Source organism: Rhineura floridana, chromosome 7 (genome assembly GCF_030035675.1).
Source record: "Rhineura floridana isolate rRhiFlo1 chromosome 7, rRhiFlo1.hap2, whole genome shotgun sequence".
Lineage (NCBI taxonomy): Eukaryota > Metazoa > Chordata > Lepidosauria > Squamata > Rhineuridae > Rhineura > Rhineura floridana.
The window spans coordinates 63,890,224-63,962,312 of NC_084486.1; the positions used below are offsets into that span (position 1 = coordinate 63,890,224).

General features: G+C 42.0%; 1 pseudogene; it reads right to left on the bottom strand.

Annotated features, from left to right (window-relative positions):
- Positions 1-439: 439 nt before the first annotated feature.
- On the bottom strand, positions 440-553 carry LOC133389794 (5S ribosomal RNA; annotated as a pseudogene).
- Between the last annotated feature and the right edge of the window lie 71,536 nt (positions 554-72,089).

The window sequence follows — 72,089 nt, forward strand, 5'->3', positions numbered from 1 at the left end:
ACACTGTGGGTTGGATCCAGAATTTTGTTCAACTGAGCTTGGTCAAACTGGGGGGAGGACAGGTATCCAACCTTTACCTCCTGTGCCTCCTGAAAAGCTGCTCTAGAGGATTCCAGAGCAATAAGGGGGCTTGTACAGAAAATATAAATCAACAAAGATAATATCCCTCCCCACCTCCAGCAAGGAGTCTCCACTGGATCTTTGTGCTCCTGTGAATAGAAGAAGACCTTCTGTCTGCAAAGCAGCCAATCTGGATCCAATCCAAACCTTATTACCCTGGGAAAAGATCTGTCATTTTACATGAAGGAGAATGTTGTTGTAATATGCCTTCAAGTCAATTATGATTTATGGCAACCCTATGAATCTTTTTCTATATATATATTCATAGGGTTTTCATGGTAAGAGGTATTCAGAGGTGGTTTACCATTGCCATCCTCTAAGCCTACAGCATCCGGTATTCTCAGATGGTCTCCCATCCAAGTACTAACCAGTCCTGACCCTGCTTCCGAGATCAGATGAGATTGGGCGTATTCAGGGTAGTATGGCCATAGGCACAAATCAATCATGTTGATTCTTAATTTTGCAATCTGAATAATGCAGAGAAATGAGAGAAGGTAAGACACTTTGGAAATATTTAAGTCTTAAGGGGCAGGGAGGGGACAAGTATGGCATCCTTTCAAAATAGAAAGAGTGGCCTGTTTCTAAACTTTTCCTTGCTGCAGGACATGGAGAAATGAGTGAGTTGTTGCTTTAGTTGGCAACATAAGGAATAGGCCGCAGAGTCCCCAATCCAATTAAGCTAATGTGACTGTAGAAACAGAATTCCATATTTACACAGGGTGCTGGTCCACTGCAGGAGTAGTTTTAATTACTGATTTTCCCTGTCGTCATCATCATCATCATCATCATTACGCAGAATAAAAGCCTTTCATTGCTTTTTTTCTTCATTTGTATATAAAGATTAAAAGGGAAAAAAGGAAGAAATCAGTAATTAACCACCACCACCACCCCTGAGCAAGACCTGACATTAAGGGGCAATTAAGAGAAGCTATTCAAGGAGCAGTTCACAGGCTATTATTCATCAGTAATCTTCTTTAACAGGAAGAAATAAAAAGGGCACAACCTGCAAGCAGGAAGCTTTTCATTCCCATTGGAAGAGACCTTTGCTCAGTGAGACTGACTTGCTTATATTCAGTGGATGTTGGTGTGGGGAAGTGCACTGCTGAATAAAACAGCACTATCTCACAAGGCATGTGGGGCCACTATTTTAATTCTGCTTCTAGCCAGTGCAGAAAAGAAATGCCTCAGCAGTGCTAAAGGTTGTTCTCCACCTTCCTCGGAGTCATATCTTGCTATATCCAATGTCCTTGTCGTTCCCAGTTAACTTGGTCCTCCAGGATTCTTTCTTTAGAATATCCTCATCTCTTAAATCATATCCCAGAGCTCTCTTCCGCCATCCCTTAACTATCTTTGAATGTTGAGCTAAAGAGATGTGCTTCTGAACATATACATATGCAAACATACATACGTTCACTGGCAGTATGAATTTACTCACAGCTGCTGTCTAACTGAGACATGTTAGAAAACTGGAACTGGCTGGTTAAATGTCTACTTCTTTTCCACAGTACCATTTTCTAACCTCCTTCAATGAATCAAAAAGATTCTTTACTTTTGGGTGGGTATAAAACAGATTCTGCTACTCAGCTGAGGAAGAATCAGCCAGTTTGCCATCTCTTTTAGTATCAAATATTCCTTTAAAATTAGGTTTTTGTAAATGAGTTCATAGGTGCGACGTGCCAAAGCTATTATGATTAATCATGTGATAAGAGGGAGAAGATCCTGCTGCCATCCACTGTGGTATTTGTAAAAACTCATTTCAAGTCAGAGACTGATGGTGACCTCAATAGCACACTATTTTCCAACTACATGAGAATTATGCCTGATCACCTTTAATGGCATTTAGTTCCGAGAAAGAAGTAAGGAACAAGTTTCAGAATTCAAATGTATTGTGTATTTCTGATTAATTGTGGAGATGTGTGGTGACTTCCACTGAAGTGCTGAAGGCTTGCCATTTGTATAACTAATGGTCATAATCAGAGTTGGGGGTGGAATTTAGGACACCAACTCTGATTGAACTCAGTGAGACTTCCTTCAGAATAAGCTTGTTCAGGATTGCCCTGTGAGCACTTAACTGTGCCCTTAGCTTTGTTGATTTCAGTGGAGCCAAACCTTAATTCAAAAGTTACATGGTTACAGAAGGTTCCATGTTCAGTCTGCAGGATCTCCAGTAAAACAAATTTCAGGTACACTTCCCTTTGTACATAATAAATAAATAACTCTCCAGGTAGGGCTGGGAGAGAACCCAGTCTGGAACCCTGTAGAACCACTGCCAGGCAGTGTAGACAATACTGAGCTAGATGGACCAATGGTCTGACTCAGTAGAAGGGAGCTTCCTGTGTTCCTTTGTAGGTATCACACCTGGGAAATGCCTTACCTTGAGACATTGATGAGCCCCTGCTGGACATTACTCGTCTTGATAGTCCAAAAGCTACCTCATTTAAAACAACTTCTTATGTTCTTTTGACCTACAAGCAGTGATGTGGCGGAGGACTAATATGGAGAAGTGTAACTTTGGGATATTTATGGGGCACTCCTTAAGGTTATGGCTGGGGGGCTGTGGTGATGAACTTCTGGACTTCAAAATTTACCTGCTGCCTATAAGAAAAATAATCCATGTGTTATAAATGCATGCTTGTCTGTTTTGCTGTGTGACGTGTGCTTTGAAACCATGATCATCTATAGCTTGTACATGTGTAGTTGGCACACTCTATCTAAATGGATTTTCAACTCTTTTCCTATATGGAACAGTTTGCTATGTAGAAAATACACAACTGCAGACATTTTGAACGTCTCCTGGAAGAGCTAAAACAAATAAACACAAACCCCATGTGATTTATTTGTTGCTGAGCTGTACCATTTCAGACTCATGGGATCCAAAGTTTGAATGCATAAAATAATCCCTATGCAAACAAAATTAGCATGTCAAGAAAAGTGTGAGTGGTATTCAGTGCTAGTCCTACTCAGAGTAGTCCCATTGAAGTTACTAGAATAACTAATTTAGGTCCATTAATTTCAGTGGGTCTACTCTGAGTTTCATTTATTCATTCATTCCTTTGTGGGCTAGCTGGGTTTTTTCTTTTCTTTTTACATATTACTTTCATATGTGTGGAGAATATTTCATGGCACAGAACATTAAAACATTGGATTTCCCCCACCTGCACTCTGAAGTGGTACAGACCAGCAACAGATATACCTTGTGGGGCTCCTGCTCATCCACTTTAGCTCTAAATGTAAGGAGAATTAGATATATCATGGACAAGGAGAACATAAGAACATAAGAAGAGCCTGCTGGATCAGGCCAGTGGCCCATCTAGTCCAGCATCCTGTTCTCATAGTGGTCAACCAGGTGCCTGGGGGAAGCCCGCAAGCAGAACCCGAGTGCAAGAACACTCTCCCCTCCTTCCGGCAACTGGTTTTCAGAAGCATGCTGCCTCTGACTAGGGTGGCAGAGCACAGCCATCACAGCTAGTAGCCATTGATAGCCCTGTCCTCCATGAATTTGTCTAATCTTCTTTTAAAGCCATCCAAGCTGGTGGCCATTACCGCATCTTGTGGGAGCAAATTCCATAGTTTAACTATGCGCTGAGTAAAGAAGTACTTCCTTTTGTCTGTCCTGAATCTTCCAACATCCAGCTTCTTTGAATGTCCACAAGTTCTAGTATTATGAGAGAGGGAGAAGAACTTTTCTCTATCCACTTTCTCAATGCCATGCATAATTTTATAAACTTCTATCATGTCTCCTCTGACCCGCCTTTTCTCTAAACTAAAAAGCCCCAAATGCTGCAACCTTTCCTCATAAGGGAGTCACTCCATCCCCTTGATCATTCTGGTTGCCCTCTTCTGAACCTTTTCCAACTCTATAATATCCTTTTTGAGATGAGGCGACCAGAACTGTACGCAGTATTCCAAATGCGGCCGCACCATAGATTTATACAATGGCATTATGATATCGGCTGTTTTATTTTCAATACCTTTCCTAATTATTGCTAGCATGGAATTTGCCTTTTTCACAGCTGCCGCACACTGGGTTGACATTTTCATCGTGCTGTCCACTACAACCCCGAGGTCTCTCTCCTGGTCAGTCACTGCCAGTTCAGACCCCATGAGCGTATATGTGAAATTAAGATTTTTTGCTCCAATATGCATAATTTTACACTTGTTTATATTGAATTGCATTTGCCATTTTTCCGCCCATTCACTCAGTTTGGAGAGGTCTTTTTGGAGCTCTTCGCAATCCCTTTTTGTTTTAACAACTCTGAACAATTTAGTGTCATCAGCAAACTTGGCCACTTCACTGCTCACTCCTAATTCTAGGTCATTAATGAACAAGTTGAAAAGTACAGGTCCCAATACGGATCCTTGAGGGACTCCACTTTCTACAGCCCTCCATTGGGAGAACTGTCCGTTTATTCCTACTCTCTGCTTTCTGCTTCTCAGCCAATTCCTTATCCACAAGAGGACCTCTCCTCTTATTCCATGACTGCTAAGCTTTCTCAGAAGTCTTTGGTGAGGTACCTTGTCAAAAGCTTTTTGAAAGTCTAAGTACACTATGTCCACTGGATCACCTCTATCTATATGCTTGTTGACACTCTCAAAGAATTCTAATAGGTTACTGAGACAGGACTTTCCCTTGCAGAAGCCATGCTGGCTCTGCTTCAGCAAGGCTTGTTCTTCTATGTGCTTAGTTAATCTAGCTTTAATCATACTTTCTACCAGTTTTCCAGGAACAGAAGTTAAGCTAACTGGCCTGTAATTTCCAGGATCCCCTCTGGATCCCTTTTTGAATATTGGTGTTACATTTGCCACTTTCCAGTCCTCAGGCGCGGAGGAGGACCCGAGGGACAAGTTACATATTTTACTTAGAGGATCAGCAATTTCACATCTGAGTTCTTTGAGAACTCTCGGGTGGATGCCATCCGGGCCCGGTGATTTGTCAGTTTTTATATTGTCCATTAAGCCTAGAACTTCCTCTCTCGTTACCACTATTTGTCTCAGTTCCTCAGAATCCCTTCCTGCAAATGTTAGTTCAGGTTCAGGGATCTGCCCTATATCTTCCACTGTGAAGACAGATGCAAAGAATTCATTTAACTTCTCTGCAATCTCCTTATCGTTCTTTAGTACATCTTTGACTCCCTTATCATCCAAGGGTCCAATCGCCTCCCTAGATGGTCTCCTGCTTTGAATGTATTTATAGAATTTTTTGTTGTTGGTTTTTATGTTCTTAGCAATGTGCTCCTCAAATTCTCCTCAAATAGCATCCCTTATTGTCTTCTTGCATTTCTTTTGCCAGAGTTTGTGTTCCTTTTTATTTTCTTCATTCGGACAAGACTTCCATTTTCTGAAGGAAGACTTTTTGCCTCTAAGAGCTTCCTTGACTTTGCTCGTTAACCATGCTGGCATCTTCTTGGCCCTGGCGGTACCTTTTCTGATCTGCGGTATGCACTCCAGTTGAGCTTCTAATATAGTGTTTTTAAACAACTTCCAAGCATTTTCGAGTGATGTGACCCTCTGGACTTTGTTTTTCAGCTTTCTTTTTACCAATCCCCTCATTTTTGTGAAGTTTCCTCTTTTGAAGTCAAATGTGACCGTGTTGGATTTTCTTGGCAATTGGCCATTTACATGTATGTTTAATTTAATAGCACTGTGGTCACTGCTCCCAATCGGTTCAACAACACTTACATCTCGCACCAGGTCCCGGTCCCCACTGAGGATTAAGTCCAGGGTTGCCGTCCCTCTCGTTGGTTCCATGACCAACTGGTCTAGGGAATAGTCATTTAGAATATCTAGAAACTTTGCTTCTTTGTCATGACTGGAACACATATGCAGCCAGTCTATGTCCGGGTAGTTGAAGTCACCCATTACTACCACATTTCCTAGTTTGGATGCTTCCTCAATTTCATATCTCATCTCCAGGTCTCCCTGAGCATTTTGATCAGGGGGACGATAGATCGTTCCCAGTATTAAGTCCCTCCTGGGGCATGGTATCACCACCCACAACGATTCTGTGGAGGAGTCCGCCTCTTTGGGGGTTTCGAGCTTGCTGGATTCAATGCATTCTTTCATGTATAGAGCGACTCCACCACCAATACGTCCTTCCCTGTCCTTCCGATATAGTTTATATCCAGGGATAACCGTATCCCACTGGTTTTCTCCACTCCACCAGGTCTCTGTTATGCTCACTATATCAATGCTCTCCTCTAAGACCAAGCACTCCAGTTCTCCCATCTTGGTTTGGAGGCTCCTAGCATTAGCGTACAGGCACTTGTAAGCAGTGTCTCTCTTCAAGTGTCTTTGGCACTTGTGGTTTGGCCTGTGGTAATTTTGCTCTTCTGAATTTATATCCTGTGCCCCTGCTCTCACAATGCCTACTTCTAGGCCTAACCCTTTTAAAATTTCATCATTTCTTTGGTTTTTATCCCAGGGGGGAGGTTTATTCCGAACCGGACCTTCCTCAGCTCCTGTCGGGTTTCCCCCCTCAGTCAGTTTAAAAGCTGCTCTGCTACCTTTTTAATTTTAAGTGCCAGCAGTCTGGTTCCATTCTGGTTCAAGTGGAGCCCGTCCCTTTTGTACAGGCCCGGCTTGTCCCAAAATGTTCCCCAGTGCCTAACAAATCCAAACCCTTCCGCCCCACACCATCGTCTCATCCACGCATTGAGACTGCAAAGCTGGTCCTGTCTGGCTGGTCCTACGCGTGGAACCGGTAGCATTTCAGAGAAAGCCACCTTGGAGGTCCTGGCTTTCAGCATCCTACCTAGCAACCTAAATTTTGCTTCCAGGACCTCACGACTACATTTCCCCATGTCGTTAGTGCCAACGTGCACCACGACCACTGACTCCTCCCCAGCATTGTCTACCAAACTATCTAAACGATGGGCGATATCCGCAACCTTCGCACCAGGCAGGCAAAACATCTTGCGGTCTACACGCCCATCACACACCCTAATGATCACATCCTAATGATCGAATCACCCACTACAAGGATCCCTCCACCCCCTGGAGATATATACTCAGCACGAGAGGATAGCTGCTCATCCCCCAAGGAATGGGTCCCTTCTAAGGGATCATTTCCCTCTTCCTCAGCTGGATGCTTTCCTTCCCCGAGACCATCGTTCTCCATGATAGCAGGAGAGCTATCATCGTTGGAGTGGGACACAGCTATAACGTCCCTGAAGGTCTCCTCCACACACCTCTCTGCCTCTCTCCGCTTTTCCAGGTCCGCTACCTTGGCCTCAAGGAAATGAAGTTGTTCCCGGAGAGCCAGGAGCTCATTGCACCAAGAGCACACCCACGACTTCTGTCCAACAGGCAGATAGTCGTACATGCTGCAGGCGGTGCAAAACGCTGGAAAGCCCCCACACCCCTGCTGGCTTCTTACCTGCATAGTTTTGTTTAAGGTATATTACATCAATTGGTTGGAGACTGCGGTTTAGTTGAGGTTAGGGAACAGACGGGCAGAGTGGGGGCCCCTGGCCTCCTCGCCCTGCTGCTGAACTCGCTCTGCTGCTTAACTCGCCTTGACGCTTTGTCAGCTGGGGCCTTGACGCTTTGTCATCTGGGGCTCCCTCTAGCTCATGGAGCAGCATGTTTCCCTTGGATTTTAATTTTTAAAGGAAGAAAGAAAAACAGATACGTGTATGAAGCAGTTACCTGGGAGTGAGAGGTGGCAGTTAAGTTCCTCATGCTTTTAGGTAAGATCATAAGTCATAATGCTCCACGGCAACAAGTGAAATAAGATGACAATTTGCTACTTAAGGAGCACCAGAAGTAGGAGAATTTTAGACCAACCACTAAGCAGTGGCACATTTCTCATTCAATGGCAGCACTGACAGTATGAACAGGAAATGTTTAATACTGATGGGGCTTTTACATAGTTTACTTGGGGGATATTTTTAGTAAGTATGTAAAAGTTGTCTGAGATTGCTTCTCCAGATCTCCAGCGGCAGACCTGTAAAGGATGCCCATGCCTTCAGGTGAACAGGCAAAATGCATGTATCCCATCCATCCATGGTACCCATAAAATCCCATTATCACAATAACTGAACACTTTTCCGTCTTTATATATGGCAGTATATCAGGGGTCGGCAACATGGTGCCCTCTGGATATTGTTGGACTACAATTACCATTGTCCTGATCATTGGCCATGTTGGCTGGGGCTCATGGGAGATGGAGTCCAACAACATCTGGAGGGCACCACATTGGCTACCCTTGCAGTAAATAATGATGATGATGATGATAATGATGATGATGATGATTCATTTCTTTATATCTCCCCCAAAGACCTTGCTTTACCCATTTTTAAACCCCAAATCATAAAGTTCTCTGGGCAGTTTACAATAAATAGGTTTTTAAAGTTTTTTTAAAAAACTGAAAATAAGGCCAATTGAAAAGGGGGAGAGCACAAGGAATGCTCCTCAGAAGTAAAAATGTTAACTGTGATCCCACATATGAAGTCAGTTGGAGACTTTATTTTAATTATTATTTTAATTTTGAATTTATTGACAATACAGAACAGGCATTTTACCTCATGGTTTTAAATTTAATGTTTTTAACTGCAATTTCTATCTTATATTTGTTTTTTCCCTTGGAATGATAATATATACTTTATTTCCAATATTCATTTATTCATTTACACCAGTCTAAATATATTTCCCCCCCTCCCATTCATTCTTTTATTCTACTGTTTGCCTCATTAGTAGCTAGGCTATCTAACCTATAAGCTGCAAAAGCAATAAATTAAAGATTTATAAAAGGGTTGCCTGTGCATGAATTTAATTGAAAGGGAATAATGCATGTGATAAGATTAGGCTACCTTATATGCCTTATTAAAATGAATATCAAACTTGGGGTTGCCTCATTCAATTTTTGATACTAATTAAGTAACCATAAGCATGGGAAAGGAAATTGAATTTTCTACTTAAGCAGCTTCAAATAAAGCCACGGATGTTACCGAGTTCAGATTCTCACAAACTAAGATAAGTGTCCATAAAATAACTTGCAAGGCTTCTTCTATAACATGGACTTAAAACCCAAGAGACAAATGTTGAGCCATCACAGATATAAATATGAAGACAAAGCATTCCCTTGCCTGGTCATATGTCCTGATTCTAATTGTATTTCCTTGGTAGTGTGTTGCTTTGAGCTCAATGGAACTTAATTCCAAATGGTATGTGTTTAAAAATAGAGTTTAACAGCCTCATCTTTTGGCTCTGTGGTAGCTGTGGTAGAAAACGTTGTGGCTTGTACTACACACTACTCAGCCCCATCCTTTGACATTTTCACACCTGAAGGTAAAAATCAGAATGAAGGCTCCCTCCTCCTCCTCACCCTCCACTGTGGCCTGGGCATGTAGTGGAAATGGATGGGAAAATATTTTTTCAAAAAGATTTGGTGCTTGAGGTGATTGCTTTATATTACTTCCTGAGAAGGCCAATCCTACTGTTTTCAAGAGACTATCAATGAAATAGCTGAAGGAGAATGGCTTGCTGAAATCTCACACAAATACAATGACATACTGCTAAACTAATGCATTTTATTTACTTAGAACAGTCCACAACCATTTAAGCATCAATAGTCTTCCAGGGTTTTTCTACTGACCCAACAAAGGAGCAGGTTGAGGAATAGCAGCCTGGAGATGTTCACAACTCTTGAAGCATCAAGTGGGCAAATACAAACACAAATATGAACACAAGCTGAATATCCTAACACAGCTACTTACAACCTAGTTAAAAAGAGGCTCCCCACCTCCTAGACCTTCCCCCAGCAACAGGAACTAACCAATCATATTGGAAGAAAGGTTTCATGACCTGTCTCCTAAGTTGGGCGTTTTCCATTTTGTCAGTTATGGAGCACAGTAAGGCTTTGAAATGGTACTACATCTGCATGTTATGGTTTTGGAAATTTGGTAATGGCGCTGTTTCCTCATGTCATAGTGTCTTTGTCCATAATCACTTCATAAGATGGCTCCTTTGCATAATAATGACTGAGGCCTGCTCCAGATACTACAAGCAGTCTGATTATGGGGTTACATGCCAAGGCTACAGCAGCAGTGGGTAATGTGCAAGAGAGCTTGCATCATGGGGGCTCAAAAACCAATAACATTCTAGGAAAGTAAGTCAAGGAAACCTTGTCCCATGTGTATATGTGTGTGTGCAGGCACACCACTTTAGCTTGACGCATTCAGGGGCAGTTAAAGGACCGTGAGGGGCACTATGGGATATGAGTGAAGATGTGATGATATTCTAAAGCTTTGTTGTCCAACATGGTTGCCATTCACCACATGTGGTGAAATAGCTATTGATCTGTGGTAAATTGGTGCTTTACCTCTACCATTAGCATTCTAGCATTCTAATTTTACCACCAATGTTTTTAAAATATTTTTTAAATTAAATTCTGTTATACATGTACCAGTTCAAAAATGTGTCCACCCTCCACCCTTAACAATCATGGATTCATCCTTGGGTCCTACGCGCTTTTCTGATTTTGAAAAGAACAGAATTGTTTTTGAGTTCATGCAAGATCCAGTTCACTTTGACATCTACAACTCTTGACCATCTCAAGAGACTGTGAAGCTTCTTTCTTTGGCACCTTTTTGAGAGAGATATGGTTTTACTTCAAAGTACTCAACATTTGAAAGATAATTCAGTTGTTATGATGTGGACTCATATTTTAAATCAAAATGTGTTTGAAGTTCCAACCTCAGTTATCCCAAAGCTGTTTATAATTTTTTGTTCAACTTTTTCTGTGGTTAAAATGGTAAAATCAAAGTATAGATTACAGATATTGGATGAAAATTTGGAGGCAGTGTTGATATGTAGTCTAACTGATTTTATGCCTGAATTCCCTGCACTACTTAATAGAAATACACTTCAAATTTCTCACTAATTCTATCAATAAATAATTGAAAACATTATTGCATATTATCTACCCTCAAAAACACAGTTAATTTTTTTTGGTCCTGTGGTGAAAATGTTAACACATTCACCACAATTTTGGCCAGCATGAAAAAAATGTTGGACACTGCTGTTCTAAAGAAAGACTGGCCAAAGGAACTAAGACAGACATGAGGGTGTGGTATAGTAAAACATAACTGATGGCCAGAATGAAAAAAGGAAGGTGGAGAAGAAGGATCCTCCAGCATAAGCAGAATTTCACTCATTACAGATATATATCCAACCCATAAACAATTTCTCTCTCTCTCTCTCTCTCTCTCTCTCCACACACTCTCATGAATTCCAAGGAATGTCCGTGAAACGATGATGAAGAAAAGAAGGAGATTGACTGGGATTTGGGGAAGGACCCTAGTGTCTTGCAGTCAGAGGGCATTGAAGACAAAGGCCACAGCTCTGTTCACACTGACAGCTCTGCCACCATATCTCTAGTTACAACTGATGAGACATTGCCCGATCAAGAGATGGCCCTTTCACCTCCCTTTCATCCCCCATCCCTGTCCACTCCACTGCCACCATACACACCTCCTCCTGAGAAGAAGGACCTTCCAGACATATCTCCCCCACTCTTGCCTCTGACATGGAGGCAACTGCTCCAGCGGGCTCAAAGGCTTGCCACAGTCCCAATAAGGAGAAGCACTTGTGTGTGTGTGTATGCTCCTGTTCAGTGACACTTTCCTCATGCAAGTAGATGAACCCACCCACGCTTACTTAAGGGTTTTAAGGGGGGGTGTCTAATTGCTGTGATAACATCTTAGCTCTGTGTAGTCTTGCCTAGTTATGCTGAGCCGAATTGCAGTATCCTGTGTAACATGTAAGCTGATCTGTGAAGGATTCTGAACTGAACTTTTCTATTAAACCTATTTTAAAAAAGCACACTTTTGTGTACGAGTCTCACTTCAGCAGCCTAGGGCAGGAAATACACACACACGCATATATATACGTATATATATACACACCCTAATGTTCTGCTGACATTTGATTTAGATTTCTGATGTAGTTTCCCCTTCCCCCAATGATTTTGTTAGACTAGAGGGCCCATCAGCCCCACCCAGCATGGCCAATGGTCAGGACTGATGGCCAACAGCATCTGGAGGGCACCAAACTGGCTACTTGTGGTTTAAATGTTACTGCCTTCAAATATCAATCAATTTTGTCCATTGGTTTGTGCATCTGAAAGAAAAAATCTTGATTCCTTCATGTTCCTGAAACATGATTAATTCCCAATTATACTAAGTAGCAAATTCTATACAGTAAAGCACTAGTCAGAGGCACCTATCACTAGCATTCTAATTGCTCATATTAGAAGTTTCATGTAATTATTGTAGGAGTATGAGCAAAATTAAAAATATTGGTTTCTTACAGCTGTTATTACCTTTGCTCTAATGCAGCCAAAGCTTTAAATTTATGTCTGAGCTGCCAGCCATTTCATCAATCTATTTTTGTGCCTTGTTCAGAACAACTGGTTTTATTTCACAGTCTCGGTAACTGTTCCAACAGGTCTATTAACGGTTTGGCACTCTCCATTTTGTAAAGCTTTAATTAAGTGAAACAAGCTAAAAATCACTAATATGTGCCTTTAGCAAAGTAGTGATGTAATTATCTCATTTAACTGATAACTACTTGTATTACATTTTTCAATGCACAAAGAGAAAACTAGCTCTAAATGACACTTTTCAGGCTCATTAAACTCACTAGAGAAATATCAGATTAGGGATTTTGACTGCAAATACCATAATAAAATTAAAGAAGTAGTATAAACAACACAAGTATTCAGGGGAAAATATTCTGGCACAGGCAGTAAAAATATATCTGGCTTATATATGTAGAAATGTATTTTACTTCCATTGTGATTAAAACACTGGGATTTTAAAAAACAAAGATGAAATATCTTCAATAAACCTAAAAACTCTTTCTTATCATTTTAGCTGAGACAAAATAACATGGCATACATGTTGCCATATCTCTGTATTAACATTAAATGAGTGGGGAATTGCTTATGATCCCTCCTTTCTTAGACCTGAAGGGTGAGAAGCGTTGCTACAGCATGGAGTTGCAGCTTGTTCCCCCAGTTATTCTGTCTCTCTCTCTGTCTCTCTCTCTCTCTCTCTCTCTCTCTCTCTCACACACACACACACACGCATAAACCATTCCCCTGCATCTTTCCTTCTCCATCTCAATGAGCTCCACTTCTGCAACAGAAAGTTCATGGTGCAAAGGGTTGGACTTTAGACAGGAGAAGTCCTGTGATCCTCCAAATGTTGCTACACTACAGTTCCCATTATACCTGACCTTTGACCATTGTGGCTGGGTCTGATGGGAGTTGGAATCTATCAACCACTGGAGGGCCACAGATTTCCCACCTCTGCTTTAGGACAAGGTGGGAGGAAGGATCCATTTATGTACAAAGGTACTGAGCTTGGAATTTTTTTCTGCTGCTTACTCTGAAATGTTTTCTGGGATCCTTTAGATCCATAGGTATCTGGCTGGCCACTGTGGAAACAGAGTGCTAGATTAGACAGGCCTTTTGAATAGCCAGTGGCGTACTTAGCATATTTGACACCCAGAGCAGATCATTTTTTAACGCTCCCCTCCTCTATACAACAAAATTATTTTCAGTAATAATCATGAAATGAAACGAATAATAATAATGGCCAGAAAAGAAATTCAGACAGTGTTTCAGCCCCATTGCGCGACATCTCTCAAGGGAACCGGAAAGGTGCTCTGCACACGCTCAGAGGCACACACTGTCCTCACCATCATTCTTTCCCGTATTCCAGTACTGATCCCACACTCTGGGGCTCAAACGAAGCTGGCAGCGGCTCCCTCTCCCCGCCCATCCTCACCTATCTGCCCATCTGTTCGTCGCAGCACTGGGTGCATCCATTGGCTGCACCCGGGGAGGACAGTAACCCTTCATGTAACTAGAGGCATAAAATGCTTTTTTTAAAAAATCCACAAACTGAATGAGTTAGCCTAAACAGACCTACCATTGGGACCTGGTTCAGGCATTGGTCGATTTTCCTGCAAGGAAACAAAACAAACAACACTCAGCTTTTGTGAAAGCTTGCTACTGCTTACTCCAGAATTATATCGAGGATCAATTCAGGTGGCCTACTATAGTACATTCCTTGCTATCCCAAGGATAAATGGTGTTTTGTTTGTACTGTTGCAACCCTATTCAGAGATAGATTAATATGGAAATGAAATAAACAGAGCTATTTGAGCCACTCATGGGTCAAAATATGAAAAGGGGCAACCACTGATTGTTTCTTTTAATGCCTGCTCTTAAAAAAATGTGATCCTAGCCTTGTTCAGGCCTTGATGGACCTTATTGCAAATAGGTCACATCCACACCATTCTTTTAAAACACCTGGCTTCCCGCAAAGTATCCTTGGAACTGTAGTTTGTTCAGGGTAATGGGAATTGCAGCTCTGTGAGGGATTCTTTGGGGGAAGCCATGTGCTTTCAATGTATGGTATGAAAAATCCTCATTACATGTCAAGAATTCTGCAGCATTCCATAACTACAAGGGAAAACACTAATACTTCTGTAGTGGTCCTATGACTGAATTCCAGGGATAAATCTTCCTTTCTCAGTAGAATTTACTGATATCAGATACATTAAGATGAAGTAAAAGCCCACAGTGGCAAACAAAGCTCTTACAAGCAAAGCAGCACATGGGGAATGAAAAAAAGAATACTACAACCTTAGACTTGCACTGTTCTACAACCCCCATCATTCTTGGCCATTGGCCAAGCTGGCTGGAGTTGATGGGAGTTACAGTCTGACAACAGCTAGGGACCCAAGGTTGAAGAACAATGACTCAGAGCAGTAATGGGACCTGGTTATTGCCTTCATGCCTTGGTTATGGACTTCCCAGACTTATCTAGTTTTAAGGATTCTGGACTATGCGGTCCTTCATTCTGAATCAGCGAGGCACTTATGTTCTAATGCCCCTTTATCCCAAATTGATCAAAACACATTTATTTATTTACATTTATATACCACCTTTCTTCCCTCACGGAACTCAAGGTAGCATTTATGTGGTTCCCAGGCACTTGTACCTGCTTAGCTTCAGCAAGATGCCTCATGTGCCTTCAGACCACACCTCAGGACTATTTAGGCTGGGTCATATTACATAACTAGTGAGCACATGCTGCATATAGAGAAAATAAATAAAGGATTCACATCTTTTTCTACCATATGTACAAGCCAGGCAAAGGCACCGAGTACAACACCATGTCTATGCACAGGGTGCCCGTCAAACTGTAATGTGTAAATGTGAACTGCAAGGGAGTTTATGGCTGCAATCCTAGGCAAAATTACTTGGGATCAAACTGCACTGAACAGCATGGGACATACGTCTGAGTAAATGTAGCATTGTGCTCTAAGGCCATTTTCACAAGTGATTTGGGAAGCCCAATTCTATGCATTTACTCAGAGGTCCCACCGCATTGGATGGCATCATTCTCTAAGGCAGGCTGTAACTCAGTAGTACAAGCACATGCTTTGCATGCAAAAGGTCTCAGGTTGAATCTCCAGGATGGAGTGGGGAAAAAACCCATCTGAAAACATGGAGAGCCACTGCCAGTCAGTGAGTAGACTATAAGGATGGAGCAATGGCCTGACTCAGGATAAGGCTTCCTGTATTTGAATATTGCAGTTATGAAGTGCCCTCTCCTATTCATGTTTACTCAGAAATAAATAATACATTCTATTGAGTTCAGTGGGGCTCCCAAGTATAGGATTGTGCCCTCATAGTGCAATCCTATACATGTTAACTCAAATGTAAACCTCACTGTACTCAGTGAGGTTTACTCCACTGTAAGTGTGCACAGAGCTGGAGCCTTACAGTCCAAGCCAATGCATATTTGTTTAGATGTAAGACATAAATGAGGAGCCAAGAGAACTGACATTGACAGATCCATTTATCCCTACTCCCAAGTAACGGTGCACATGACTGCAGCCTTACAGTGCACACCTATACATATTTACTCAAATGTAAGTTTCACTGTGTTCCAAGGGCCTTACTCCCAGGTAGCTGCACAGGACTGCAGCCTAAAGCACCTTTTCCCCCAAGTCCTGCTTCCGGAACTGGAATGTCAAAACCTGCTGCATTTGGCTGGGCTTTTCTTCTTTTGATCTTTGTTTATGTAACCCCGGGGTCAGCATGACTGGGCACCCCAGCAAATGTCTGCCTTCTCCCAGCGGGCCCTTGAATCGAAAATAGTGCAGAATGGTAGTACCACCTGCTATACCATTGATAGGGTTGCCAGGTTTAGGGCCTGAGACTGATCCTGTATCTTTAGGAGAAGAGAAAGTCAGCCAAGTGCAGGTGTTCTTGCAACCCTGTAATGGGAAAAACCACAAGGTGGAATTCTCCCTTCCCCCTGCACAACTTGTAAAGATACAGAAGACCTCTTGGTTGCCAGGCCCAGCCTCCAAGAGGTCTTCCGTATCTTTAAAAGTTGTGCAGGGGGGAGGAAGAATTCCACCTTGTGGTATTTCCCATTACAGTTTTGCAAGAACACTTGCACTTGGCTGACTTTCTCTTCTCCTAAAGATACAGGATCAGTCTCAGGCCCTGAACCTGGCAACCCTATACACCATATAATCTTGCCATAAACATCTCATGCTGTTAAGAAGGCAAGGCTACACCAGTTCAGGTTCAAGGGCATGTTGGGAGAGGGGAGACATCTTTTGGGATGCCCAATCATGATGACACTGAGATTAAAAGCAGAAAAGCCCCACCAACTGCAGCAAATTTTGAAACTGCAGTTCCAGATGTTGAATGGGGGGGAGTGATTTAGGCTGCAGTCGTGTGCACTAGGGTTGCCAGGCTCAGAGCCTGAGAATGATTCTGTATCTTTAAGAGAAGAGAAAATTCAGCCAAGTGCAGATTTTTCTTGCAACACTGTAATGGGAAAAACCATAAGGTGAAATTCTCCCTTCCCCCTGCACAACTTTTAAAGATATAGAAGACCTTTTGGAGGCCGGGCCTGGCAACCAAGAGGTCTTCTGTATCTTTAAAAGTTGTGCAGGGGGAAGGGAGAATTTTACCTTGTGGTTTTTCCCATTACAATGTTGCAAGAAAACATAGCCACCTAGGAGTAAGCCTGTTTGAACACAGCGAGACTTACTGCTGAGTAAACGCGTCTTGGAGAGCACTGAAAAGCTGCCATTCTGCTTTCAAAGCTGCCTACCTTCCCAAGGTCCAAGCCCCAGGCAGCCCCCTGAAGTGACTACCCTGGACTCGGACGCCTCTTCCTGAGGAAAATGGTGGGTTAAAGTTCAGGAGGGCCATACTAGGCGCAAGTTGCTGGCTTTGTGAAACACCACCGACAGGTTCGTGTTGTCAGCTCCCACCGCCATCGCCACCCACTTCTCTGTTCATTAAGGTGACATGCCTCAAAACGCGGTGACTGCCACTTCGCCTCACGGAGCAACCTCTCGTCGCCCTCCACTTCAGCAAGGGACTTTAATCCATGGCAGGCAGACTCTTTTATTATTGTTTTTAAATTCAGACAATGCACCCCCTTATTGCCTGTACCCGGGGTGGACCGCTCCCCCTGCTCCCCCCTTGGAACGCCACTGGGAATAGCTCATAGTGTTCCTAGACTATACTGCTTCAGAAGAATGCCATTATGTTGAAGGGGGAAAAGGATCCCCATGCTACATACATTGAGGTAGTCTTTCTGCAGACAGATAGCTCAAATAAAATAAATCCACTCGGCCTCCTGAAGGAAAATTAGGCAAGATCTAGATATCCTGCATTCTTACCAAAGTTGGCTTCTTACCAAAGTGTGTGTGTGTGTGTGTGTGTGTGTGTGTGTGTGTGTGTTTAATGGTGCAAACTTTTAATATAAATAATAAGTCTGTTATCTAGCACTGGGAAACTACACTCCATTTTTCCCCAGTTGCAAAATGGGAATAGGTTTTCTTTAACTAGTAGAAAGGTCTAGTCTCTAAAAGGTTTTTTATTATCGTGTGCCTCAGGTCCTGTATTTGAGACATTTATCTTCTAAAGAAACAGTTTGCAACAGCTGCACCCCCAGCTCTAAATAATGACTTGGTACTCAAGAAATAGAAGGAGGAGTATCATCTTCTTCATTGTGTCACTTTTAGCACACATATTATATTTTATGGGCTTCAGCTATCAAAATTGTTTGGGCTACAGACTCTAAACATGATGCATCAATAAATCAATCAGTCAGTCAAACCTTGTTGCCTTCAGTTCTCTCCAGAACAATCTAGTAAGATATTAAAATCCACAATGAAAGCACATACTAACACAAATATATCATAACATGATATTGGTGCATGGTTGTTCCAAGGCCAAAGTAACTACTAGTGAATATTTGTTCTAATTTGGAAAGAAATCACAGCAAAGCCAAATCATTCAGGCTTAGCATCACACAGGCTCATAGTCTTGATGGGACAAGACAGCTGTGCTTCCAGTGGCTGATGGGAATTGTACTCATAAACATCTGGAGAGGACCAGCTTGGTGAAGGCTGGACTAGAGAGTACAGATCATGGGTTGTAGCCAACTAAGTTTTACTCAGAGTAGACCCGTTGAAATGAGCGAACCAAAGTTGTCATGTCTATAAACTTGAATGGGTCTCCTCTGAGTAGGATTAGCATTGAATACCACCCCATGTTCCGCAGCTCCATTTAATTACAAACAGATATATCTGAATTGCTATAGCAAGTAGCAAACCAATTCATTTGCAGTGTTGTTCAGTAAATAGTTGAATTAGAAACCTGGAAGCTTGATTTAAATCCACAATGTAAACTCTCCTTTTTCATGGTGATTTAAAAAAATAATTTAAATCAATGGCTAATATTGCCATGATTTGATCAATAGACCCTACAATCGTCTGATGAATTTTCGGAGTTACATGCTCCATCAAACATTGTTAAATGTTTAATCATGTGAAATTTTGTTTCTTTTCATGTGGAGACACCTTTTCTTGCAGATAACATTTTGGTTAAGGATACTCATATGAGCCAGCATACAGAGTTAAAAAGATGAGGAAAGAATTAAGGTCGCAGAGCATCCTTCCCCAACCTGGTGCTCTCTAAATATTTTGGACTACAGCTCCCAACAGTGATGCAGGAGGTGGGTGGGCCAAGGGGGTATACTGTCCCAGGGCACCACAAGGCTGTGGGGGAGGCAATATATTAGTTCAGTCTTCTGAGGCAGGTGGAAGAGTCATTGTGACCTGCAATCACACACCCAATAGATCTGGTTTATGGCATGTTTGAAGGGCTTTGGCTTTTTTGTCAAAATTTTAAAAAGAATCAGAACTGGGAGAAAAGCATGGCAAAAACTAGATTGCCTTAAAACAAATTTATGCCTAAGATCTGGGACATCAGTTCCCACAAATAGGGTTATCCCAAGAATGCTCACTTGCATTCCCTTATTGGTTGCATCAAGTGAGTATACCTTTAGTAACACTGAAACTGGAAAGGCATGGGGGGACTTTTTTCCAGATGAGGGATTTTATCTGTTAAACTTTCTGTTTTACTTTATGCCGACAATCTGGCCCTCATCTCAACCACTCAAGTTGGAATGAGGAGGCTGTTACACAGCCTGGGCCTATTCTGTGCTAAGGAACGTCTCCTCATTAATTACTCCAAGACGAAAGTGGTAGTGTTTGGGAAAAACCAAACCAAACACGTCTGGAGACTTAATAATAAGATTATACAACAGCAACGGAGTTACCGTTACCTGGGCCTTAATTTCACTTCCAATTTGTCCTGGAATTCCCATCTTGACCCTGTCAGGCTGAAGGCTGCCCATTCTATACATCAGCTATGCCGTTTTTTCACCCGCAAGGGAGGTAGTTTGGTTCCCCCTGCCCTGGAAATCTTTCACAGGAAGATAATTCCACAGCTCTTATATGGGGCAGAGATCTGGGGTTATGGCAACATCTCTTCCCTTGAAAAAGTTCAGAACGCTTACCTCAGGTTTATTCTGGCTACCCCCCGTGGCACGCCAGCCTCTCTATTAAGGTTAGAGACTGGCTCGCACCCGATAGAATCGCTGGCTCATGCCGCTTTGGCATCCTACTGGTTGCGGCTTGCCGGCATGGATGATTCCTGTCTACCTAAAAAGTGTTTTTTCGAACAACTCCAATCATCTTATCACTCTGCTTGGTTAAATCGAACCAAATCTAAATTGGCCGCTTACAGGATCTCCATAGCCCTTTTACCTTCGCACCTTTCTTTGAGGGCAAAAAAACTGCTGAAGGGCAGGATCTTTTTATATGCCCAAAGATAGACGCTTTATTCAGCTTCCCAATCATCTTTCTCCTTATGGTACCCTTGGTACAAGACAACGTTTAGTATGGAGTCATATTTTTCCTTCCTTTCTGTTCCATCGTTGAGGAGGTCTTTTACTGCCTTATGCCTCCAAACTATGCCCTCGGCTATCTTTGAAGGTCGTTATGCTAACATTCCCCTCCCCCCACTCTTGAGTTTGTATATGTCATTCAGGTGAAGTGGAGGATGTGGCCCACTACCTTCTGAGATGCCCTCTTTACAAAGATCCCAGGTCTAAAATTTTATTTCCCATAATCCACCCTATGTCGGATAGGCCTGTGCCGGAACAAATATCCATTCTTCTGGCCGGTACGGATGCTCATATAACATTTTGGGTCGCCAGCTTTGCTTTGGCAGCCGGGAAGATCAGGGCTAATTATGTAAAACAATTAGAGTCGGCCTGATATTGTTTTCGTTGATTTAAATTTACATGCATATGTCCACTAACGTTGGTTTTTATGTATGAATGTATATATTTATTTTTGGGTGTTTTGGGTGTGTGCTGTAGTGTTTTGTGTATTTTATGCATTTTTGGTTTCTTGCGGTGGCTAATGGCTTTGAGCAATAAAGGTTATTCATTCATTCATTCATTCATTCATTCATTCCAGATGAGGGTACTAAAGCACAGGAGAAGTCAAGTGGGTTTGGGGCACAGCATCCCATTTTGTCTGTCTGTCTGTCTCTCTTGTGGTTACCAGAATGTTCCAGCCACAACAGGTGTTGTTTTGTTCCTGACCTCATGTTGCATCTTTGAAGTGCACTGTAAAGTCAAGGACATTAAGGCCACATTCACACTATACATTCATTCCATTTTTATTCCACTTTAAACAGCCATGGCTTCCCCCAAAGAATCCTGGGACGTATAGTTCAAGAAGGGTGCTGAGAGTTGTTAGGAGACCCCTTTTCCCCTCACAGAGCTCCAGTTCCCAGAGTGGCTTAACAATCAGTCCCTCTTCCCAAGGAACTCTGGGAACTGCAGGTCTTTGAGGGCAAGCTGGGTCTCCTAACAACGTCCAGCAATGTTAACAAACTACACTTCCCAGGATTCTTTGGGGGAAGCCATGACTGTTTAAAGTGGAATAATAGTGGAATAATTGTATGGTGTGAATGTGGCCTAAGAAGCATTTCTCCCATCCTTCTCCAGCCCAAAGCTGAGAAGGAGCAGCAGCAAAGGCATGCTGTCCTTCTCTGTCTCGGCCCCTACTGGACGGCTTGATCACCAAGAGAAAGGCTGGGTGAAGGGACACAGCGTGCCGTTAGGCCACTTCAGGCAATGATGTCCAATGCTCCAGCTCTACCCAGTCTTTCCCGAAGGAAAGGGTGTGCAGACTGGGGCAGGAGAGTGCACTGGACCCTGCTGGCTGGATGAAAAGCAGCCACAGGCAAAACCCAGTCTGCAGGCCAGGGGTTCCCTATCCCTGTGGTAAGGGATCACCTACGATCTGCCAGACAGCAAGAAAGGATTCACTATATTATGCTCTCGGCAGAGGGCAAATCTCTTTTGAGAACGAGTTCATCAAAATGAAAGCAAGGAAGAAGTCATTTCATTAGGCTTATGTATCAGATGATTCATGAATTATTGTCATACAGGATGTTTTCTTTGAATTATGTGAATGTTTGATCATTTCTGCTCTGAATTTTAGTAATTGTAAATAATGGGTTGTATCCAATGCTGCCATCATGTGAGCAGAACAGAACTTGTGCTTGCACAACAGGATTTCCCTTTGTCTTCCGCGCCCCTTTTGCAGCCCCCCATGCATTCTCAAAAACCTGCTCCAAAGGATTGTGGGATGCTGCAGAGCAGATTTCTGGGGGCACACAGGGGGCTGCAGGGGGAGGAGAGGAAGGGGAAGTTCTGCTGTATGAGTGGACCTCTGCTCATGCAGCATTGGATACAATGCAGTACTACGATGACTCATTATTTCCCGACATTGTAAAATATTGCTTTTGCATTCTTGTGAAGTAGGTTTGATAAAGCAGATAAATTCATTAATAGCTATGAATGGTGATACTGGACAGGCAAACCATTTGCCCGTCAGTCAGTATTTGTGGTTATTAATGCACTTACCATGATGAAATATGACATACTAAACTATGTTACACATGTTGGATGTCAATATTCCATGTACTTAAATATGCTGTTTGCTTATTTATTTATTAAAATATATAGACCGCTTGATTGTAAAAAAAAAAAAAACACCTCTAAGTGGTTTACAAAAGACATTAAAATTATCAATAAAGCAGTTAAAACAAGTAATTAATAACATTTTTAAAACAAATTAAAAACAGCAACAGACACACACACAAAATCAGTATCTATGCATCTGGAAAGGCTTGCCTAAACAGAAAAGTTTTAAACAGGCTCCAAAAAGAATACAGCAAAGGGGCCTGCCTGATGACAGCACTAGGAGGGGACAAGAGGGGTTTCCGCAAGACTCTGTTTTTGCCCTGGCTCCCAGGTTACCTCTCTGTAGCCATGACTTCCACCATCCCTCAACATTGGCCTTGTTGGCTGGGGCCAATTGGAGTTGCAGTCTAAAACATCTAGAGCGCACCAGGTTGGGAAAGGCAATTCTAGATTAAGCTGTCTTCTTACCAAACTGATATTTCCTTTTCTGGGGACTTAAGGCAATCCAGGTGTTCTACATGCTCTGCAGCTTCCTAGGCCGCGTACTAAAGCTGACCCTAAAAATGGCACAGCCCCTGACAGAAATGGCCTTTCTTCTTCTGAACCCAGCAGACTGACTGGGACAGGAGACAAGTAGCAGATGGCAGCTGCCCCTTGGGACTGGTGGGACAGAAAGCAGGGAGGCCGACAGTAAGTGGAGCCACAAACAAGGACAGGCAGAGCCAACTCATTCTCGTTTTGTTCCTGCTGAGTTCTACAAGGGCTATGCTATGAGTAAGGAAGAGGAAGCTGACAGCAGTGCCACCCTCATGGCTGTCTGTAAGAATGAAGGCAGGCAGGTAGGGTCTGACTGGGATTGGTGGGACAATGCCCTTTTAGCCATAATGGGTCCGCCTCCACTGGCAGAATGTATTTGTTTGTGTGTGTTTAATACATCATATTTACCCTGTTTAGCTGAAAATGCTCCAAGAGCAGCTTAACAAAAAGCGAGTAGTAAGGCAGCCCACGCCCCCAGGCTTACAATTTACAAGCTATAACACAAGGCACATACACATAATGGGAAGGGAGAACAAAGAAAAACAAGCACAGGCACCATTTCTTTAAAATTCTTGTAATGACCAGCTGTGGTGGAAACACTTCCGGTTGCCTGACAGAATCTGATAGCTGAGGGAAAGCCAAAAGTAGCTGGTCTCCCAGCAGAGGGGATAAAAAATAGGGACAGGAAAACAAGAAGGACCTTGTCTAGAAGAGCAGTTCTAGCCAAGCTCACAAAGCAACATATTTCATTTCATTAACATCCCGCCAAACTTCCATGATGAAATTCATGCAAATCCAGGGTTCTTAGTGGGTCTCCCATCCAGACACTGGTCAGACCCAGACCTGCTTAGCTTCAACAAGGTAGCTGTACCAATTGCCCTCAGACCATATACAAAGCTCCCTTACCAGGTCCTGCTGCCATTCTCTATTACTGGTGAAGGCTCAACAACTCATCTGAAACATTGGTCTGAGGGCGGCTTCCCTCTGCCATCAATCTGCAAGAGATATGGATGGCGGAAGCATGTGTGTGTGGCAGGGCTGTGTGAACTGAGTTTCCTCCCTGCTTTCACCAATGACTGTGGGGCAACAGGGGTCCTTGAAAGGTCCTCCTACCCAACATCTGATGGGGAAAGGTAAGAGACTGTTTCTGCATACAATCCCTTGAATTGCTACTATAGCAAAAGGGACATCCTCAGGTATGGGACAATTCTCCATGTGAGCCTGGTATTAGCAGTATTTGAAATCTAGCAGTGCAATGGGCAAATCATGTTAGAGAGATCTGCATTGAGGTTTTCAGCTGTCATGACCTTACTCTGGGGTTTTCCCCCCCTTAAGGAAAATAATCCAGCGTTAAAGTTGGAGACTTTCACATTACTCTGTTAGCTTCTAGCTCTTCTCTAAAACATTTCAGAAGAAAGAGCCCTGGTCCAGCAAAGGCTATCCTGCAAGTGGGCCTGGCAACCGGATGTGGGGTTTTCTTTTCTCACCTGACACCCTTTTGTGTATCACCATGAGCCCAATCCAGAAAGGAGGCTCTGAGCTCCTACTGGGAGAAAAGGCGAGATATCAATTTAACAAATAAATAAATAAAAATAAATAAGAGGATTTGCCTAGCTCGGTTACGAAAGACTTTAATTTTTGCACAGGTATATTTGGCATAGGGCAGATAATGGATTGTACTAAATACCACTCAGAGTTAGGGATGGGCAAGAAACTCAATTCAGTTCGCATTTCAAGCTGAGTCTATACAATTCTCATTTTCTGAAACAATATGAGAACCAAAACAGAACCATCCTTCAAAATTTGCACTTATTCATATTTTGCAATGCAGTTCACCAACCAAAAAAGGTTTGCAAAAATGTATATGTTAGGGGAAAGTGTGCATAAAAATGAACACAGGAGTGAACATAACACGCAAAAATGCATTATATGATGAGAAATGGCTTGCAAAAAATATCTACGTTAGTCAAAACAGCCTACAAAATGTGTTTGTTAGGAAAAATTCACATTAACATGCTGGAGAATTTTCATGAAGATTTTTTTTAAAAAAAAGAAAAAACAAAATAGCTGCAGAAATGTGAAGAACTGAATTTAAGATCGGAAAAGTGAAAAACAGAGTGAACTGAAACTGAGAAGTCTTTCCGTCGCTACTCAGAGTAGACCCCCTGAGATTAATTAACATGTTAGCCATGTCTATTCATTTCAACCGATCTATTCTGAGCATTACTAAAGTTGGATACAGGCCTACGTGAATGGTAAAATCTCAAAAGATTGACATGGCACTAGCATAAGCATCTCAGAATAAATGCAAATAAGCAGAAGCTGCAGAAAACCAAGGTTAGATAGTGGGTTGCTCTACCTGACTATAATACATTAGATTCAGTACTATAAATGTTAAGTGTGATTGTACCAATAGTAGAAATTTACCTATGAAAGGCTTTGATCTTATAATCATTTGACTGGCAGTAGGGATGGGTGTATCTGTCAATGTTTGTTTCTTTCTGTTTCTCAGTTTTCCAATCTAAAGTTCAGTTCTCAACATTTCCACATCAGTTTGCAATCTTTTTTAAAAAAAATCATCATGAAAATTCACCAGCACTTTAGTGCAAATTTCTCCTAAATTACACATTTTGTATGCAGATTTTCCTAGGATACATGTTTGCAAAGCAATTTTCCCTACTATAATGCATTTCTGTATGCCATTTTCATGAACACATGCATTTTTATGCACACTGTACCATAGTATACGCATTTTTGTACACATTACTTGGCTGGAGAACTGGACTGCAAAATTTGGAGAAGTGTGAATTTCAAAGGATGGCTATTTCTGTTCACATTGTTTCAGAAAGTGTGAATTAGGTAAATTTGCCTTTAAATGCAAAGTAAATCAAATTTCTCTCCCATTCCTTCCTGGGAACAAGCCCCAATGAGCACAGGGGCCTTACATCCGAGTAAACAACACCTGCTGCAACTTCTTGGTAACAGTTTCAGTTGATGCGGCCTGATGATGTAGACAAGGTGCATGCGATGATGCGACCAGCAGCATGTCCTCTCGACCCTTGCCTTTCTTGGTTTATTAAAGCCTGCCAAGGGATTTGACTGAGTGGATCCAGGGTGTGGTCAACACATCATTGTGGGAAGGAGTGGTTCCAGCCTCCCTGAAAGAGGCGGTGATCCGACCAGGGCCGGCGTAACACGGTAAGCAAGGTAAGCATGGCAAGAGGGTGCAACGCTTGAGGGGCACTGAAGGCCAGGCAGGCGGCCCGGCAGGCCCCTTTGGCAGGAAGTGAATGAGTCCTCGTCTTCCTCCCGCTGAAGCAACCTGCAGGAGTCTCTCTCTCTGCAATCCAGGGCCTCCGGCAGGGCACTCATCTCCCCTGCCCCCAGCTTTTAATGGGAGACTGAAGCTGGTGCCTTGCGCCGGCTTGTGAGTCCTTCCCTCGCCCAGGCTCCGTTCAGTGCCCCCCTTCCCACCCCTCAGATCTGCTTCCTTAACCGTCAGAGGCCGAGGCTGCCATGCAGCTGGATCAAGCCAGCTGCCAGGCGCTTGTCAGGAGATGCGTGCAGCTCAGTTTAGCACCAAAGAAAGGGCCACCTTTTCTTCGTGGGGCTCCCATGTTTGATCCTGCAGGGTTCCTCATCGCCAGCAGGGGCTCCCCACTCACAATGGCCAGGAGCACCGGCAGGGGTGGTGGCAGCTGCGGGGAGTGGATAAAGTGCCTGCTTTCCCCTGGCTTTCTAGGTTTTGCTGCCTCTTTTAAAATTCTCTCTGGAGGTGGGTTTGATTTCCCTTGATTTAGACCAGGCGGTCATATGCATCACTTTGCCAGCTTCATTGGAGTGGGGTGGGGTGGGGTGTGTTAGGGAGCCGAGCTGCCCTCTTCCTCCTCCTTCCCCACTTGATGACATTCCAGTCAGCCATGGGTTACTCGTCCTCCTCCCCTTCTGCCCTTCTGCATTTTCTCTTTATCCTTTGGCGGCTTCAGTCAACTCCTCTCACCCTTAGTGCTACAGGCTTCTTTTTTGCAGCAAGATTCTCTGCCTGTATTTATTGCCTGTTATATTCAGAGATCCAGATCTAGTTTATTGAGCTACTTTTTAAAAAGGCTACCCTCATCATTTTGTAGCCCCAAACTGGGTTTTCCTTGTGTAATGAGAACTCAGAAGTAACCAGGGCAGAATCTACAGGGAAAAGTAGAACTATTTTTTTAATGTAAAAAGCTCTCACCAAATTGCAATAAAAAACAACTATAAGCTGTTTGATGTCATATTTGCTCCTCAGGGCATCCTGATTGTGGCATATTTTGCTAGTTTTTATTTCAGTTAAGTTGTACCCAATTTGTTTCATGCTATGTATTAACCTACTTCTATTTTTCTGGTCTCTGCCTGATGCAGTTGCTAAATTAATCATTTCCTTATTTGTATAGTTGCTGTCTGGTCAATTTCGTAATCTGTAAGATACTCTAAAATTCATTCAGACCAATCATCTGTCATTCCAGATTATTTTACAGAATTTTACTGACACTTCCAGTGAGCATGGCAAGTGACGAGAGATCTTTTTCTAGATTAAAAATAATTAAAAATTATTTACGGTCAAGTATTTCACAAGATAGACTTGCAAACCTAGCTATGATTGCAACTGAAAATGATGTGTGTTCCCAATTAAACATTAGTGAACTAATTCATAAGTTCGCAAACATGAAAGCACGTAAGGCCAAATTCGTGTAACTACGTATCTTTTTGCTAAATAAAGGCAATACAAAAAGGTCATTTTCTTTTTACTTTATTTATGTTACTGTTCACACAAAACATTTTCCTACTCTATAACGATTTTCTTATTTGTCCTTATTTGCCTTGTTACATTTTTTATAACATTTGAATTGAAAAATGAACAAATTTTTTTATAAAAGGTAAGGGCGCCGATTTATAATTTGCAGGGGGGCACCAAACATGCCAGTGCCGGCCCTGGATCCAACTGCTCCTGCAACAATTACCGACCGGTTGTAAATACCCCCTTTTTAGGGAAGGTGATTGAGAGGGTTGTGACACAGCAATTGCAAGTACGCTTGGATGAAATAGATTATCTTGACCCATTCCAGTCTGGGTTCAGGCCTGGTTATGGGACTGAATCAGCCTTGCTCGCCCTGATGGATGACCTTTATTGGGAGACGGAGAGGGGGAGTGCAACCCTGTTACTCTTACTTAATCTCTCAGTGGCTTTTGATACCATTGACCATGGTATTCTTCTGGGCTGACTTAGTAAGATGGGCATTGGAGGAACTGTTTCCTATCCTATCTCCAAGGTCGTTTTCAGTAAAAGCATAGGGTGATTTGGTCCCCTGGCAGTTGTACTGTGGAGTGCTGCAGGGTACCATCTTGTCCCCCATGCTGTTTAACATCTATATGAAGCCCTTGGGAGCGGTCATCAGAAGATTTGGGGCAAGGTGTCAGCAGTATGCTGATGATACCCAGCTCTATTTCTCTGTAACATCTGAATTGTGCTGTGCAAGCCCTGCACCACTGCCTAGACTCTGTGGTGGACTGGATGGCCAATAAACTGAGTCTGAATCCTAGCAAGATGGAGGTGCTGTGAGTTGGTGGTTCCTGAGTTCAGATAATTGGTCAGTTGCCTGCTTTGGATGGGGTTGTACGCCCTCTGAAAGAGCAGGTCCATAGTCTGAGGGTGCTCCTGGATCCATCTTTGTTCCTAGAGACCCAGGTGACCTCCATGGCTAGGAGTGCCTTTTACCAGCTTCGGCTGGTAAGACAGATGCGGCTGTTTCTGGACCAGGATAGCCTGCCCACTTTTGTCCACGCACTGGTAACGTCCAGGCTGGATTACTGTAATGTGCTCTGTGTGGGGCTGCCCTTGAGGTCGGTCTGGAAGCTGCAGCTGGTGCAAAATGTGGCAGCGAGACTGCTCACTGGGAAAGGGTATCACCAACATATCACCACACTGCTGAAAGAATTGCACTGGCTGCCCATTTGCTACCAGGCCAAGTTCAAGGTTCTAGTTTTGGTGTACAAAGCCCTATACAACTTGGGACCAGGATACCTGAAAGACTGTCTTTTCCCTTATATACCCAGTTGATCACTGCACTCTGCAGGAGAGGGCCTCCTGCAAATACCAACTTATCAGGAGGTCCGTTCGGCACAACATAGGAAATGGACCTTTAGTGTGGCAACACCTACCCTGTGGAATTCCTTCCCCTTAAATATTAGACAGGCCCCATCTCTGTTATCTTTTCAGCATCTATTGAAGACCTTCCTCTTTCAACAAGCCTTTCAAGTTGAGACATTATCCCCGTCGGCATCTGTGTTAGAATTGCTTTGTAATATGCTTCTAAACCTTTTTTCCCCAAACAATATGTTTTAAACCTTTTTTAAAAAAGGTGTCTTGAAAGCTTTTTTAAAAAATGTTTTTAAATATGTTTTGTTTAATATATTTAAAGTCTGTTTTTATGATGTTTTAAAGTGTTGCTAGTCCTTTTGTTTGCCACCCTGGGCTCCTGCTGGGAGGAAGGGTAGGATATAAATCAAATATTAAATAAATAAATAAACATGCCTAGGGTCCTATGTTAGCGGATTGCTTTAGAAATTATAATGGAGACACTAATATTTTGGCAAAAGCAGGAAGGATGGCAAGCAAGCACCCAACCAATGAACCACCATTATAGTTGTTCCAATGGTTCATGGTCCATTGCTACTGAAATTTAGAAACCAAGCAGAAACTAGTTTAATCATTTCATCTCCATCCATATCCAAGAAAACTGGGACAATGGAAGTAAATTCAATTTAAAGTACACAACAAACAGATGAGTTATTGTGAAAGACTTTAACAAAAAAAACCACCCCTAAGTTGTGATAAATGAAACATGATAAATGAAACTACTATTTGCTTAAGGTTATGTGGCCGCAAAGGCAACATACATGCAATGAATATTGTTGTCAAAGTTCAGGAGCGAGCCATTTTTTCTTTATATTCATATAAAATAACATGTAAAGAAAGCATCAAAGGATCCCAGCCTGGGGAAACTCTAGTTTTTAAGAAATGTACTTGCAAGTTGAAGGGGTTTGGATAATTAATTAATTACTCTGGGCAGGGCCGGCTCCAGGAATGCTGGGGCCATTGGGCATCAGCTTGCCCTGGGCTTCGGCATGTGTGTGTGCACATGCGCACACACACACACACGCACCCCCCCACCTACCTTTTACCATTGCCCTTAATGAAGATGGTGGCTGCGGTTTCCCTAAGGGGATGATGCCTCCGCCACCATCTTTGTTGATGGCACACGTGCGCGCTACACGCACGCATCTCTGCCATCAACTAAGATGATGGCAGGGGCTTCAGTACCTTAGAGAAACCGCAGCCACCATCTTTGTTAAGGGCAATGGTAAAAGACAGCAGACAGGTAGGTGGGGGGGAGCGGATCATGGAAGGGGAGTGGAGAGGTGGCTGAGGGGCCCCCTGTAGCTCCAGAGGCCATCGGGCCAGTGCCCCACCTGGCCGCCCTTTAGAACCGGCCCTGACTCTGGGTTCAAAAGTAGGAAAGTATGACCAGAGACCTCTGCACACAACCACTCTCAGGGAAGGAAAAGTAATGCGCCACCCATGGCTCCAACCTTTAGATACTACTGCCACCATCCTACTTATAAGCCTCAAAGCCAGTGGGTTGCAGGAACACTAAGAGCCTTTAGGTGCTTATCCTGGGAACTGGGAATTGGGTAGCAGACTCTCCCCAGTTGCTGCAGGACTTAAGGGTCAGCCCATCCTCTCCTGAGTTCCCATTTGCCCCAAACAAAAGGAGTGTGTGGCTGGAGCAGCCTGGTTCATAGGAGGCAAACAATAGGGATCTAAGGCACCCAGGCAACCTCCAGGACTCCAAAATATAACAAAGGGGGCAAGAGATAAACAGAGTACAAGATAAAATAAAACGTATACTTAGCATCTTGAGCACTTCCCAAAGTTCAGCTTACATTCCTGGAGTGAGTGTGGGTTAGGAAGGACCACAGAAAGCTGCCTTATACTGAGTCAGACCAGTGGTCCATCTACCTCAATACTGTCTACACTGACTGGCAGCAGCTCTCTACGGTTTCAGAGCAGGATCTCTTTAAACTATAAACAAATAGCAGGGAAACAGTAAAACTCACAGCAGCCCAAATAAAGAGGAAAACACAAAAGCCTGATACTACAGCAATGGAAACTGTAGAGCAGCCATGCTGGCTGGGACTGACGGGTGTTCTAGTCTCACACGCATCTGTGAGGGCATCAGGTTGGGGAAGGCTGCTGTAGAGAGAACACTATCAATGTTTGAAACATATTTGCTTCAGTGTTTCATGTCCTGGACTGCATTATTAGATCTTTTCTCTTGCCCAATTTCAGTTTAGTCATGTTACTTCTTCCTATCTAAAGTACACACTTGATGCAAGAACACCTGTGTCAGCTTTCCCACCGTCCCCAAAGTTCCTGCCATTCATAACCAAGGCCTCTGTCTTGCTCTTTCGGCTTCCCTGTAGTATGCATTTCCAATTCTGATGTGTCATTGCAGTTTTTGTTTGTTTTTGTTTCATGGACAAATGTCTATTAGATTACTATCGAGTAATCTAAAGAAAATGTCAATCTACAGCTGATTTTTTTCCCATTATCATAGATTCTAAAAGGAATACAGAAAAGAATACCACATGCTCATCATCATCATACAGAAAAGAAGAATGGTCCATAATCTTATAGTAAAAAACTTGACTTATATTTTAAACTAAGGAAAATAATGAATATGGTCTTACATCACCACCAAATTCCTCATTCCGGAAGAAAATGAGAAAGCTGAAATCTTATGCATACTTACTTGGGAGCAAGTCCCTCTGAAATCAGTGGAACTTACTTCCAAGTAAACATGTATAGGGTCACACAGGAGATCTCCAGAAGCAAGATATTCAGTGTTAACCTATTGTATTGTTCCTCCTCTCTTGTCTCTGCATAAATATTGGCTTTTGGGATTGTTGTTGCTAATCAGCAACCCATGAAACCCTATTGTAAAACAGGCAACTTGCAATTCGACAGCAAAGAAAAAGATTCACTGACTGACATTACTGCTCTATAGGTACGGAAAAGCCACCCACTGTCTGTTACTGCATTGCCTTCTCCGAATGGAGAACAGAGCTTTCACTTTATATTTCTAGCTTTTGTGGGATGCTTGAAGTTATTTTAACACGTGGACGGCCAAGCTGCATTTAATACAGTCTAGAGGGCTGGGAGGTGGTTGGGTTGGTTTTTTTATGTTCAGTGAATATCCAGAATGTAATTGAAAAAAGAAAAGAGGAGAAAAGGGGGGATGCTTGTTTGCAGCTTCATCCAGGAATGATTAAAGGTAGAAGTTTTTCAGGCATTACTGACAGAAAAGGGTATAGTTAAAGCTGCTTTTTTAAAAAAAGAGGCTTCATAAAGGGCCAGTACTCAAACTACTATTAAAAGCATCATGCTTGTTAAAACCTGTAAAAAGGCAGGAAATCAGTGGAGTGAAATGTAGCTTCTTCACCAATTACTAAGAGGAGTGTACACCTTAAAGCACTCTTTGAATTGTGTCATCTCTTTTCTCCTCTCTCTTCAGCTTCTGATAGTCCTTACCCCCCCCTCTCTCTCTCTCTCTCTCTCTCTGTCTTATCCCAGACCATTCATTGGGTACATTAGTGGTGGGGGGAGGCAGAGGGGAGGGGAGGGCAGTTTACAATGCTATGCCAAGTTCACTTCTCGCTTGTTGTTAGCAACCCATTTACAGCTGAATGACTGTGAGCAGAGACAGCTCAAAATGACTTTCTCTGCCTCTTCACCAGCCCACTTGTTTTTTTGTCATTTCTTTCATTTTAAAACCTAAAGGAAAATAATTGATCAACTGAACACCCTCCACCTTCAAGGCAAATGCATATCATCCACCTGGTTAAAATTCCTCCCCTTTTTTCCTGCCATCGCCCTATCTCCAGAGATTTTTTGTGGGGGTGGGTGGGTTTTTTCTTTCTTTCCCAGAGCTGTTTAAACAATACTTCATCAAATGCAGCCTGAAGCAAATAAAAGGCACAGTAGGGTAAATAAAAAGTTTTTTTTTTAAAAAGTAGGCTGGAGGGTAAGTACTTTTATTCCTGAACTTTCGTCGCCTGGGGAATTATTATTCCATTGCTGGTTTCACGAGATGGGGAGGCGAAAAAGGCGAGCTGCCGAGTTATTCACAAAATGGATTGCTCTCGTCGCTTTTCACTCCTGTGGCTTCTCAAGAGTCCACTGATTACAACAAAGTGTGGCCATCTATTCCGTCTTATTGACAAAGTCCTTAATTACTGCAGCAGCAGTAATACCTGCTATTAAATGCTGCTAAACAGAGACAGCAAATTAGCCATGGATTTCGATAACCTTTTTGTGTGTGTGTGCGTAATTACAGGCAGTGGGATTGACGCTGAGGCTGGAGAACTGACCCCAGCCACAGCAGTGGGAAACCTTTGTTTATCACCTGCAGTGGAGGCCAAAATGTGAAATGAAAAGCTTTCCATCAGCAGAAGGCCTGTGAAAGGAACAGGCATTAAAAACAAATCTGGTTCTATATTTAAGACCATCTTCTTCAACCACTGTTTAAACTCACAACTCATTAACCTAGGATGCTGTTCTCACAAGCAAACCACACAGTTTAACATTTAAAAAATTAGGCTACCTTTCTTTATTTCTTTATTTCTTTCTTCTTTCCTTTTTTTTTTTTTTGGCATTCCATATATGATGTAGGCCTTTAACCTGAATTTAAGACCTGCTTGTTGCAACTGCTAGCTACAAAGAGCTTCCAGCATTGATGATGATGATGGTGATGATGGTGATGATGGTGATGATGATGATGATGATTACATTTGTATACTGCCCCATAGCTGAAGCTCTCTGGGCAGTTTACAACAATTAAAAACATTAAAAACAAATATACAAATATACAAATATAAAAACACATTTTTAAAAACAATTTAAAAACACATGCTACAATTTTTTTAAAAAGTAGCACTGGCGTTTGATGATGCTTCTGTGTATATATACCCAACCTATGTGGCTAGTCCCGAGCCATGGATCTATTGTGCACCATCTGCATGCTGATATTCCAGCAGCATATGGGGCTAGATAGTCAGTTGTTCAGCTACATCCACATGCAATTTGAAACACCACTAGCATTAGATCATCCTAATGCCCTAATTTATACATGCACACCTAACACTTCCGGATGGTGAGAAATTTGGTTTAGTTTATATTTAAAGGTGAATATATCAAATTTGCACTTTCAGATACAATATGAGAACTGAAGCACAGACATCCTTCAAAATTTGCATGTGTCCAAATTTTGCAAAGCAGTTCTCCAACCAATGTTTAGAAAATGCATATTTTAGGGGAAAGTGTGCATAAAAATGAATATATTCATGAAAATAGCAGACAAAAATGCACTCAATTAAATGAAATTGCTTGCAAAAATGTGTGCATTTGTATCCAAAAATGTGCTTATTAGGAGAAATTCACACTAAAATGCTGAAGAATGTTTACGTTTTTTTAAAAAAAGCATAGTGCTGCAGAAATATGGAGAACTGAATTTCAGTTTGGAAAAATGAGAAAACAAGAGAACTGAAATGGACAGATCTTTCCATCCCTACTAATACCCAAAGTAATAAACTTGCCGGATTATTTGGGAATGCAAAGTTAAGGTTCTTGTTATGATCACACAGTCTTGGTTTAAACTTAAGCAAACATAACGTTATATATAAATAGATTTCCACAATGAGGTACCCTGATCGGACTGAATTATGGATAAATTCCTCCTTCTTGACCATCTGATAGGTTGACATTCTAGATCTGGAGAGAGAGCAGCCTCTAGAGTAAACATTCAGCCACACAAACAGAGAATAAGATTAACAGACTTTAAGTTATACCTGGTTACAGAAGGAAAATGCTATACAGTAATACCTCAGTTAATGAAGTACATGCATTTCTGGACATTACTACTTTGGTACCAGAGGTAGGGATAACATGGAAATAACAGGGATAGGTTCCTACACCACAAAAAAGAAGAGCAGCTCAACATATTTCAGCAAATGTTTTATTCAAAACTAACAATAAGCATGTCTGAAATGAAAGCATCTAGGTCAGGCAAGCCTTGCATACAGAGCACTTGAAGACTTCTTCCAAAATGCATCCAGGGATGCCTGCCTTACCTTTTTTCTTTTACTATGTAACATCTAGCCAGAGCTTGGAAGTAACTCGTTAGAAGTAACAAGTTACTTGTAATTTATTACTTTTTTGCATAACGAGAGGGTAACTTCGTTACATTTTGCTTGTAACAGAACTAGTGGTAATTTCTTTACTTTCAGCTGCAACTGTAATGTTTCCGTGTTACATTTGGACGTTACTGGGGGGGAAGCAGGGGAAATCTGCTGCTGTGATTGGTGGAATGGTGGAGGAAAGACATGTGGCTCAAACTGGGCTTCTGCGCAGTGTAGCTCTTCCCTCGTGCTCTGTGTTAGGAGGCATGAGGAAGTAGAGAGCCAGACTGCGCTGGAGGGCAAGGACGAAGAAGGAGAAGGCAGCAGCAGAATGGAGGTGAAGAGCTGAGGTTGAGTGACATGGTGTGTGTGTGCCCTCTGCTCATCCTGCCGCTGGCCTCCCCCTCCCACCTCCTCTCTCCTGCCACCACCTTTTCCCTCTCTCCTGCCACTGCCTCTCCCCTCCCTCCTGCTGCCGCCTCCCCCCTCATGCCTGTCACCCCTCCCACCTCACGCCTGCTGCCCCCTCCCCCCTCACGCCTGCTGCCCCCTCCCCCCTTGTGCCTGTCACCCCCTCATGCCTGCTGCCCCCTCCCCCTCATGCCTGTTGCCCCTCCCCCTCACACCTGTCACACCCTCCCCCCTCATGCCTGCTGCCCCCTCCCTCCTTGTGCCTGTCTGCATCAAAATGATGATGCATCAAAATTCATTTGCCTTTTAGCAAAACCAAACTGTAACTATTTGGAACAAGAGGATTTCATCCCATTACTGCAGGTCTGTGTGATTTGCTAATAAGTGTCCTTTTATGAGTTTACAAAAATAGTTTATGTTAAGCACATAGAAAACCTGGGCCTGTATTGTCCGTAAAGCAAATGCCCCACGGTGGGCATCTTTTGAAAACAATTTTTTGTTGCAATTCTTTTTTACTTTGTTTTTTCTACTTTACTTCAAAATTTACTACTACACTACTGGTTGCTGCTCCAATACAAATTGTACAAACATAGTTGCTTTTAAGTGGGGAAAAACTGCTTGCAGAACTCCTGCATCATGTCTGTTTTGGCCCTTGCAACAACCCAAATCTATTGAACATTTTCCAGGACACCAGTCAAATGAAATATTAATGTACATGAGGTATTCCAAGTGCACATGGTGTTTGAAACTTTGTGTACTTAGCTATCATGGTGAACAGACTTCATGCATTATCTAATCCTTTTAAAAAAGCCAAATAAGCTAGTGGCCTTCACCAGATTTTATGGCAATGCCCTGCAAGTGAATTATGCTTTGTATGAAGTTGTTCACTTTTTTTTGTCCATTTGAGCCATTATATGGCACCATTATTTATCTTAATTTATGCATTTCTTTCAAAAATATATGGCAAATATTGGCTTGATATCAGTTAGTCTCTTTGATGCAGCTTGGATTGCCAAGTATTCAATGAATAGCTGGCATGCATGTGCTCTGGTGGTATAGCTCCTTTTTGGAAATTCTGCCTTTAGAATGCAGATGCACAGCTTTACACCAGGCTTTGGTTGCTGCTTGACATGTTGATGAACAGAGAAAAGAGGGGCTGAGTCTTTCAAAAATATGGCATAGTTCCTGGGAGGATGGCATATGACTCTCAGGGGCACTTGTGGCCACATTTGGAATGCCCACACAAACAGCCACTAGGCTTTTAGCCACTTGGAGTAGCTGTTACCTCTGTGTGTGTGCGTGTGATTTTGAAATGGAAAGGTAGCACTTGGACCTAGGGAAGAATGAATCTGTTTCAGTTTCTCTCTGTTTCTTGTGTTCCAGCCTTCAGTCCACTCCATTTCCACATTAATTTGTGAATTCATATACATTTTGTGCAGTTTTCTCCTAATATACACATTTTTACAATAATTTTCCTTTAATGTAGTTTTGCTCATTATCTTTGCTAATCTATGCATTTTTGTATACACTTTTTGGTTGGAGAACCGCATCACAAAATTTAGAGAAATGCTAATTTTTGAAGAATAGTTGTGTTTCTGTTTGGTTATTGAGTCAAGAAGTGCAGATTAGGTAGGTTTGCTTTAAAATGCAAACTGAACAAATTTATCTCCAATCCCTATTTAAAATCTGTATTTTTTTTATTTTTGAATTTTAATGTGGCATTTTGCTTTTGAAAGCTCTCAAACCATGAGACAGAATGGAAGGAGTGCCTATGCATGAACAACAGCACATATGCTGTTATGTGCCTTCAAGTCAATTACGACTTATGGTGACCCTATGAATCAGTGACCTCCAATAACGTCTGTTATAAACCACCCTATTCAGTTTTTGTAAGTTCAGGTCCATGGCTTCCTTTATGGTATCAATCCATCTTTTGTTTGGTCTTCTTCTTTTTCTACTCCCTTCTGTTTTTCCCAGCATTATTGTCTTTTCTAGTGAATCATGTCTTCTCATTATGTGTCCAAAGTATGATAACTTCAGTTTCTTCATTTTAGCTTCTAATGATTTTATTTATTTATTTATTTATTGTTTTATTTATACCCCACCCTTCCTCCCAGGAGGAGAATGATAGTTCTGGTTTAATTTATTCTAACACCAAATTATTTGTCTTTTTTGCAGTCCATGGTATCTGCAAAGCTCTCCTCCAACACCACATTTCAAATGAGTTGATTTTTCTCTTATCCACATTTTTCACTGTCCAACTTTCACATCCATACATAGAGATTAGGAATACCATGGTCTGAATGATCCTGCCTTTAGTGTTCAGTGATACATCTTTGCATTTGAGGACCTTTTGTAGTACTCTCATAGCTGCCTTCCTCAGTCCTAGCCTTCTTCTAATTTCTTAACTATTGTCTCCCTTTTGGTTAATGACTGTGCTAGGGTATTGAAAATCCTTGACAAGTTCAATGTCCTCATTGTCAACTTTAAGTTACATAAATCTTTTGTTGTCATTATTTTAGTCTTCTTGACATTCAGCTGTAGTCCTGCTTTTGTACTTTCCTCTTTAACTTTCATTATCATCATGGTCTGTGGGTGGGTAGGAGGCGACAAGGGAGGAGATGGAGAGTGAGATGGGGTGGAGTGGAGAAAACAATTGTTTAAAAAAATGGAGTGGAGGGGAAAAGGAGCCGGAGGGTTAAGAACATGGATAAAGGAGGAGAAGGAGACAGCAGCAGAATGAAGATAAAGAACTGTGGAGGTGAAAGATGACGTGTGTGTGAGTGTGTGTGTGTGTGTGTGTGTGTGTGTGTGTGTGTGTGTGTGTGTGTGTGAGTGTGTGAGTGTGTGAGTGTGTGAGTGTGAGTGTGTGAGTGTGAGTGTGAGTGTGAGTGTGAGTGTGTGTGTGTGTGTGTGTGTGTGTGTGTGTGTGTGTGTGTGTGTGTGTGTGTGTGTGTGTGTGTGTGTGTGAGAGAGAGAGAGAGAGAGAGAGAGAGAGAGAGAGAGAGAGAGAGACTTGGCACACAAAGTGTCTCTGGCTACTGTGCTGCATTTACAGTATTTTAACTTTTTTGCATCTCAGGGGAAAATGGTTGCGTGGGTGAGTGTCCCTTAGTTGGTGGCAGGGCAGGGTCTGGGAGGTGGTTAAATGAGAGAGATTATGCTTGCTGGCTGAGTGGGGGGGTTGTTGCACTTAGTTTGACATGCAAATATCTGAGTAGTGGCCTCTGCCTCCCTCTCCACCTCCCTTACCAGCGGAGAGACCACCATTGCTATCATGGATAAAAATAATTATTCTACTACCTCTGTATGTGTGCGTTTATTTTTAATGTTGTTTTAGGCTACTTAGATGTGCAGCAGCCAAGGCCAGCACCTTGTAGGCATTTTTTTTTAAAAAGTAACTGAAATGTAACTGTAGTGATTACTTTTCAGAAAAAGTAAAGTAATCAGTTACTTTCAGAGCAATTGTAATTATAAAAGCAATTACTACTTTTGGGGCCATGTAACTGTAACTGTAATTTATTACTTTTTTAAAGTAATCTTCCAAGCTCTGCATCTAGCTATAGAATATAAAGCTCTGAGCACAGTTCTCCTCTCCATATACTTGAGCAGGCAGGCAAAAGGCAACCACCACCACCACCACCCTGTGCTTGGTATCTCTCTGTGTGTGCCATCCTCCCCTACACTTGAGCAGATGCATCTGCAGTAAACAGTGCTTCCAGGGCACTTGTTTCCAGGGCACCTGAAGCACTGTTTACTGCAGTGGTGCCTGCACCACCTGGCAAGGAGCACCATTCCAGCCACACAAGAGAAAGCTGCATGCAACAGCTGCAATCCAATAGACAAGGAGCTACATTCTGACTCCTGTATGTCAGAGTGAGTGCCCCCCATGCCCACCTAACCCAAAAAAGACTTCGTTAAAAACAGCTTCTTTCCTGGAGGATTTGCCAGCAACTATCATAACAGCTAAGTCACCTTGGCATAAACGTGTGTAATCAGTTTTTACATTCATGGCACCAGCTAAGAGGTTGAAGTATATGGCCTTTACTATTTAATCTCAGGATGCTCCAGTCTAAAACCACAAGCTATGTCTCAGTGGCTACCTCTACTTTCCTTGCTTTCAGAAAATGGTTATCTTAATTTTGCCCCACACATATAACCCCTTGGCATTTTGAACTGGCTGAAATACATTTCAAAAGCTTCAAGAAAGCATTTGATATACATGCATATATAGATTTATTGAATATTGATTGCATATTGATTTTAGCCATATCTGAATCCATAGCAATGTGCATCCCAATATCCAAGTAGTGAAATATTTTAGGGATGCCAGTACATACCTTGGGTTTGGTTTCCTTAGTATGAAGATCACTGGAGACTGCGGTGTCTTTGTGATACATGCATGTTTTTAATACTCCTATATTCAAGCTGAGTATGAGATGGAAGAGCACACAGCATCAACATTTTCACAGATCTTGCTCCCCCTTTAGATTTCTAGGGGGCTTCTCAATGCCATAGTACTAGATTCTCAGAACAAAATCAGGCCTCTGTATATGCCCACTTCAACTGCCAGACAAGAGGGCTCCTGGTCTATAGTCTCTTACATTCAGTGATGACATCGCCTCCAGGCAGCGGAAGAGAGAAGGCCTGCCCACTTTAGCCCATCTTCTGGAAGCATCTCCAGCTAGCAGTTTCTGTAACAACAGTCACCTGTACGCTGTAGTCATGCAAAGAGATACATAACAGCCTTGGCTATAGCCATTAACTTAACAAAGATACTAGCTTGGCCACTTTAGCAATCTTTTTTTCCTACAGAATCCCATCTTACAGATTTAAATGCACAGGCATGGAAAGCATTTGAAAGATTCCCCCCACCCTCCAAGTCCTCTAACAATAACATAAGAAGAACTCTTCTAGATCAGACCAAAGTCCCATCTAATTCAGCATTCTGTTTTCATAATGGCCAACCAAATGCCTATGAGAAGCCTGTAAGCGGGACATGAACAAAGCACTCTCTCACTCATGTTCCACAGCAATTGGTATTCGGAGTAGTATCGCTTCCAGTACTGGAGGCAGCACACAGCTATCATAACTAGTAGCTATTTATAACCTTATCGAGCATGGATTGCTCTAATCTACTTTTAATGCCATCCAAGCTGGCAGCCACTGCTATATCTTGTGATAACAAATTCCATGGCTTAAGTATGAGCTGTGTGAAGAAGTACTTTCTTTTATCTGTCCTGAATCTCCCACCATTAGCTTCCATGGAAGACCCCTTGTTTTGGTATTACAAGAGAGAAAAAGAGACAGAAACATCTCTCTATCTACTTTCTCCGCACCATGCATAATTTTATATAGCTCTACCATGCCCCCCTTGTTCTAAACTTCTTTTAAAATGTTTTTAAAGATGTTTTGCTTTAAAATATTTTAACATCTGTTTTTATTATGTTTTAAAGTGGTTTTGGCGCTTTTGTTTGCCGCCCTGGGCTACTACTGGGAGGAAGGGTGGGATATAAATGAAATAATAAACAAACTAACTAAAATGCCCAACATGTTATAACCTTTTCTCATAGAGAAGTTGTTCCAGCTCAATGATCATTTTAGCTGCCCTTTTCTGAACCTTTTCCAGCATGACAGTATCCTTTTTAAAGTGTGACAAGCTGAATTGTACACAGCATTCCAAGTGCAGTTACACCATAGATCTGTATAATGGCATTATGATGTGGGCAGCTTTATTTTCAGTCCTTTTCCTGATGATCCCCAAATGCCAAACTCTGTAAAGAATTAAGTGTTGAGGCAAAACTTTCTACCATTATCCAAAAGTTTACCCTTAAAAGTAAATTACTGCCAAAAATCTGGCTTCTTTTTATTGATATAAGGAGCTGTGAACACTAAGCATACCCACTTGAAGCAAACCTTATTAAGTTCCAAAATTAGTGAAAAGTGAGAATGCATTTCACTTGGCTCTCAGCTAGCACTGGTGACAAGAAAACTGAGAAAATTATCTATGGGGGAAAAGAACCCCAAACATAAAGTATCAGAGAGAAAAGTCATCTACATAGTCTATTTACCAATGCCTCATAAGAAGTTGAGAGCCAGCGTGGTGTTATGGTTATAGTGTTGGACTATGACCTGGGAGATCAGGGTTCAAATCCTGACCCAGCCATGAAGCTCACTGGGTGACCTTGGGCTAGCCACTATCTCTCAGCCTAATCTACCTCACACGGTTGTTATGAGGATAAATTGTTTTTAATTTTTTTTTAAAATTGTGTTTTTAAATTGTTTCTGTGTTTTAAAATTTGTATATTTGTTTTTATTGTTTTTAATTGCTGTAAACCGCCCAGAGAGCTTCAGCTATGGGGTGGTATATAAATGTAATAAATAAATAAATAAATAAAATGGAGAGGGAAGAATCATGTACACCACTTTAACCTCCCTGGAGGAAAGGGGGGGTATAAATGTAATAAATAAATAAATACAGTTTCTATTCTATTACATTGTGCGCTGGTGACTCCCCATTTTTTAAGGCAAGCATATCAATTGATTCCAGTGAAGACAATATGACCCTAATGGCAGATGATTTGTCTAGAATCAGGCCTTAAATTGAGCTAGAGCAGTGGTTCCCAACCTTCCCCCCCCCCCAGACCACTTGAAAATTGCTGAGGGTCTTGGCAGATCTCTTAATAATATTTCTGCCTGTTCTAGTAATTGTGGTGTGCTGTGCTAGATACTGTATGGATTTTGGTTATATTTTTACAGACAAGCTGTGGTCCACCTGAATGAAGTTTGTAGACTTCTTGCCACAGTTTGGGAACCCCTGAGCTACAGGTCACCAGGGCTTAGCTCCAGAAATTGTTGTGAGTACCAGTGTACAGAGTTGGAACTTGTGGGATGGAAGAGCAATTAGCCCAGTGAGGCAAAACCACAGCCATAGCCTCCCAGTAGCAAAGCCTCTGCCATGTACCAAGAGGGGGAGAGGTGTGGAAATGGTGAGATTGGGCTGTGCAGGCAGACTGGTGTGTCTGCACAGTCTCAACCTGATTGCCACCTTGCCCCTACCAGTAAGCGGCAGCAACTCCTCTGCCAGCAGGCTATTGCTGCAGCTCTGTCCTACCAGATGTGCCACTCCTGGTGCGATATAGGATAAAAGTTCTTCCCATCACATATCGACATGCCAGAAACAGATTCATCAGCTAAATGCCTGTGTGTTGGCCTGCATTTAAGGGAACAGGAGCAGGGCCAGTAAAAACAAACAACCAAAACTAGCAATCTCAGTTCCATTAGTTAAATGTCAATGCATCTCTTCTGCCAGCACTGCTCCAAAAAGATTTTGGAAGCTTCTGGATATGGACAATTTAGCTGCTCCCAATCCCTGCTGTTGTGCTTTAAGCTGCAAGTGGAATAGCAACCTCTGGAATTTAAATAACATCCTGCAGCTCAATGGGCAATAACAATAACAACCTGCCTTCAGCATAAGGTCCCAGGGTGGGTTGCAGCAGTGTAATATGCAACATTTAAAACACTTTAAAATAAAATGGTTTATGGAAAGGATAAATTTCATTGAAGCCATGATGAGGGGAAGGGGTTAAATACTCCCCCTCTGCTGCAATTTAGGCAGGGTGGAAGACAATAATTGGATAAAAAGGCAATGCTATTTGGAAAGGGAAAGGAGACAGAGTTGTTTCCTAGTGAAGAGACCACAGGGACAGAGATGGCTAGAGCAATCTCTGCAGGCTTAAACCAGACAGAAAAGCTGTGCAATGAGCCATCTATGTTTTGGAAATTGTACTGTTCCATTGTTTTAAAAAACAAACCATTGATTTTCTGAGCTCTGGCAAAAACCAGAATCTGAACATGGAAAACATAGGAGTAACATGTTTTGATCACAGCATCCTGCAGATCCCTTGTGAAACATGCATGAACAAAGTGTTGCTATTCCACAGTCAATGCCCAGTGTGGAAATAGTCCTGATTGCTTTAGTTATAAGTAATTAAAATAAATAATAAATAGTTATTCCACAATCAAGCAGATTTCATTAGAATTACACCAACATCAAGAGTAGGCAACATCTGCCTCCAAATGTGGTTGGATTCCAACTCTCATCATACCCAGCTAGCATGGCCAATGGTCAGAAATGACTGCAGTCCAACAACATTTGGAGGGCACCATATTGGCTACCCCTGGCCTACATTATAATAAACCTCTTCTACCAACACTAGGGTTGCCATCTATTTCTGCCCCTGGTCCTGTGTCTTTAACACCTTCACCTGAAAAATGTGTATGTAACAGACTACTTTTCGTGGTGGTGGTGGTGATTTAGCATCATGTGTAGCTGAACCTAATTGAGAGACTTGACCACTATTACAATTCCCTTTCCTTTGGAGAAGAGCTATAGCTCAATGGTAGAGCACATGCTGTGCATGCAAAATATCCCATATTCAGCTCCTGGCATCTCTAGGTAGGGATGGGAAAGACTCCTGCCTGAAACCCTAAAGATCCATTTCTAATCAGTGCTGACACTGATCTAGGTGGACCAGTTATCTGACTTGGTACAAGGCAGTTTCCTAAGTTCTTATGTTCAAAACTTAAAACTATGAACACACACACTAGTTGCTAGAGTAAAGTGTTTCCGTTAGCCATACCGGGATGAGGAATGGGTTGATCTGCCAATCAGTTGTGAAATCTCTTTGGATTTTTAAGAAAGGCACTCAGACTACTCTGACCAGGTTTTACAGTAAATAGGGGCAGGATTTGACTAGCGTTGTGTGCCTCCATTTCCAGAAGAGAGAGGTGGAGACACACTGGAACCAGCAGAACAGTGAGTGTTTCTATCTTTAGTTATGCTTGACTCATGAGTTGACTCATTCAAATCTGTGTGATTTGATAGGCTTCCCATAGGCATCTGATTGGCCACTGTGAGAACAGAATGCTGGACTAGATGGGCCAGCAGATTCTTCTTATGTTCTTATCTTCTTAATGGAATTTAAGCTAGTCATGGTTACCTTAATTCCCATCAATTTCAATGTATCTACTCTAAGCATGCCTAAGTCTAAATCCAACTCTCTATATAAACATGCATGCATATGTTCACTAATATTATAAATTATTATTATAAATTTATTTATACCCTGCCTTTCGGCCAAAGGCCCTCAAGGCAGCTTATAATAGGCAAAAAAACCCTTGCAGTTTAAAAACGTACCTATAGCCAACAGATATTCCAATCAAACTGTTAAAAAGCAGGGAAATTGAGCAGCTGTAGTCAATGCAACAGGGGAGCAGGAGACCTGACCTCCTTTCTGTGATATTGTACTGCCCCACAAATTTGTCAAAATGCAAACACAATTTGGGTTGGTTTTTTACCTTCCAATCCCCTTCCAGTGTGGCTTGGAAAACTTTGGTAACACTTCCCAGGATTCTTTGGGGGAAGCCATGACTGTCTAAAGTGAAACAAATGTCTGGTGTGGGTGTGGCCCGTGACTAGCCAAGCCAAGCAGCTGTGAGTCTGGCTGTTAGAACACTGACATTTGGTTATTACTAAGCATGCCCGGGCTTTTCTTTGACTTTAATATTAAATTTCTTAAATTAATTAAAAATTAGCTAGGCATATTTTTAACTTTTAAACTGCAGAAGATGAAGGTCAGAGTATGGGGCAAGGTCAGTAACAGGATTACAGGTACTCTGTGAACATGGCTGATTTTTAATTAATTTCAACAAATTATGAGCACTCTGACAGAAATAAGTCCAAAAGGGGTCTAGTTTCTCTCTCTCTTTTTACACTTTGAACTCTCAATTCTCTCTGACTGTTTTGTGTATCACCATGAAAATTTAGAGGGTTGTTAAGCAAGCGTTTCTGAGTTCATGACTATAGGTTTTGTAAGATTTTGTTTTGAAATGAGCTTATGAGAAGCATAAGAATGGCATGGGGGGTATTTTCAATTTAACATTGTGGAATGCAAAGAAATCCATGCCGACTATAGCATACAGCCACTCTCGTGGTTGTATAATACATAAAATAAGACATCCCAGTGAAATTTGCATTATTAAATATGCTCTTTACAAAATGGCACTGTTTTGTATTCATTTATAAATTGATGGCATCTGTATAAGAAACAAAAACATAATGTACCATGTTTGAATGTGGTGTAAGGGCTGTTTATCAACCTCTGCTTTAATATCACAGTTTCCTGTCTTTAGTTGTATATTTTCTTCTTTTTTTATTAATATCAACTTTCCAAGCTGGCTCTGTGAAACTTAGAGTGCAATATAATGAAAACCTTAAACTGTGATTTCTTCCCTTTTAAGCTTTAAGAAACTCTTTATATCCCAAAAGTAGAATAAGGCACCATGATGTTGGAAAGTTGCTATAGTAACGTTCACTCATAAAATTTACTAGTGACTGTGTTAAGCCTACCCTAGGTAGCATTAATTTAAGATACAATATTCAACACTGATAAAAGGAGGAGTTACACAGACACACTATATATATATATATTCACTAATAAACAAAAAACCCTTGCGTTTTAACAACGTACCTATAGCCTACAGATATTTTTATCAAAGTTTAACAAGCAGGGAAACTGGGCAACACAGTGAATGCACCAGGGGAGCAGGAGACTTCATGTCCGTTGCCCAGTTTTCTGCTGGCTGCACCACTAGCTTTTGTCTGCAAGCCCCTGTGCTCTATTTTCTTGAGTTAAGAGGAACAGACACTTTCCCAAGCATTTTAGGATACAGTGGTAAGTCCATGGTAATGTAGGAACATAGGAAGCTGCCTTACTCTGAGTCAGACCAACCACCCATCTAGCTCAATATTTTCTACGCTGACTGGCAGAGCCCTCTGGGATTTTAGACAAAGTTCTCTCCCAACCCTATCTGAAGATGCTGAGGACCGAACCTGGGGTGTTTTTCCATACAAAGCAGATGCTCTACCACAACAGAACTCCCTTGGTCCCCTCTCCATGAGCATGCACTTTGCCCTTCCCAGATCTGATCTGGAGGGTAGGGAGAACTCCCAGAACAGATTTAAGGGGTATGGTGGGAAGAGAAGGGGGAAAGTTCCATTGCGCAAACAGAAACTTGAAGGAATGCCCACAGAAAGCTGGCTTATATCTTCTCAGTGATGGTGTCCCACTTGTGGAATATCCTCACCTCAGAGGGACATTTGGCAGGCACTGTCTCTCTTTTCAGTTTGGTGCCAACTAAAAACTGTTTTTTCACTCAGGCATTTGTAGGATGTCAATGTTAATAACAGAAGTGTGAGGCCTGTTCTGTGATTTAAAGATGTGTGGTTTTACTCAAATACTTTTCCTGCTTGTTCATTTAATTGGCTTGTTCTATATATATTGTTTTAATTGGGCTTTTGCTTGTAATGTACCCTTCCTGGAGATCAGCTGTTGAAGGGGTGGGTTAGAAATACATTAAGAAAATAAAAAAATTGAGCCAGACCATTGATCCATCTCAGTATTACCTATATTGACTAGCAGTGGCTCTCCAGGGTTTGTGACAAGAGCCTGAGAATACACAGTGGAGGTGCACCCATTGGGGCTAGTGGGGTACTGCCCCAGCAACTTCTGTCTGCCCTCAGCCAGCCCCCACCTGTCTGCCTTCTTACTTAAAACCAGTCCAGGGGGTGGCGGCCCTGGTTGTCAACCACTTCCTCCTCCTTAATCTCAGTGTTGCTCTTGTACAACTCAACAGGGAGGAGGATGGAAACAACATTAGAATTAGTTGGCTCTGCCTATCATTGGCTCTAGCACCACCTACTGTTAGGCTCTCTGCCCTCCGCCCCTCCAGTCCCAATGGAACAGCCACCACTGAGAATACACATGAGATCTTTTGCATAGAAAGTGCTCTGCCCCTGTTCTACGGGCCCTTCCGGGCTATAACAGGGCTATAATGTAAACACAGCAGCTATTGTAGACATTAGAAGGGTATGGCACAGCAATTGCAAGTATTCTTGCTGGGGCATCTCCATGTAATGTTTTGGAAATATCACACGTTCGGGAAAGAACTGCACGTGCAGTTTACTAGGATGGTCCATTAGTGTAAAATAATCTTTTCTAAAAATAAAATAAAAAAATAAAACATGCATTGTTAGCAAAGGAAAGAAAGGGGTTAGAACATTTTTTTAAAAAATTCATTCTCCATATAATAACCCCAATTGCTGCAAAAGTCTCAGGCAAGAATGTAGCAAGAGTAGAGAGCCAATATTTAGCCTTCATGCTAAAAGACAAAAGTCTGTATTCCCATCCTAACATCCAAGCTACATAAGTTACTTAGTCATATGTCCAGGAGCCCATGGTGGCTCCTGAAAAAGCCCACCCTGGACCCATTGGTTTGTGACAACTACCGACCGGTTGCAAATGCTCCCTTCTTAGGGAAGGTGATTGAGAGGGTTGTGGCACAGCAATTGCAAGTACTCTTGGATGAAACAGATTATCTTGACCCATTCCAGTCTGGGTTCAGGCCTAGTTATGGGACTGAATCGGCCCTGGTCATCCTGATGGATGACTTTTATCGGGAGAAGGACAGGGGGAATGTAACCCTGTTATTTTTACTTGATCTCTCAGTGGCTTTTGATTCCACTGACCATGGTATCCTTCTGGGCTGACTTGGTAAGATGGGTATTGGAGGCACTGCTTTACAGTGGTTCTAATCCTATCTCCAGGGTCATTTTCAGAGAATAGCATTGGGTGATTGTCTTTCAGCCTCCAGCAGTTGTGCTGTGGGGTGCCGCAGGGTACCATCTTGTTCCCGATGCTGTTTAACATCTATATGAAGCCCTTGTGCGTGGTCATCAGGAGATTTGGGGCAAGGTGTCAGCAGTACACTGATGATATCCAACTCTATTTCTCTGTAACATCTGAATTGGGAGAGGCTGTGCAAGCCCTGGACCGCTGCCTGGATTTGGTGGTGAACTGGATGAGGGCCAATAAACTGAATCTGAATCCTAGCAAGACAGAGATGCTCTGGTTGGTGGTTTCTGAGTTTGGGTAATTGGTCATTTGCCTGCTCTGGATGGGGTAATGCTTCCTCTGAAGGAGCAGGTTCATAGTCTGGGCGTGCTCCTGGATCCATCTTTGTCGCTAGAGGCCCAGGTGACCTCAGTGGCCAGGAGTGCCTTTTACCAGCTTTGGCTAGTAAGATAGCTGTGTCCGTTTCTGGAGACCAAGGATACCATGGTCAATAGTATCAAAAGCCACCGAGAGATCAAGATCTGGATAGTCTGACCACTATTGTCCATGCAATGGTAAAGTCGAGGATGGATTACTGTAATGCGCTCTATGCAGGGCTGCCCTTGAGGTTGGTCTGGAAGCTGCAGCTGGTGCAAAATGCGGTGTTGCAACTGCTTACTGTGGCAGGGTATCACCAACATGTCACCCTGCTGCTGAAAGAATTGCATTGCCTTACCATTAGCTACCGGGCTAAGTTTAAGGTTCTGGTTTTGGTGTACAAAGCACTATATAGCTTGGGATCAGGATACCTGAAAGATCATCTTACCCCTTATATACCTAGTCGATCACTACACTCTGCAGGTGAGGGCCTCCTGCACATCCCATCTTATCACGACGTCATTCCACACAACATAGGAAGCAGACTGTGATGTTCCTGCTTATAGTGTAAATATGGTAAGTGCTGTTTATATAGAAGACATATGGTAAGTGGAGTGAAAGAGGAGGGGGGAGTACATGAGCAGTAGAATGCTGGATGATTGGCTGAACATTTGAATGGCTGGGAGTATAAATGGAAGAATGACAGTTGAATCTGGGTGGATGTTGGGAGTGTGGAGAAAGAGGTGTTTGAGGGTGGAGGTCAGGAGTGTGGAGAAAGAGGGAGTTGGAGTTCTGATTAATAATAAGTCAAGTACAAAACAGGAATAGATGAAACCATGCGCTTGTGAAACATTCTAAAACTAATCTTGTTATTTCTGATATTTAATAAATACTTATTGGGTTTACCAAAGGCCTGATCCTTGGCTGGGGGATATACATACCAGAAGGGAGGGCAAGGTAATTACCAAGGCTGAACAGAAACAGTATCTAATGGTGGCAGCGGTGAAGGGAGGAATAATAACAATCCAAGTATCCAGAGCAACCCGGAGTTGTATGCGTTATCTATAAAGATACAAGGGGGTTGGGAACAGCATAAGCACGCAGTCACAAAAGTAACCAGCTAGAGAGAGACTCAGGCAAAGTCTCTGGGAGTATTGGTTGTAGGACGTGACTGGTGGTGCTGCCTAGCAGGGGGATTTAGTGAGATCTGTGCTAGAGCGGAGTGAGAAACCATATAAAGGACGGTCCGGACTGGTGGTATCCCTGGTGGTGCCTAGTGAAAGGCAGTAGCCACAAGCAGGTGGGAACCTGACAGGGAGAACCAGGGAAGGACGTCACACAGACCTTTAGTGTAGTGGCACCTACTCTTTGGAATTCCCTCCCTTTAAATATTAGACAGGCACCATCTCTGTTATCTTTTTGGTGCCTACTGAAGACCTTCCTCTTTTAACAACCCTTTGAATTAGAGACCTTATCCCAGTCTGCATCTGTGTTGAAATTGCTTTTTAAAATGTTTTTAAAACTTTTTTGAAAAGATGTTTTTAAAGATGTTTTGTTTAATATGTTTTAAAGATGTTTTGTTTAATATGTTTTAATGCCTGTTTTATTTTTTTAGAGTGTTTTTAGTGTTTCTGTTTGCTGCCCTGGGCTCCTACTGCGAGGAAGGGTGGGATATGATGATGATGATGATAATAATAATAATAGTAGTAATAGTAGTAGTAGTAGTAATAGTAATATTCATTTTACTTTTTCTCTCTAAAATCCAGTGATCCTGTATCTAGCAACATTCTTTTCCAACATTCTTAATTACTGCAGTTTCTCCATGCCATATAAGGAGCTTCCTCTTACTTCATGTTGACATCTTGCCAGGCATTGTCTGTCTTGCCCAGACATCTTATCTCTATGTATGTTCTAACTGCTTTCATAGGAAAATTACAGCTTTAGTCAGGAGATGGAGGCAACAGGGGGAGTTTTAAACTACTCCTTTTCTTACTATTTGGCTCTTATGCATGAAGCAGACATTATATGCTGTATAAGTAAATGTAAGCAGGTGTAAATGATTCAGCACATTTTATGCATATTTCAAGCCAATATCTGGGCTAGCTCATTACAGTAAGAAAGGTCAGGATATAAATAAATAATAAGTCATAACCTGGCAAATAGTTGCTACTTCTTGACCAGAATAAAGAGTTGTTCATAATAAGTATGCATGCTATAAACTGAAGATATGTTACTAAGGTACTCCCTGGAATTATGCACTTTTTATATATCCATCTTCTATTAACTGGGTCTGTAAAGCGGTAATTCTATACATACTTCCTTGCGAGTAAGTCCCAGTGAACTCAGTGCAGATCAGAAATATGCAGGATCAAGATTGCACTGTAAAAAGGCTGTTTGCATAATGGATCTATTAACTGAAAACCCTTTTTGTCCAAGCTCAGTCTTTGCTACCATCAGCATTTGGGGCATCCTTGCATGCATTCAGTACTGCTTGATTCTCCAAAGTAGAAGACAGTATTCTCCTGGAGTTGAGATATCAGGGATATGTTCAGAAAAATTTACGGGATACACTTTACAAATATTCAGCATGCATTTGCAGCCCATCTTTTTTCTTATTCTTTTCCCCTATTCCTGTTGGCTTGAAAAGCACCGAGGTCCCAACAGGCCCTGTAAAAATATGCAGCACTCTACAGCTCAAAGGGCAACATGAGCATTTTCTAAATTGCTTGCCTATCAAAATCATATTTGGAATTGTATATCCTAAGTAGAGGCGGAAATTTACATTACAAAAAAGGCAGTGTGACATCAAAAAAGAGTTACTGTAACTGTTCTGAAACAGCTCAATGTGGCAAAGAGGTCTCCAAGGATCCTTTTCAGTGCCCTGAGAATTCTGTATCTGAAATGCCATTGGTACAAAGGCAGAAAGCCTCTAATTAAATATTTAAATTGCCATAACCATATATATATATATGTATATATAAAGAGAACAGAACTTCCAGGGACTTACTTGGCAATTCAATTCTTTCTTGCAGCATTATACAAGTTAAGAAAGTTATATGTATATTTAAAAGAGAGAGAGAGTGAGAGAGAGAGAAAGAGTAAAAATTTCGTACTGTCCTGAGTGCAATAAGCATTGGGCATGAATAGTATAACTGTGCTGGAAGATGAAAGCACAATGCATTTTCTGATTACATCAGGGTTTTCTATTTGCCAGTTTAATCCTCCTGAATTCAGCTGTTGCCCATTCATCCCTTTTACATCATCTTTTGTTAATCTGTCAACCATTTTCGACAGCCAAACCAATTTTCCGTTTGCTCAGGACTTCGCCACAAGCGCCGTATGCCACTAATAAGATTTTCATTTGGAATGATGCCATGTCGGCCATGTTTTCTATTGTACATAAATACTGAGGTTTAATAGCTTCAGGTTTTATTTAATGTTAGCATCAACAAACTTTAAAAAAAAAACCAAAAGGGGGGGAGGAGGTTCTCAAACCCCAAGCCCCATAGTGAAATGCAGCAGCGGCAGCTATTTTGCAAGGTTAATGTTGTGGAAAACAACATCCATCTTTGAAACAGTTTAATTAGCCCCATCTAGCTGACCTCGCCACATAATGTTGTCAAATGTGACATGCATCAGATTATTGGGAATATGGAGATCAATAAATATGCAACACCAGCGCTTAGAACGCTCCTGGCATCATAGCCGTACAAATGCCATCAAACATTCCAAAGAGTAGCTGTCATCTGTCAAATGTACTAGCAAATAGACAGGCTTAAGGGGAAACCTATCAGTAAAAATAAAATATATGGGCAAGAATGAATGAGACGTGGAGAGCAAAGTAAAGGTCCTGATGCATTAAGGTTGAAAAGGCGGGGGTGGGGGACTCAGATAAATACAGTAAAAATAATGACTGGTTTGCCATTATTTTGTGAAGCTAAAATATAAATCCCAATCAAGGATTATTTCTAGTTAATCTATTTTATTTATACCTTTTCTCTTTTTACACCTGTAGCTTTTTAAAAGACCATGACCCCTATTATGGCCCCACATGGAAACCAATTTCAGTGTTACAGGGCCTACATGGAGGCCTTTCGCTGTGGTGGTGCTCCACACTGTGGTCGTAAAAGCTCCATGTGATGAACCAAGCTTTATGTTGCACATAAATATCTGCAACAAAACGTTAGCATGCCCTATTAGTAAAGAAAAGCAGCTTTGGGATGGTAGATTTTGGACTATAAAGCTGTGATGGAGAGATGCTTAGCCCTTTCCCTTCCCACTGCTTTCCCATTCCCCAAGTCACTTATCCCCTGCAGAGTTCCAAACAGGTTTGGGATGGAAAACATATCTCTGGAACCCCTGAAAGTGGAAAAGCACATTGGAAAAGGGAGTTGCAGCTGAAAAACAACAGGGCGGCATAGGGTTAAGCAGCCCTCACATTCTACACACGCACACACTTCTCAACTTCAGATTGCCCCATATGAAAGCTTTCTTTTCTTAGAAATGGTGGCTTGTGTGTATAAATATGCTGCTCAGTCTTTCATGCATCAACCCAGTTGTGTGCAGGTACTGCATGCCAGCACTGCATATCCTTGGTGGCATTGCCATTTGGGGGAAACATACTATGCGTTTAACCATTAGGCCTAGAGAGCCATGGGAAGGACTTTTCAGTGGCCTCTATAAGAGGGCTATAACATTTAAATCAGTATCGGAACTGCACCATTTCAGAATGCCAGTAAGAGATCTCATGATAGCTGCCCTGGGCTCTTTCTAGGAAGGAGGATGGGATATAAAATAAATAAATAAATAAATAAAATAAAATAATGATAGAATTCTTCTCACATAAAAACCCTGCCTTGGACAGCGAGCATGTTCAGAGAGAAGTGTCTTTTCCTAGGTTGTGTACACACCATACCTTTAAACCACATCTTGCCCCCCCAAATGCTGGGAACTGTAGTTTGTTAAGGGTGCTGGGAATTGTGGTTCTGTGAGGGGTAAACAGCAGTTCCCAGCATTCGGGGTGGTGTGGGGAGAGTGTGCTTTGAATGTGCTTTACTGGTATGGTACAGTCCATCTATTTTATAGGGATCATAGTAACCTACTTTGAGGAAGAACAAGACAAAGTTTATAATGTGCTTTGAAAAAGAAGAGTGCCATATAAAGATTTAACTAATCAATCAATTAATTAATATTTCACCCTTTCCCATAAAAGAAGCACAGGATCTAAGTAGTTGTGACTTTGTGATTCAACATTGTGCTTAGAATGGACATATCTCTTTGCTTATAAAAGCAGTTCTGCTTCCCCTACCCCATTTAATCTACTCCTTTCCCTCCATGTAGTGTCCTGCTCAAAATGCATCCTAGAGCTACTCTTTTCCCAGGGCTGCGGGGTTTTTTTAATGGAATTTGCAAAAGGTGAGTCCCAGTTCTGGGGCAAAAGCAGGATATAAATGAATAAAATAAAAATGATGCCTCCACTGTGCCTCCAATTTCCCCCTTCACAGCACCTCCCCATTCGTAGTCCAGGCTGTTCAAGAGAGTCTGCCATCCTTTCAGAAAGGCTTTTGAAGGGACTCGAGGACTGCAAAGGAAGGAATAGGAAAGATCATTGCATGTGCAGCATTCTGCTTGTGCAACCTTTGCATCCAGCCCACTGATTTAAAACAACTGTCCAGTTCATATATTTGTGGCATCAACACTGGAATTCCCTTCCCTTAAATATTAGACAGGCGCCATCTTTGTTATCTTTTCAGTGCCTACTGAAGAATTTCCTCTTTCAACAGGCCTTTTAAAGTAGAGACTTTATCCCAGTCTGAATCTGTGCTGGAATTGCTTTTTAAGATGTTTTTAAAGCTTTTTTTAAAAAAGATGTTTTTAAGATGTTTTGCTTTAATATGTTTTTAAAGATTTTTGTTTTAAGGTGTTTTAATGTCCTTTGTTTTTAAGATACTTTAAAGCACTTTTAGTGTTTTTGTTTGCTGCCCTGGGCTTCTTCTGGGAGGAAGGGCAGTATATTAAATAAATAAATAAATTCCTGAAAAAGCATGCATACTATTCGGTGTAATCACAATTTAAATATGACAGTTTGACATTAAATAGAGACTTCGCGCTACTCAAGAGCATAATCTAAAACCTCTGGTCATGCAGTCTCCATGCCTTTTCCATTACAAAAGTTTCTGCTTAAGGGGAGCAATATGAAAAAATGATATATGTTTGGGTTTCTTTATATACATATAAGAACACTACGTAAGATCACTTACTTAAAAACTAAGGCCACACCAGACATTAATTTCATTTTAAACATTCATGGCTTCCCTCAAAAAATCCTGGGAAGTGTAGTTTGTGAAAGGTGCTGAGCAGGGCCGGCTCCAAGCATGCGGGGGCCCTTGGGCATCAGCTTACCCTGGCCCCCCGGTGTGTGTGTGTGTGTGCACATGCCCCACGTGCCCCCCACGGCCCCCCTACCTGTCTAGTCTTTACCATTGCCCTTAATGAAGATGGTGGCCGCAGTTTCCCTAAGGGGAATGAAGCCTCCACCGCCATCTTTGTTGATGGCACATGTGCATGCTACGTGCGCACATCTCTGCCATCAACTAAGATGGCAGCAGCGGCTTCAGTACCTTAGGGAAGCTGCGGCCGCCATCTTCATTAAGGGCAATGCTAAAAAGCCGGCCGACAGGTAAATGGGGGGCTTGGGGGGCACGGATCACGGAAGGGGAGCAGAGGGCCCCTCGGGGCCCTCAGGGGCTCCTGTAGCTCTGGGGGACCTTCAGGCCAGTGCCCAACCTGGCCACCCTTTAGAACCAGCCCTGGTGCTGAGAGTTGCTTGGAGATGGCTTATTCCCCTCCCAGAGATACAATCCTCAGAATTCTCTGGGAAGAGGGGCTGCCTGTTAAACCAATCTGGCCACTGGAGTTCTGTCAGGGGAATAGGAGTCTCCTAACAACTCTCAGCACCCTTCACAAACTACACCTCCCAGGACTGCTTAAAGTGGAATAAATATCTGATGTGGGTGTGGCCCCCTAACATGATGCAGGTACGCCTAGATAATAAGGGTACACTGTCATCTAAAGTCGCAGTCCATAGTGGGGTGAAGCAAGGTTGCTTATTAGCTCCCTTTTTATTTAATTTTTTTTAAATGACATTGTCAAGGCATTCTCATCGCTCTCCTTCTTCCCCCCTTCTATAGGCACCAAAAAGATCTCCATTCTTTTATATGCCGATGACGCGGCCCTATTTTCTCTTACTAAAATTGGCCTCAAAAGAATGATTCTAAAGCTAGAAGAATATTGCCACTCCCAGAACTTAAGGATAAATCAAACTAAGTCCAAAATTATGGTATGTGGCAAATTCATGAAGGCCAATAACAGCTGGCTACTAAATGGGGCCCCTATTGAGCAGGTCACTACTTTTAAACACCTCGGCATCCACTTCTCTAACAGACTTTCCTGGGCCCCGCAGCTACAGGCAATAAACTTAGCCAGTGCCCAAGCCTTGGGGATAGCCAAAATATTTTTTTTTACTCAAGGAGGACAACTCATCCTCCCCATGATTAAAATACTAAAATCTAAAATACTCCCAAAAATTCTATACAGAGCAGAACTGTGGGGATTAAGAGCTAGAACCATCTTAGAGCCCACGCAAAATGCATTCATGAGACAAATGTTAGGCCTCCCAACAGGGACCCCATCCACCCATCTTAGAGCGGAGTTAGGTTTACCCTCAATGGCTGCACGCACCGATCTAACCTGTATACGTTACTGGCTTAGAATCTATAATATGAATGATGCAGCCCTGGTCAAACAGTGCTGGCATGAACAATGCAGTCCGGTGGATGGGCAACTGAATGCCAGGCATTATTCTCAAAATATGATCTATCTCAGGCCAAACTGATTGAGCTAAGCAGAGCTGCCCTCCGGAACTGGATTTTTCATAGCGATGCAAGCCAAGACCGGATGACCATAGTGACAGCTCCGTTTTCACCTTGGTATCCTTATTTCAAATTTAACCATTTTTTGTCTGATTATCTCCATGTAGTCGATAGAGCAATCATTAGAAGAGCTTTCACAGCCCTGCGCTTCCAAACCATGCCTACAGCCTATTTGGAAGGCCGATATAGGGGCGCTCCAGCTGCTCAATGTCAGTGCATATATGGCTGCAAAGCAATAGAGGAGTTAGTTCATTACCTTTTTTACTGCCCACTCTATGATGAACCCAGGAAAAAAATTTTGACATATTTTTTAGATTTTTTAGCGCCCTGCTCTGATAGAGAGAAGGCCTGCATGCTTTTATCCGATAATTTTAAATCAGTGACACTTGCAGTCGCTAACTTTGCGTTGGCAGCGCAAAAATTGAGACAGGCCTTTGTCAAAGACTCCTCTACATCGGCATATACTTTTATGATCCCTATTATGATATGAACTCAACAATGTCTGTAAATATTTGTGCACAAGGCCTATGGCTATACGTTGCAATAAAGTTTGTTACTAGTTAAGCCAGACAGTCGTTTGTCTGGCTTTTAGAATACTAACAGTTGGTTCTTATTGATTATAATGATACACAAAACACTCAGGCAGAATTGTCAGTTTAAAGTACAAACCAAGTGTAAAAAAAAAATCCAGACCCCTGTTGGACTTTTTTTTTGTCAGTGGTCTCATAATTTGTTGAAATTAATTAAAAATCAGCCATGTGCACAGAGTACCTGTAATCCTATTAGTGACCTTGCCCTATATGCTAATCTTCTGCAGTTTAAAAGTTTTTTTAAAAAAATGCCTAGCTGATTTTTAATTAAAGAAAATTAACATTGGAGTCAATGATAAGCACATGCATGCTCAGTAAGAACCAACTGTCATGTTCTAAAAGCCAGACTCACAGCTGTTTGGCTTGGCTAATCAGGAGACTCCTATTCTCCTGACAGAGCTCCAGTGGCCAGAGTGGTTTAACAGTCAGCCCCCCTTCCCAGAGAATTCTGGGAACTGGAGCTCTGTGAGGGGAGTAATGGTCTTCTAAACAACTCTCAGTACGCTTCACCAACTACACTTCCCAGGATTCTTTGAGGGAAGCCATGACTGTTTAAAGTGGAATAAATGTTGGGTGTGGATGTGGCCTAAGTGCTGAGATAAAATCATTCAAGAAGAAGGGTTAATATATTGCATCTATCCATCCCAATCGATGTAGTGTTTATTATGTCTGTTTGTATTACATTTATATCCCAGCAGTTACTTTTTTAATGGACACTTAATATAACTAGTTTTTAAAAAATTTAAAAAAACTTAAAATCCAATTTAAGTTTTCAGAAATGTAAGAACCTAAATTAAATAAAGTAAAAGTCAAATTATTTTTTGTTTTTGAGAAAGCATTAAATTCACTCTGGCAAAGAAAAGAAATTGGTAGAACAGCATCTGTTTTGGAGCAACAGATGATTTCTGGGGTGCGATATAAATTGAATAATAATTTTGAAAGGAAGAGAAAATGTTAGGGGCCAATCCAGTTGGTGCCTTATGCACATGTGCCTTTACATGTGTACAGCCATCCCATGAAAGCAATTCTCATTGGAGGGTTGTCTGTTAGGATGAATGCAATGGGAAACTTATTTAAAGTTCTGTTGTGGGTGCAATACAGGAATGAGTAAACACACAGATTGCTGAGTAACAAAGAACCCATTACTTGGTTTGGTACATCTTATATAGCTCTGTTATGATGAGTGACATTAACTGCAACTGCTCTTACTTTACAACTACAAAATCCTCATCATTGAGTAGGATTGTCCTCTCAGGAGCTGCTGGGGCCCAAATGGGGCATCTTTGGGTCTGTGTGCTGTTGTCCTGCATGGCGAGCTTCTGAACTGCACATTGCAGCACCTGCCTAGGCAGTTAGTATGCTCACGCCTTGGCCTGACTCTACCCACCTAGGCTGCTCATTGGATCCCCCTGAACAGGAAGGACTATAGGAGAGCTACCTGTTAAAGTTAGGACTTGCTCAAACAAAATATCTTCTGGAGTTCTAGTGTGTTCCTGGCTCCTTTCACCCTGCCTCCTTGTTTGTCCTCTGGTCCTGACCATTGGCTTCATCTTGTAGCTCGAGGCTCATCTCAGACTGTTGCCCTTGGCCTAACCCAGATATCTTCACAGCACCCTATATTTAATGGGAAGGGGAAATGTCACACCCTGAAGCAACCTTTATCTTAAATATTCATGATGGATGTAATACGTGGATTATTTGGTCCTCTTCTGCATATGCTTATTATGATGTCTGCATTATCATCTGACAAATACATGTAGTTCTTTTGCAAATGCTGGTCCATAGCAGTTGAGACCTTTGCATCAGCTGCCTCAGTACTGAAGGAATTTCCTAGCTAAATGAGTTACCTGTATCATTTTTCACACAGAAATGCTAAAAACATTCCCAAAATGACTTGAAGTGAGCATTGTTTAATGTGCCTGCAAGTATGTTTTAATATTAATATATAGCTCTATGTAGTAACAAAAAAGTGAGTGGTTTTTGCTGTTGTCGTTCTCCAGTATCAGCGAATGGCAAATAATTTCCTTTGTCTTTAAAAATGTTGCTCATTTTTGCAGAAAAGAGGAAATGTGCAAGAAACCCAGTAGTATTTTTGAAGTATACAGTTATAAGGTACTTGGCTGGTAATTTGCAACCTTGGTACACAACATACCTTTTAGCAAGGCTATTTATTTCTCAGGGAGAATGCTATGGTACTTACGATAAAGGCCTCTGTTGGACCTCTTCATCAATAGCAAACCTTTAAGCACAGCACATCTCATAAATAGGAGTTCCACTAACACAGACTTCAAAAGGATAGAATCTGATAATTCAAAAATAGAGCTATATTAAGTGTTCCAGCAGTCCATCCATAAAAGCAGCCTTATATTCCAAACGCCTCCTCTGTGCAGTCTGACAGCCTATTAGAATAATAGCAGGGAAAGCATAATTACAAGTAATCATAGACAGGAAAAAGAGCTAGTTGTTTTTGTAGAGTAAAATGCCTTTCTGAACCTGCCAGAAAATGTAACACTAGTTCTAATAGAGAGGGCAGGTAACCATAGAAAATAATCACCACACAAATCCCAAACTATTTCCTCCTATTTATTTTATTTAAAATAAACCTTTGTGTCTTAATCTACTTCCTATGAAATAACTTAATTTGTCCCCATCATCTGTACTTCGATTAGATGAATTCACAATCTCTATTTTATTCATAATGATGACCATGGTAATTTATTCCCCACTAACCCCATAGCCACAACACAGCTTGCAATATATGAAGATACAGACATATCACACTGACAAGGAGAGACTCAAACAGTGTCGTGGAGATGAATGGGGTGCACTGCACTTTCCAGTGGAGATCCACATTGGTGGTTCACTGAGAAGGACTTGAGGGAGTCTGCCTTTCTCCAAACTTCCCACCATCACTACCTCTCTTTGCTTTCTCAGGATAGTTGTGGTATACATAGGGAAAACCAGATAAATTTCATCAGCAACAGGGACAAAGTATCCATGCTTCTCTCCCCTCTCACAAGCTTTATAAGCAGTCTTTCTATACAAAATTGAGTCATTCATCCCCCCACCCTCTGGAAACATTCCATTTTTTTCCTATTTGCAAATTGTATTGATTTGCAAAATGGCAATACAATAAGACAACAACGATAAACCCTAAAATACACAGATCCAATCTATCCTATCCTTCCCATTGATCACCCATCTCTAACAAATGAAGAAAGTAAATAATCTCTAATGGGAAGGAAAGGGAAGGACAGTGTGTGGGTAAACAAAGATTAACAAGCAATATAGTTATCTTTGTCTCTTGTTCCAAAATTTTCTTCTAGGTCTGATTGTGGTTATGTAGGGTTTTCATATCTATTGTATGTATACCACCCCTTAACAATTCAAGCCTGTACCTGTACATGTCTACTCAGATTGAGCTCAATGAGCCTTAGGGTAAAAACACACTCACTGTTCTGCCAGTTCCAGTGCATCTCCATCTCTCTCTTCTGAAAACGGGGACACGCAATGCTAGTCAAACCCAGCTCTTTTTTACTGTAAAACCTGGTGGGAGCAGTTTGAAGCTGTTTTTTTAAAAAAAAACATACTCAAAGAGATTTTGCAACTGATTGACAGTTCAACCCGCTTCCCTTCAGATGTGGTTAATGGAAACGCTTTGCTCTGGCAACCAGTGTGTTCACAGCCTTACTTTCCTGTAAGTATAGGGTTATACTTTATAGGATTGCAACTTTATAGGCTTTATAGGATTACAGCTTTAATTCAGTGCTTTTCCTCCCAATGCTTTGTAGTTGGAGCCTGTAAAACCATATGCTTTGCTATGAAAGCAGCTCCATTGGTAGTGTTATTTTAGGAGAGTCCAAACTGCAGGAATACAGGCTCAGATCAGATGGTTGGAAGCGGGGGTACAGACATGTAAACAAACTGGCCAAATCACCAGGTTCAACATTTTATTTCTGTACCCTCTGTTGCAAAGCAAGGTACAAACCCTTGACTACATTTGAAATGTATCTTTTGCAAATTTCATTTACAGATAAGGGAGCATTATCACAACTATACAATATATTGTTGGATACAATGACTGAGAATTTGGACAGCCTCCATAAATTATGGGAAATGGATACAAGTAAAGAAATTGATTCGGTTAAATGGGACAAGATTTGGGGGAAATACCCACATCGCTCTATTTCAGCTAACTTGAGAGAATTCATTACAACTCATTCACAGGTGGTCCCTGACTCCTCACACTCTTAGTAAAATCACTCATGATACCTCAACAATGTTTTGGAGAGGGTGCAGAGAGTCATATGTGGTGGACCTGTGACACTATATACCTTTTTGGAAAGGAGCTTGTCATGAGAGTGGTTTAATCACCAGAAATATTTGACCCAGAACTTCTCATGGCACTCCTTTCCATTTTTCAGGATAGCAGTTTGTCATTGCATTCTAGGGAGTTACTTGTTACCTTTTTTATGGCTGCTCATATGGTTATTGGTGCATCATTGGAAACAGCAGGACACTGATCTTATGGTAGAGTAGTACCAACAAGTGTGGAACTTGGCTTTAATGGAAAAATTGACACAGCAGAGATGGCTGACGCATGATTGTAACAGACAAGACAAATTTCACATCAAATGGTTTATGTTCATAACTTATGTGGCCACATGGGGGTATGATTGATCTCAGCCATTAACTCATAACTCTTTGTGGAGGGATGTTTTTGGCTAATTTATATATATATTTATATACACACACACACAATCTGCGATGGTTGCATGTACATAGTATTTCTTACGCCAACATATGCTGGGGGGGGGTAAAGAAAGGCCGGGGAAGGAACTGGCAATCCCACCCCATATATATGGTCTGCCTAGTAAACGTTGCAAGACGTCACCCTAAGAGTCGGAAACAACTCACACTACAAGTGCGGGGACACCTTTACCTTTACTTTTACGCCAACATTATTGCAATATTTCCCATGTCCAGCTATCATTCCACAGGTACTATTTTACGTTAGGTTTGAATTTCATTCACCTGCATTTCAAGTGACATTTTGCTGTAAATGAATGTTGTCTAACTTAATAGAGTTTCCATGTATTCTTGATTTTACTTTATAAGTTTCTCAGATTTCCAGCAACAATTTTGGTTTATTCATTTATTTTATGTTATTTTAGTATTTTACTTTGATTTATTATATGACTGAATGTGCTCATATTTTTTTGTATCTCTTTATTAATCCAAATATTTTTAAAGTTTGGATTATTGTATATTTTAAGTTTGCTTTTAATTGTCTGCATGTTGTATAACATTTAATAAATAATAAAAAAGATTGGCCAAATCAAGTTAATCTGTGTTCATAATGTATAGTCAGTTGGGTAAAATAACCTTCATATATCCTGGAGTCCCACATATCCTTCATACTGTTCACAAGTTAACCTTGTATTTGAGGATGTGTGCTTGCTTACCTCTAGTGCTTCAGTTTAGTATGGGCAGGGCCAGCTGCAGGAACATTACTCGGCACCCTGGACTCTCCAGTATGGGGTTCCGCAGGGGTCAGTTCTGTCCCCCATGCTGTTCAACATCTACATGAAACCGTTGGGTGAGGTCATCCGGAGCCTTGGAGTGCATTGCCATCTGTATGCTGATGACACGCAGCTCTATTTCTCCTTTTCATCTTCTTCAGGTGAGGCTGTTGATTTGCTGAACCGGTGCCTGGCTGTGACAATGGACTGGATGAGGGCTAATAAACTGAGTCTCAGTCCAGATAAGACTGAGATGCTGCTAGTGGGTGGTTCTTCTGACCGGATGGTGGATGTATAACCTGTCCTGGATGGGGCTGCACTCCCCCTGAAGGAGCAGGTTCGTAGCTTGGGGGTTCTCCTAGAACCATCTCTGTCACTTGAGGCTCAGGTAGGCTCGGTGGCACAGAGTGCCTTCTACCAACTTCGGTTGGTGGCACAACTACGTCCCTATCTGGACAGGGATAACCTGGCTTCAGTTGTCCATGCTCTGGTAACCTCCAAATTAGATTACTGTAATGCACTTTATGTGGGGCTGCCTTTGACGACGGTTCGGAAACTGCAGCTTGTGCAAAATGCAGCAGCCAGATTGGTAACAGGGACCAGATGGTCTGAACATATAAAACCGATTCTGGCCCGCTTGCATTGGCTGCCTGTATGTTTCCGAGCTCAATTCAAGGTGCTGGTTTTGACCTATAAAGCCTTACACAGCTTGGGACCACAATACCTGATGGAACGCCTCAAACCCACCCGTACACTATGTTCAAGATCAAAGGCCCTCCTCCGACTGCCTACTCCAAGGGAAGCTCGGAGGGTGGCAACAAGGGACAGGGCCTTCTCTGTGGTGGCCCCCAAATTATGGAATGACTTCTCTGACGAGGCGCACCTGGCGCCAACACTGTTATCTTTTCGGCGCCAGGTCAAGACTTTCCTCTTCTCCCAGGCATTTTAGTATGTGTTTTAAATTGTTTTTATATTGTTTTAAATTTTAAAATTGTGTTTTACATTGTTTTTATACTGTTCTAAATTTTAAAATTGTGTTTTAAATTGTTTTTAAAATATGTGTTTTAAATTGTATATTTGTTTTAATGTTTTTGATTGCTGTAAACCGCCCAGAGAGCTTCGGCTATGGGGCGGTATACAAGTGCAATAAATAAATAAATAAATTGCCCTTAATGAAGATGGCGACTGTGGTTTCCTTAACGGGATGACGCCCCCGCCGCCATCTTTGTTGATGGCACACGTGCGTGCTATGCGTGTGCATCTCTGCCATCAACTAAGATGGCGGCAGGGGCTTCAGTACCTTAGGGAAACCGTGGCCACCATCTTCATTAAGGGCAATGGTAAAAGACAGCAGAAAAGTAGGTGGGGTAGGTGGGTGGGTGGGGCCCCTGCAGATCGCAGAAAGGGAGCGGAGGGGCAGCTGAGGGGCCCCCTGTAGCTCCAGGGGCCATCGGGCCAGTGCCCAACCTGGCTGCCCAACCTGGCTGCCCTTTAGAACTGGCCCTGAGTATGGGGTCATATAATTAATTGAAATTCTGTCATATCACCATAGGAGATGTATCCGGTTCTGGGTGGGCTATTACACACTGTCAATAAAGAAGGAAACACATCACTTCTTTTTTTTCAGGACAGCAGAGGTCACAGATCCACATCTGCTGTCTCTTCTGTCCAGGTGATAAATGCTGAAAGGCAATTTTGAGGCCCATGCTGTCTGTTCTTATGGTTCATTGTCTTTACACCTGAGTTGGGCAGAAAATGCATTAAAATAGAGAGCTGCCCTTCAAACAGAGGACTGTTTTCGGTAAAGTAGGACACTTGGCTACCCTACCAAGCTCCCTAATTAGTGAGAAGGCTCTGAGGAAAAAGCCAGGATCACCATCATTAGGACCTTACATGTTAGCTAGAAGAAATTATTTCTACTCTTGTTTTACTAGAACTTTTAAAAAGCATCCATTCATTGTCAGTGACAGTGATGAACATATTGGCTGACATCCAACTAAGTCATTGTAGGCCCACTGAAATCAATGAACATCCATTGATTTCAATGGGTCTACTTTGAGTATGGCTAACATTGGATATCACCCAACATTTCTGAGAAGATTATGATCATAGGCTCTCTCTAACCAATTCTTTAATTAGCTGTTCCTTTTAAATATGGGTTTCTTGCAATGTAAGTATAGAGACCTTGTAGCACATTAAACATCTGAGGATGAGGTTCTGCTTGTGTCGATTTGGAATACCAAATCCTATGACATCCCAAAGAAAAAAACAATTTGCAAGCATGTTTGTAACAGTTTAGACCTTCAAACTCTCAAAGAAATGCATGCAATATAGCTATACTCTAAAGGCGGTTCCCAGAAGAGTAGTTTGGAAGTTTGCAATCTGGTTTGGGTGCTGCTACGCCCAACCAGGATGAAATTATCTGTGGTATTCAGCCATACACATGAGGATTTGGAGAGGTGCTTGGAAATGAAGTGAAACAGCATGTTTTAATTAAAAAACACAATATTTATATTTTTATATATTATGTTTCTTTTATGTATTTATATTTTATTTAAAAGATTTTTAAACTGCTTAATATTTTTAAAAGATATCTAAGCGGTATACAAAAATACAATACAAAAACAATAAAAGGATTATAATAAGAACAGACATGCAAACACAAAAACAGTACAACATTATTATAAAAACAAAAAGTCAGTAATAACAGGATCTAGTCTTATGGGTCAGGGAAAGCCTGGGCAAAAAGGTAAGACTTTACAAGGTGTCTGAAGCAATTGATGGATGATGCTTCACATATGACAGAGGAATGGGCATTACAGAGTGCAGGGGCAATGCCATGAAATGCCATTATACTACTAAATATAAGGACAGGTAGTCCTTCAGGTAACCTAGTCCCAAGTTGTTTAACAACAGCTTTAACAAGACCTTAAACATGGCCTGGTAGCTTATTTATTTATTTATTGTATTTATATACCGCCCCATAGCCAAAGCTCTCTGGGTGGTTTACAGCAACCAAAAACATTAAAACAAATATACAAATTTAAAAACACATCTTTTAAAAACAGTCTAAAACACAATTTAAAAATTAAAAACAATTTAAAACATATGCTAAAATGCCTGGAAGAAAAGTCTTGACCTGGCACCAAAAAGATAACAGTGTTGATGCCAGGCGCACCTCATCAATGAGATCATTCCATAATTTGGGGGCCACCATTGAGAAGGCCCTCTCCCTTGTTGCCATCCTCCGAGCTTCCCCCAGAGTAGGCACCTGGAGGAGGGCCTTTGATCTTGAATGTAGTGTACGGGTGGGTTCGTAACGGGAGAGGCATTCCATCAGGTATTGGCAGCCAGGGCAGTTCCCTCAGCACAGGTGTAACATTTGCACATCTAGGTGCTCTGGCTCCAGTATTCTGCATCAGCTGCAACTTCTGAACCAGTCTCTCAACTTTCTGCCAAGGGGGTATATACTCATTCCCCTTTTATGCTTACAACAGTATTAAGTAAGCTATGCTTAGAGTGACTAGCCCGAGTCACCCAAGGAGCTTCATGGCTAGGGTGGCCAGATGCTAAAGAAGATTGGGCTCCTATACCCAGTTGTGTAAAGAGAGGATATTAGCAGGAGTAGCCTGCATGACAAGTACAACTGCAATTTTACATACATCAGAGCTGAACACTGATTCCTAATCCAACACTCTAACCACTGTACCAAAATTAAACAATAACTACATTAGTACAAAATCATAACCAAATATATCTCTCCACCCCATCCTTGACCCTGTTTATAGATTTCCCCATATCAGTTATGAGAGGGATATGTGAAGAAGCCTCTTGCAAAATGAAGAATTTATATAATTCTGGGATTTGGGGATTATATGTAGAAAGGATGTGAGTGAAATAGTAAATAACCAATGAATATCTTATCTATGCTTTCTTGGAGATAAGCCACACTGAGGTCAATAGGGTTTACTTCCAGGTAGGGATGGGTGAATCTGGCAATCTTGGTTTCTCGGTTTTTCATTTTTCCACTCAGTTCTCCACATTTCCACATCAGTTTGCAGATTTTTTAAAAAACAAGTTCTAATGAAAATTCAGCAGCATTTTAGTGTGAATTTCTCCTAACACAGGGGTTCCCAAACCACCGGGTCTGCGAACTTCATTCAGGTGGTCCACAGCGTGTCTGTGGATTGGTGTTGAAGGTGGGAGACAGCACATCTATCACATTAAATATTCATAATGATTTTAATTGGATTTGTATTGCTTCTTTTGCTTTTTGTATATTGTATATACAATATATGAGAAAAGAAGCAATAAAAGAACAATTAAAATACCTCATCTAGGACAATGCTTTACAATTGCAGAACAAAATCAGTAAATAGTCTGCCAAGACCCTCAGCAATCTTCAAGTGATCTGTGGGGAATAAAGGTTTAAGAACTGCTGTCCCAATATACACATTTTTGCAAAGCAGTTTTCCCAAATATAATGCATTTTGTATGCTATTTTTACTAATATATGCATATTTATTTATTTATTATCTTGGTGAAATGGCCTCGAACCATCTCTTTCTTGTACAAACACATGATTGAGGGTTCTTGCATACTCCCCTAGTCCGTATCTACACAGACAACGTATATGACAAACGTTGTGGTCCTTGCTGGTCTACGACCTTAATAAACTGTATTGTATTGAACGTTGTGGTCATCTGAGCTCCCATGGCTTTTGCCAGCAGTTAGGTCTCTCTAGGTGAACTACGGTTGAGGTCCCACCAAATAACATACTAAGGTTTAGGTATATCTCAGGAAAAATAATGGAAATTCAATGGCAAAACATCTTTAGATGTTTTGATTCCACATAACTTTACAGAAATCACACATAAGTCTCTGGCCACAGCCAGTGAATCAGAATCAGAATCATATAGGTCAGGGTCAAAGCCCTGACTGGTTACAAGCACATAATGTTTTACAACACTCCCTTTGTCATGGACAGACCACTGCTTGCTGAAGTTTAGACTTTCAGTAGCCTCTTCCCTCTGCAAGGGTGGGGGACCTATTAAAATGGTCCGCCCCCGGAGACTAATGGATCCTGAAGGTTTTCAAAGGGCTCTGGGGGATTTTCCGGCTGATAGGACTGGCGCTCCTACTGAAGCCCTGGTCGCTCTGTGGAATACGGAGATGACCCGGGCTGTAAACACGATCGCTCCTGCACGCCCTCTCCTGTGTAGAGCTCATACAGCTCCATGGTATACTCCGGAGCTGAGAGCGATGAAGCAAGATAGGAGGCGGCTTGAGCGGAAATGGAGACGAACTCCCGACGGATACAATTATGCGCTGGTTAGTGCTTCGACTAAGCTCTATGTAGGAGCAGTGAAGGCAGCTAAAAAACATCATTTTGCTGCCACTATTAAATCATCTCTTTGCCGCCCAGCGGAGCTCTTTCGAGTTGTCCGGGGGCTTCTCCATTCAAACCCTCTGGACACGGTGGAATCATCAGAAGCCCGCTGTAATCAGTTTGCCGATCACTTCCAGAATAAGATCTCATGTATCCGCCAGGACCTAGACTCTCAAGTTATAGCAGTAGATCCTAGTGAGATGTCCGGAGCACAGTATTGTCCTGTTTTGTTGGATGAGCTTCAGTTGGTTCAACTCGAGGACGTGGACAAGGTGCTTGGACAGGTACATGCAACCACTTCGGTACTGGATCCTTGCCCCTCCTGGCTGATAAAAACTAGCAGGAATGGAACAGGTAGCTGGGCCAAGGAAGTGATAAATGCCTCTTTATGAGAGGGAGTGATCCCGGGCTGTCTGAAAGAGGCAGTGGTGAGACCACTCCTGAAAAAGCCTTCCTTGGACCCAGACAATTTTAACAGCTACAGGCCAGTGGCGAATGTTCCATTCCTGGGCAAGGTCTTGGAACGGGTGGTTGCTGGCCAGCTCCAGGTGCTATTGGATGAAACTGAATATCTAGATCCATTTCAATTGGGTTTTAGGTCCGGTTTTGGCACCGAGACAGTCTTGGTTGCCCTGTACGATGACCTATGTCGGGAAAGAGACAGAGGGAGTGTAACTCTGTTGATTCTCCTTGATCTCTCAGCGGCTTTTGATACCATCGACCATGGTGTCCTTCTGGAGAGGCTCGCGGAGTTGGGAGTTGGAGGTACTGCTTGGCAGTGGTTCCGCTCCTACTTGGCGGGTCGTCTCCAGAAGGTAGTGCTTGGGGAACATTGCTCGACACCGCGGGTTCTCCAATATGGGGTCCCGCAGGGGTCAGTTTTGTCCCCCCTGCTTTTTAATATCTACATGAAGCCGTTGGGAGAGGTCATCAGGAGTTTTGGAGTGCGTTGTCATCAGTATGCTGATGACACGCAGCTCTACTTCTCCTTTTCATCTTCTTCAGGTGAGGCTGTTGATTTGCTGAACCGTTGCCTGGCCGCGACAATGGACTGGATGAGAGTTAACAAACTGAAACTCAATCCAGACAAGACTGAGATGCTGTTGGTGGTCGGGTTCTCTGATCGGATGGTGGATATATACCCTGTCCTGGATGGGGTTACACTCCCCCTAAAGGACTGGGTTCGTAGTCTGGGAGTCTTTCTAGACTCTTCCCTCTCACTTGAGGCTCAAGTAGCCTCGGTGGTTAGGAATATGTTTTACCAACTTCGGTTGGTAGCCCAGCTACGTCCCTATTTGAGTAAAGAGGACCTTACATCAGTGGTACATGCTCTGGTAACCTCACGTTTGGATTACTGTAATGCGCTTTACGTAGGGCTACCTTTGAAGACAGTTCGGAAGCTACAACTAGTGCAAAATGCGGCGGCCAGATTGCTGACAAGGACCAAGCGGTCCGAGCATATAACACCTGTTCTGGCCAGCTTGCACTGGTTGCCAATATGTTTCCGGGCTAGATTCAAAGTGTTGGTATTAACCTATAAAGCCTTATACGGTGCGGGACCACGATACCTTGCGGAACGCCTCTTCCGATATGAACTGGCCCGTGCACTACGTTCTGCTACGAAGGCCCTCCTCCGGGTTCCAACTCACAGGGAGGCCCGGAGGGTGATGACAAGATCTAGGGCCTTCTCAGTGGTGGCCCCCGAACTATGGAACAGTCTCCCCGAGGAAGTACGCCTGGCGCCGACTCTTCTCTCCTTCCGGCGCCAGGTCAAAACCTTCCTATTCTCTGAAGCATTTTAAGTTACACTGATTTACTTTTAAAAATGTTTATTGTATTAGATTGTTGATTGTATTTTAGTATTATTTTGTTATTCATTGTATTTTTATGCTATTTTATGTTCACCGCCCAGAGAGCTATTGCTAGTTGGGCGGTATATAAATTTAATAAATAATAATAATAATAATAATAATGGAGCTCTCATAATGCTTACAGTAGCCTTAGCCATAAACTCAGGATTATCTATTAGGCTTGTATGTCAGTATACATTTAATAAATCTTACAGTATAATGTGCTATTAATTCAGACATTATACAAGTTACACTGCAATATTTGTGAAGTTATATTGCAAAGAATCAACTTATTGCAAGAGATCAACATCATACAGTTTAGTACATTTCCCTGAGCTTATTTCAGTACATTTCTATATCTTATCTAGAAAGAAATGGAATAATCTCACCTTTGTGTGCAGCAGACCTCTGGTTCTTGACAGCAGCGTGGCAGTATATTGGATCAGTCTGTAAGACTGATACTGATTGCAGGAATGTCTCTCCCTTTTATAAGAATTCTTATCTCCTTACCATTAGCCTTCACCCTTTTTGCCTCCTGCCAGGGACAGCAAGCACCTCATCTCACTGCCTGCCAGGGAAAGCAAATGGAACCTTATCACAATAGTTAGTTTTACCAGAAACAGGTGTTGTGCACACCATATAAGGAGTTTCCTCTGGCTCCTACATGTCCATAGGCAGCTGCAGCTGGAAGCTACATGCCATTTATGTACACTGGCTGACTGACCAGAGCTAGACAAAGAAGGGGGAAGCAGATAAACTTTTCCCTTTTTACCTTTTAACAAGCTATAAGGAGGTCTGCATATCTGGACAGATAATATCCTATACATTAGCTTAAAACATGCATTGTAAAGTCTCTTAGATACATACATTAAACATGGGGCCAGCCCACAACATTGGCCTTCCTCCCAAAGGAGACCACATTACCCTAGTGTATGCATTTGGAGCCTGGCGAACTATACTAGAAAATTCAGAGAATTGCAAATTTCAGAGGATGGCTATGTTTCCGTTTACATATTGTTTTGGGAAGTGCAGATTAGGCAGGTTCACCTTTAAATGTGAACTGTATCCAATTTCTTCCCCATTGCTACTCCCAGGAAAAGGTGTGTAGGATTGCACACCCAGGATCTGAGAGAATTAACCCTCAGATATCGCTCTCACAATACTAGAACTTGGGGACATCCAATGAAGCTGAACGTTGGAGATTCAGGACTGACAAAAGAAAGTACTTCTTCATGTATCACATAGTTAAACTATGGAATTCTCTCCCGGAGGAAGTAGTGGCGGCCACTAACATGGATGACTTTAAAATAGGATTAGACAAATTCATGGAGAATAAGGATATCAGTGGCTACTAACCACAACGGCTATGTTCCACCTTCACGGTATGCCTCTGAATACAAGTGACTGGGAATCATAGGTGGGGAGAGTGTTCCACTCAGGCTCTGTTTGCAAGCTTCCCATGGGCATCTGGTTGGTCACTATGAGAGTGCTAGACTAGGTGGGCCATTGGCCTGATCCGTGCAGGCTTCTTTATACATTCTGATTCATTCATTCATTCATTCATTCAATTTTTATCCCGCCCTTCTTCCCTTATGCTTAAAGTATCCAGCTCCTTGAATGTTCATTAATTATGTTTTAGACATTTTTTTACAAATGCAAATTTCACAAATGCCTATTAAGTTTTTGAAAGAAAAAAGGAACTGGAACTCATGTAATCAGTTGTGATATTGCTTTAAAATGCTTTACTCAGACACATAGGCTAATTAATTTCAGAACTGATTAGTTTGCAAATATGAATTAAATGCAATTAATTAAACAGTATAGTTAAAGTATATGCAATTATTTAACCCCCAAAAAGGAAATGCACTAATAGGAAAGCGGGGTGGGTGTGTTACGCCAAAAGGCTCTTTACATCTGGAGGAAGCTCCGAATAACACACCAGATGAGAAACCAGGATATAAAACAACACCTTTATTGATTACCAATATCTTTTGCAAAAGAGAGACAAAGTATT